Source organism: Macrotis lagotis, chromosome 2 (assembly GCF_037893015.1).
Source record: "Macrotis lagotis isolate mMagLag1 chromosome 2, bilby.v1.9.chrom.fasta, whole genome shotgun sequence".
Taxonomy (NCBI): domain Eukaryota; kingdom Metazoa; phylum Chordata; class Mammalia; order Peramelemorphia; family Peramelidae; genus Macrotis; species Macrotis lagotis.
This window is the reverse complement of record NC_133659.1, coordinates 75,693,698-75,765,786: the sequence shown is the minus strand read 5'-3', so window position 1 is coordinate 75,765,786 and position 72,089 is coordinate 75,693,698. Positions and strand designations below refer to the sequence as shown.

At 42.5% G+C, this 72,089-nt stretch overlaps 1 protein-coding gene and 2 long non-coding RNA genes across 3 annotated transcripts; 1 reads left to right on the top strand and 2 right to left on the bottom strand.

Moving 5' to 3' along the window:
- Positions 1 to 43,580: 43,580 nt before the first annotated feature.
- Positions 43,581 to 52,267, bottom strand: LOC141512861 (uncharacterized). The gene is made up of 4 exons (XR_012475620.1): positions 52,160 to 52,267; positions 50,419 to 50,523; positions 47,596 to 47,721; positions 43,581 to 45,970 (listed from the first exon to the last, which is right to left on the bottom strand). It is a non-coding gene; the product is annotated as an uncharacterized LOC141512861 (long non-coding RNA).
- A 128-nt stretch (positions 52,268 to 52,395) lies between these two features.
- On the bottom strand, positions 52,396 to 60,473 carry IER5 (immediate early response 5). The gene has a single exon (XM_074222181.1). It carries the CDS (start codon positions 60,086 to 60,088, stop codon positions 59,306 to 59,308), a length of 783 nt encoding a protein of 260 aa, XP_074078282.1. The 5' UTR covers positions 60,089 to 60,473; the 3' UTR covers positions 52,396 to 59,305.
- A 7,372-nt stretch (positions 60,474 to 67,845) lies between these two features.
- On the top strand, positions 67,846 to 71,290 carry LOC141511061 (uncharacterized). Its single transcript, XR_012475259.1, has 3 exons — positions 67,846 to 67,933; positions 68,041 to 68,184; positions 69,267 to 71,290. It is a non-coding gene; the product is annotated as an uncharacterized LOC141511061 (long non-coding RNA).
- Positions 71,291 to 72,089: the final 799 nt, after the last annotated feature.

The following is a 72,089-nucleotide window of genomic DNA, read 5'->3' as shown; positions in this document are numbered from 1 at the left end:
AGTTGAATGTGATGACAGAGAAATCATATCCTTAAGGTAGAAAAATAAAGTATGGGATAGCAAAATTACATAATAACATTTTTTTCTAATTTGACAGCAATTGTCTTTGGTCTTTGTTCAAAGTCCATAATTCTTTCTCTGGATACAGATGGTATTCTCCATTGCAGATAGCCCAAAAATTGTCCCTGGTTGTTGTACTGAAGGGATGAGCAAGTGCATCAAGGTTGATCATCATCCCCATATTGCTGTTAGGGCGTATAATGTTTTTCTGGTCCTGCTCATCTCACTCAGCATCAGTTCATGCAAATTTTTCCATGCTTCCCTGAATTCCCATCCCTAAGAGGGCAATTTTGCAGCTTCCACATTAAATTTAATAAACTCCACCTAAAAGCAGAACTCAAAAGGTAACAGAAACTCCTTGTTTCACATCTAATCCTCTTCTTTTTGTTTTTTGTACATTGCAATGTTTGTATGATGACTGTTAAGTTCATAATTTTTTGAAAAAGAAAAACCCAAAAGTACCTCAGTGGGAGAAATCATTGTCTTCATCCCTAAAGAACAAAACATCAAGAAAGATGCTCATAATTGAATGGATTATACCCAGAAGCAAACCCTACCATATACCCCACTCATTGTTACTCCTTGAAAGAAATCCTAATCATTTTCAAGACTAAAAAAAGGAAAGAAAAACAACAAAATTGTATAACAGGAGCTAGGATTTTTTAATGCCTTCTATGCCACCTGAAGGAACAAGTTACTTCTCTTTCAGGTACCAAAATTGCCTGTGTTCAAATAAAAAAAAAAAAAACATGGATAAAGAATGGGGCAAAGGGGGAATATTCCTGATCCTTTTGATGAGCTTAAATATATAATATAAACATATAAATAGATCTTTATCTTGAGTCAAAAAGGCTAGAAACTATGGGATGAACAGTGGTCTCACCTTTAGAGGAAATGGACAATTCCTTATTCCTAATGGGACTACCTCCCAAAATGATTGGTTCACTGGAACTCTGGAGGATAGATTATCTAAGAAGTGACTTGAGAACAGAGTAAGTTAGGCCCTTTTTTATTCCTTTTTCCTTTTTTTTGGCTTTCCACTTGCACCAGGTTTCCAGTGTTTTAGGACAAGACTGAGGGGGATTTTCTTCTCCTTAAAAGTTTCTGTGGCATCACAAAGAGTTACCCTATAATAGTAAAGTGATGACAAAGACTATGTATTTTCTGTTCATAAGCTGCTAGGAGTCCATTGCACCTTCTACATTTTTGGGGGGTGGGGTGAAGTTTTTGTGAACTGTCCAATATATGTTTATCATACTGACTATTTACTAAACCTTATTGCTACTTGTTACCTACATCTGAAGAAATCTAGGCAGGAGCTAAACCTAAGCTATGCTGGCATGGTTCCCCAAAGAAAGTGAGGACAAAGTGAGACAAAGAGAGGCTGATCCTCATTGGGTCATGAAGAATCAGAAATGACTGAAACACCTGAACAACAAAATTTGCCATCTATATTTTGCTCTTCTCAATCTACAAATTGGAACTAATAGGACCTCAGTTTTCCCATACATATGGGAGCTAATAACATCTATCTGCCAGAGTCATTCCTGAGAATTAAATGAGATAATACACAAAAACAAAAAACTCTGAAGTACAATTCTAAGATATGATTAAGATGTGATGTAGATTAAATATGTCCTCTGAAATCCTATTTACATTCATATTTTCTTCTAGAGATTTATCTCTGCAGTATGGTAAAATAAATCAACATTCTAAATTAGCAAGTAACGAATGATGTTGTAGTGTACACAGGTGGGCCGTATGGAAAAAAAATCAGGAAAGGAGGTGGGGGAGAGGAGGAAACATTGGCGTCCCATAACCAGGACAGCTGCTCTTGGTCAGTTCTCTCTGATCTGAAGGTAAGCCAGTTACCCCCCTCAAGATCAAAGAAGAGCTACAGGGTACTGGATGAGCTCTCCCCCCACCCAGTCAGTCTCCAAGGTCATCATGACCACACCCCTCAACCCAGAAAGTGTCCCCTCCTTCTCCCCCTTTTGCTTTGTCTTTGTACTCCTTACACAGCCCAGCTGCCACCACTTCTGATAATTGGTGTCTGGTCCACACACCTGCACCCAGGAGGGAGCCATATTAGCAAGTGACCTTTAGCATCTGTGCCAGAGTCTGTTCTCTGAACTTTTTTTTTTTTCCGGTTAGATTCTAAAAGAGGACCCTGATTTGTTTATTATTCATTGACTTTCTCGTACATTCATTTAATAAATATTTATTGAGTGTCTTCTATGTGCAAAGTGAAGGGGAAAGGATCCTATCAGGTTTACTAAGGGCTCTCAGTTTCTCATGAAAATCTTCTCCCCTCCCCTGCCCTTCTCGGACCTTCCCCTTTCCAGTTTAGATCTATCCTCTCTTCTATTCTCTCGCCTCTCTCTTGACTAATCTTGTCCTAATCTATCCTATTTTAATCCTGCCTTTCTCCTCTCCTCTGTGATCTGTATTCCTATACTTTCTGGAAATTCTGTTTTCTAAAGCAACTGGGATCAAGAGGTAGAAGGGACTTTAGATATTAACTAATCCAACAGCCCCTTCAGCACGCCAACCATTTTAAAAATGGGGAAACAGAAGCTCAGTATGTAACCCCTCCGACTCAAAGAGATAACAAATTTGCTTTGGTACTAATAGCAACAATAATAAATAATATTTCTATCTTTAAGGTTTGCAAAGCACTTTGTATTTTATCTCATTTGATCCTCATAACAACCTTTTAAAAATAGAGGTTAAGAAAGAAGTGCTCCAGGTGGCTCAGTGAATAGAACACGGGCCCTGGAGTCAAGAGGACCTGAGTTCAAATCCAGCCTCAGACACTTAAATTACCTAGTTGTGTGGCCTTAGGCAAGTCACTTAAACCCCCATTACCTTGCAAAAAAAAACTAAAAAAAAGTGCTCCATATGTGCATGTATAACTTTTACCAGATTGTTTGCCACCATGGGAAGAAGAGAGGGAAGGGAAGGTAGGAAAATGTGTAGCTCAAAAATTTGCAAATGGGTGAATATTGAAATACTACCATTGCATGTTATTAGAAAAATAAAAGAAAATTTCAATAAAAAAAAGAAAAGAAAAAAGAAGTACTCTAAGAACTAGCTGCCAAACTTAGGAGTTAGAAACATTAGGTAGCTTTCAAGAAAAAGAATTCTAAGATGGACTGGGATTCTTGGGGATTCAGGATGTTACCTTCAGTCAATGTTCCCAACCTCAGCTTTTGGAAGCAGTTCACATTGTGTCTAGGGAAGGTTCTTCTCCAAGGACTCAAAAAGGGAATAGAGTCCAAATTTCAGTCACAGCAGATGCAAGGGCAACAACAGTAGGGGCAATATCCTCAAACAGACAAGGCAAAATTTGAAAACTGCACCCACCTGCCTTTGAACATTTTTCCTTCTTATGTGTTCCTATCCACAGGAGATGTGGTGTCTTTGTGACCACATGCCTGCCTTGGTTTATTACAAGTAAATATCTCCATGACATGGAGAGTCTGATGGGAATTTTAAAAGTCAGGTGTATTTATAAAAAGAATAGCATTGTAAATTTGGAGTCATAAGAGTCCTTTAAGGGTATGTAGCCAATTCACTCATTTTACAAACCAGAGAGTTTAAGTAATCTTCCCAAAGTCACCTGAGGAATCAAGAATCAAATTCAAATCCTCTGATATCAAAATCAAAACTCTTTCCAGTATATCATTTTGTTACTAACAATTGGTCCTTCTTTTGTCTTCTTACCATAGATCAGAAAGTTTGAGTTGGATTTTAAGCCAAGATCCTCATTTTCCAGAGAATGAACAAAGCGCCCACCCTCTCCCCAAAAAAGATGCTCATCTCCCTCTTCTAGACAATTTGGGGTTTAGTGAGTTGCTCAAGGTCACACAGTAAGTGTTAAGTGTCTGGTCAGATTTGAAAGCAGGTCCCTCTGACTCCAGTGCTCTGTCTACTAGCTGTCCTGAGTTCTTTCAAATTATCTTTGATATGTGTATAACTCAGTGACTGATTTGAGTTGTCCTTTCACTGATACAGATCACAACACATTCATGCTTCATACTATATGATTCTTGCTCATATCCTCCCATAAATTTTCCATGAAGGAGAAAACCAACATACTGGATAACTCCTCTAAGTCTTTTTACCCTTTCACAAGGACCAGGGTAAGGGCAACATTTAGGCTATCCATCCCTTTATGACTGCTTTCCAATTCTATAGGTCAGTATCAATTAAAAAAACAGTATGAGCTAGGGACTAAGGGTTGTAGTGGTTAGAGCACTGGGTTTGGAATCAGGAAGACTCATTTTCATGAGTTCAAATCTGACCAGACACTTACTTGTTGAATAACCTCAGACAAGTATGTTAACCTTATTTGCCTCAGTTTCTCATCAACTGGAGAAGGAAACAGCAAACTACTCAAGTATCTTTGCCAAGAAAACAAGAATCAGACACAACAGGAAAACAACTGAACAACAATGTTCCAGGCATTGCTGCGAATACAAAAAAAAAAAAAAACCGCAAAAGAAGCTTACAATCTAATGGAGACAACATGAAAACAATCATATACAATCAAGTTATATACAGGAAAAATAGGAAATAGTTAACAAAAAGAAAGTAATAGAATTGAGAGGAGTTGAAAATAAGCTTCTTGTAGAAATTAGGATGATGCACTCCTTGCCCACAAGTCATCATTGGAAAACAAGGATGCATTCTACCTCCCACCCATGAGGTATTATACTAAAGCCTGTTTGTCACTGGGCCACTATAGCCTGATTGTTAAATTTACATTTTGGGAACTGACAAATGCTACAAATTCAGGTTTGATTTGCTGTTTGTTTTTTTTAATTTGTTCAGATTTCATAAAATGATGCAAAAAAAGTTAATAATTCAGATTAAACTTAAAAGTGTTGTTTCAGAGACCTGGCTGCTAAATAATGTGAGCACAGCTCACATCCACCATGCATCTTTTCACTGCCCTTTGAGATCATTCAAAATTTTGCTTCTTCAGAGAAAATGTTGCACAATTCACAGATATGCATGTATATAGATATATATATATATCAATATAGATATACACAATGCATATATACATATATATGATGAATATTGTTTAGACAGATTTTTTTAGAGGAAAGAAGCACCTAGGACAATTTTCTAAATTAAATATAGCTCTAATGTTCCTTCAAGTCAATCATGATATGAACTGATTGATGAGAACAAGGACAACAAAATCCTTTGGTAGTTTCAGAAAATCTCTTCTCAGTCTTTTCTGAAAATGCAAGAGACCACAATGAAATTACAAAATGTCATGGAAACCTGGCACTATGGATTTGTAAAGCCCTGGGTTAAGTGATTTGCCCAAAATCCTGCAGCTCCTTGGTAACAGTGCTGGCCGTGGACCCTTATCTACAGTCTCCTGACTCATGGTCCAGGGCCATTTCTATTATAACACTGATTCCTTTTGGGGGGAAGTTGTCTGACTCTGTTCCTCTCTTGCCCAACTGTACATTTCCATCTGTCTTTCCACCTCTCCTTTCCAGCTCCCTTGCTCCTGCACACACAGGATCAGCTTTACTTCTAGGGAAACAATGTGAGCATAGTAAGGACAGGGCATCCTGCCATTCGCTACTGAATGCCAACACAGAGTCTGGCCCCCTCCTCTCCCTGCTCTGACATGCCCCTGGGGATGGGCGGTAGGAACAGTCCACAACCAGGTGGCACCTCAGCTGCCCACCTGGCTGTTCCATCTGCTCAATGGGGCCTGCTCCCTAGGAGAACAGAGCAGTCAGTTGACCCTGAAAGGGATGCTGTTGCCTGGGCATAATTTCAGAAGCCCTCCAACAGAGGGCATTCATGCCACTCTCAATACACTAGGCTAGAGTAATCGGGTCTGTCAGGAATGAGAAAGACAACTAACCTCTCTCAGAGAACTCCTTCCAAGAATACCCAGGCCCACACTACAGCCAAGTCTCTATTGTTTGCCTAGAGCTACACAGAAAATACAAAGTCATCAATAATCCTAACCTAACTGACTAGATGGGAGTCAGATGCATACAGTATAGGATAGGATGCCCAGGTACCATGGATAGAACCCAAAGCAGAAAGTTCACTTACAGAGAATGAAAGGTTGGCAGTTTGATATTCCTCCCAAGTAAGACTCAGTCATGATAAAAAGATTGGGATCAAATTTAAGATTCCTTCCTTTGACACTTTGGGGGTATCCATGGGTACCCAAAACACCAAAAGAAAGATTGCATTTGATCTCAAAAAGGAAGGCAACTGTGTGGTCTAATGGTTGAAGAAAGATCCATCACTAGTTAGAGGTCACTTGATTCTTTGTTGTCTTAGACTGCCCATCTACAAAAGAGGAAGAAGGGGATTGAGAAGACCTCCATCTTATGAGATGCTGTGACTGTAGACCTCTGAAAAGTCTTCTTGGCAAGTTTCCATCACAATATTATTTCAGCAATGGCCAGTGTGGTTAAAATATTGCCAATGAATGGGAACAAGGAAAAAAAAACAAAAATAGCACTCCTACCCTCACAGAACTTATGTTCTAATGAAATTAGGCGACAAGTAAAGAATTAGGTACAAACAAGATATATATAGTACAAATGGAAGGGGATCTCAGAGCGAAGGAAATGGAGGGGAGAGGGCACTGGGAAAGATTACTTGAAAAAGGGTAAGATTCAAGTTGTGTCTAAAAGAAAGCCAAGGGATGGAGGGGGCAGAGATGAGGAGGAAGGATCCTCCAGGTGTGGGGGGCTGTCAATGCAAATGCCCCATCCGTAGATGAAGATGTTTGTGAAGAACAGTAAGACCAGTCTCTCTGAGTCTTGATTTCCTTGACTCTAATACGAATGGGCTGACGAATGAACCAAACTGAAAAATGTCTCTAGTTCCTTCCATAACTTTCTTAAGTGTAGACAATCAACAAAACAATAAATCAATTCCTGATTTGTAGTATTTATCAGTTTCTGAGATGAAAATGCTATCATTGACAATTTAGTGATTGGACCTCAGGAGCCCATAGGAGCTGGCTCTAGAATACCGCCCCCCCCACACACACACACACCTGCCAAATTCAATGATCTTTTCTCAATCCTGAACTTTCTTGACTTCTCTGAACTCTGACTTTATTAACCACCCATTTCCCTTTAGGTTTTTAGGACACCTTTCTCCTGCTTCTCTTCTTCTCTGACTGCTCCTGTCCCTATTGCTGGATCTTCTTCCAGGTCACTCCCTTTAACCAAAGGTGTTCCACTCTGTCCTGGGCTTTCTTCTCCCTCTTATACTCCTTCACTTGGTGAAGCTCCCAAGGACATACTTCTCATCTCTGTGCTTATGATTCTCAAGTCCACTTGTCCCACCCAAACTTCTCTGCTTGACCTCTCATATCTCAAACTGCCTTTCAGATATCTCAACCTGGATGTTTAGAAGGCCATCTTAAAGTCATTATGTACAAAACTGAACTCATTTTCTCTCTCTTAACCCCTATTCCCTTTCCTCTATTTCCTATTACTCCTGCTCCCTCAACCCCAAACTTAGGTGTCCTTCCCAACACATTTCCAACCTGTTGCCAAGGCCTATCAATTTCATCTTTGTGATGTCTCTCCAGGACACCCCCTTAATCTCCTCTGAAACTACCTCCACTCTGGTCCAGGTCCCATCATCTCAAACTTAGATTACCACAGCAACTGTTGGTGGGTCTGCCTGCCTAAAGCCTTTCCCCACTCCAATCTATCTTCCATTCAGCCTCCCAAGTGATTTTCTTAAAGCACATCTGACTGTGTCATCTCACCTGCTCAATAAATTCCAGTGGCTCCCTATCACCTCCAGGGTCAAATATAAAACCTGCTGTTTGACATTCAAAGCCCTTCATAACCTAGCCTCCCTCCCCACTACCTTACTCTCCTCCTGCTCCAGTGACACAAAGCTTACATCTTTCAGGTCCAGGCTTTGACTGTCCCCCAAACCTGGAATCTGATCTCTTTATGTCTCTGTCTCCATTTTTGTCTGTCTGTCTCTGTCTGTCTCTGTCTCTGTCTCTGTCTCTGTCTCTCTCTCTCTCTCTCTCTCTCTCTCTCTCTCTCTCTCTCTCTCTCTCTCTCTCTCTCTCTCTCTCTCTCTCTCTCTCTCTCTGTGTATGTGTGTGTGTGTCACTGTCTGTCTCTGTCTCTCCTGCCTCCTGTATTCCTGGGCTTCCTTCAAGAATCAACTAAAATCTCTTTTTTTTACAAAAAGCCTTTTCCAATTCCTCTTAATTCTAGTACTTTCTCTGTTTTTTTTTCTTATTTGTTCTGCACATAGCTTGTTTGTACATAGTTGTTTACCTGTTGTCTTTTTAATTAGACTGTGAGCTCCTTGAGGGCAGAAAGAGCTCCCCTATTTCCATATAATAACTATGCTTTTTGATTATTGACTATAGCATTTTTTTACTTTTATAATTTAGTTTTTAAGATAGTATTTTATTTTTTCCAACTCTTCCAACCTTTAGGGATAGTCTTTCCCTTCTCTAAGTCTTTCCTTCCTACAACCACCAAAATAATCCTCATAATGTACAGTTCTGATCCCATTTCTCCTCTGCTCAAAAATCTTCAGAGGCTCCCTATTATCTATAGAATTAAGTGTAAATTCCCCAGGCCTGTCATTTAAGGTCATTTGCAACTCTGGCTCCAATCTACATTTTCAGCCTCATTTCAGATGACTTCCCTTCACACACTCCATGTTCTCAGCCAAATGGGATTCCCAGCTGTTCTCTAATCTCAACTTAACACCATATGCCTGTGTTCATTTGCCTAGAATATGTTTTCTCCCTTGTGTCTGTGGATCTAAATCTTGCTCTTCCTTCAGGGCCCAGGTGCATACTTCTTCCTTGAAGCCTCCACTGATATCATCCTAACCTTCCCAACACACACACACACACACACACACACACACACACACACACACACACACACACACATTGGGGGTGGGGGGGAATGGGGTCTCAGTTGCAAATACCAGAGACTGGACCTAGTCTAATATCTGACATACAGTAAGCATTTAATAAGTGCTTGGCAACCTATTAATCTCCAACCTCAAACACAGTTCCCTGAATATAGGTGTTTTTAAATTAAATACAAGCGAATTGAATCTGACAATGGAAAAAAAAGCAAAACTAACAAGTGGCAACAGCTCTCCCTTCTTAGACTGGAAGCTCCTTGGGGAGCAAGAGCCACAGGCCGGCTCCATGCTGTACACCAGTCAGAGGCGATTCGCCATTTCCAGTCTATTATATACAATCTTTTCCTTCCAAGACTTGACTATCAAAGTATAACAACAACAATAATAATAATAATAATAATGTTTTTCACAACTATATTCTTGGTAAAAAAAGAAGCTTGTTTCTTAAGAACAGCATTTGGCCTTCACATTACAGTCACCTTTGCCAGTAGAGTAGAAGTCAATGACTTATCTCCCCCCATGTTAATAAACTCAGATAGATGATACTCAAGATGCTGGACAACTTGCCCTGTCCTCCTTGAACTGGAATCCAGGAAAGAAGGCCTCCTTCATAACAGTAACCCCCAGAGAATAAAACTTTATGTCTAATCTATATTTTCTGTTATTTTCTATGAGTCCTATATTTTTAAGGTTTACAGTTTTAGGGTTGACAGGACCAAGACACAAGAGTATGTGATATCATCTGTCATGATAGGGATTATCTCTTCTTTGAAGATGAGGATTTGACACTTCTTTTTATCCATCAGTGAATTTAATTTAAGATATGAATCTTTTAACTATTGCTTGCCTAATTATTTGTAAACACTTTCATTCAATGACCAGTAGAACTAAAGTCAATATTAATATGAAAATATGTTTTACATATTGCATACATATAACTATATCAAATTGTTTAGGGAGGCAAGGGAGAGAGGGAGAAAATGTGAAATTCAAAATATTATTTTAAAAAATTAATGTTTAAAAATTGTCTAAATATGTAATTGAAAAAACATTATTTAAAAACAACAAATGAAATGCAATATAAAAAAGAACTAAAGTCAACAGTCAATAATCTAAGAGGTGGCCCATAACTAATACCAAGCACTGAGGAGCCTCAGTAAAGAGGCCAGAGATATTTTTGAGGAACTATTTTAATGTGGCACTTCATTTTTGCCTTTCTTTGTAACCACCACATTAAAATAGTTCCTGAAATTATTAAGTGTTTATTGAAGGACTAACTGAATTGAGCCTTGGTTTTCTCATTTGTAAAATGAGGTTCATGATGCTTACACAGACTACTTTGCTGTGAGGAAACCACTCTGTAAATTGCGAAATGCCTTGTATCCTTGTAAGCTTTTATTACTATTCTTAGGCAAGGAATATAAAGGTTTTAAAGTTCACAATGGTGAAATAAATTGAGACTACTTTTAGCAGCTAGGATAAAGAGTTTAATGAAAGAAGAGAAGATCTAAATGTAATCCTGCTCCCCACACACAAATCTTACAGAGAGAAAAGATCAGCTAAAATCGGGTTTGGGATTATTCGATTTCACCAACTCTATTATGTTGAAACCCCCTAGAAAAAAATTGTGTGAGTGGAGAAGTAGCCAGACAAGCCTCCTCTCAGTTAAACCTTGCTCCCTTCCAGCATCTGTTGACCTCATTGGGGAATTCTTCAGGCAACAGTTCAACCTTCCTCAAGGTGAAAGTGGTAACACCGAAATGGAGGTCTTTCTTCTCCACACCACACTCCCTCCCTCCTCCTCTCCCCAGTTCTTTAGCTAAGAAACAATGCCTGGGGTTTCAGTCTGCCTATCATTGTTCCCTTTGCAGAGCCAGGCAGGTTGGAAATAGGAAATTAAAACTAGCTCAGGTTCAAACACAGGGAACCTTCCCAGAATCACTGCTATGAAGGACTCCTAGGAGTGGCCAACCTATAATCCTCAACTGTCATGAGTAGAGGAAATCATCTGGATATTAAATGAACCCATCTGAACAAAATTAATCATACTTAGTCCTGGTTGGGCATTTTAAGCTCTCCTAGTGCTTTACAGTTGTTAATTAATTTAATATAGATCATCCTGGAACAACATGGTGATTATCCCCATTTTCCAGATGAGGCCTGGGAGACTCTCTGAGCTGCCCATGGGCTATATTGCTAGAAGAGCCAGAACTGAAGAGATTAGAACGGTGTGCCAGGACTCAAACCCCAAAGGGTTGCTGAGTGGAAAGGATTGGCTGAGAACAGAGCTTCTCCTAAGTAGGCTCCTTCCATTGGGAGGGATAGAGATGCAGGGCAGGAGGAAGGAAGGATTCTTCCAATAGCAATCAAATACATATTGTCACTTCTGAAGGAAATAGGCAGGGGGGATGTGAGAATATTCAGCACCTGACCTGTACAGTATTCACTGAGTGATTCTTGATTTAATTGAATGAATTGTGTGGGTCCTCTCAAGAAAAGTAACCAGATAAACCCAAAATATTTTTCATTTATTACAGTCACTGGACTATTCATGTCTCACTGTGTTGTCCAAACTAGACAGATTATAACACATGACTGGTGACCCTTGATTGATGAACTCTGTAAAATTCCTGAAGGGAAATGCTTTTTTTTTTTTAGGTTTTTGCAAGGCAAATGGTAATTATTAAGCGTCTGAGACTGGATTTGAACCCAAGTACTCCAGGGCGGGTGCTTTTTCCACTGCACCACCCAGCCGCCCAGGGAAATGCTTTTAAATCACTTTTTTCCTTTATTTTATTGAGAAGTACTATTTTTCTCATCCACCCACAACCTCCCAAATGAGAAAGCTTCCCAGTATCTTTCTAGTTTCCCTTGGAAATAAGCATTGCCTCTGTGCTATTTTTTAAACCTTTGGTCATTAAAATGTTCAATTATCAACAATTATTAACTTTGGCTATTAACAGTTCAAACTATGATCTAATTGCTATGATAGGCTCGTCTCTGCCCTCTGTCCCCAACCATGAAGCAGATTGGCCTACCAGGCCCAGCTCCCAAGCAGGATATCTACCCTTTTGGCCATGACTGGGATCAATGAATATTTCCCCACCCCACTCTCAGTTCCCTTTTATTATGTCATGGAGAAAACAGTCCAAATAAATAATTATGGGAATTTCTAAATGTTTCCAACTTTTTCAATGTTTATCTCTATTCCAGTTCTAGAATTTGTTCTTCCCCTCCCATTTCTATCCTCATCATCACTGCCATATTTCCTTTCACTTTCTTTCCATTCAATTTCATTTTCCTCTTCTGATTTCTGTTATAAAGTTTTAAAAAGAGTGAGTTCAATTTACTAAATAATATTTAAACAGAATGAGTCTTTTCCCTTTCTCTTCTTTTCCCCTCTGTGTCATCCTGCTCACCCCCTAGGTAGACCTTCCTTGTCCTTTCTCCTTCATCACCCAGCATCCCCTTCCTTCATGACCCTAGCACCCTTTAGGTCTCCCTCCCATTCCCCAAATCTGTTGGCTGTACATGTTTTCTGTTCAGAACATGAGTTCCTTTTTCCCAGAGTCTGCTCCACTTTGATCTTGGGCCCATCCTTCCCCCCCATTCAGCAGAAAACTGGCCAGACCAAGTTCCCTCTCCCCCCTCTGAATGAACACAAAGGGGACAGAGGCACCAGATGGCCCCTGAGCTGACAGAGGGGCTCAGAGAGTCTTCTGGACAAGGGAAAACCCCTGCTGAGTAGCCTATGCAGAGCTCAAACTGCTGCCCAGCCTAGCAGACGGAGCAGGGGAGAAACGCAGGGCTCAGTGCCAACAGCCTGGGCACAGCATGGCATCACGGAGAGTGGGCATGCCATTTCAGTTTGCCGCAGGGCTGCCTGTGCTTAGGGTCAGCTCCCAGAGGGTTATTCTCACCAGCTGAAAAGGGGGAGGGGGAGAGTCCTCAAGGGAAGGCTACCCTATTTGCCAGAGGGCTTGTGCAGTGACCTCCATTTCTGTATGTGCTTTCCCAGGTGGTAAGAGAAAAAGAGGCCTGAGTTCCCTAGAAATTTCACCCAGAAACCTAACATCCTAGACTTTTTTATTTGAAACTTCTGTGAAAGATGAATGGATAGATGGATGAATGAATAGAATGAGAGAGAAAGACAAATAGATAAATTGATAGAGACAGAATGACAGACAGAGAGATGATAGATTGATAGACACATAGATGAATAAATGGAAGGAGAGATAGAAAGATAGATGGATGATTGGTAGATAGATGATAGACAGTTGATTGATAGATGATAGACATTTAATAGATAGATAGATAGATAGATAGATAGATAGATAGATAGATAGATAGAAGGATGGGGGTGCTGTGCTAAGTCACCAACCTCACTTTCTCCTCCAGAGCCATCTGGGTCCAATGGCCAGATATGAATCAGGATGACTAGAGATGGCCCTGGATGTGACAAATAGATGATAGATGGATAGATGGAAGGATAGATACATAGATACATAAATACATGGATGGATGAGAGAAATCTATTAAGCACTTACTATATCATATGACAATTAGTTTAGAAATTTAGCAGATAGAGCACAAAGAAGATATCCCCTCAGATTTGTTGGTATCATGTATGGGTTGTTAACAATTATAGCCCCATCACATTGGTTCCATGAGAAGTACACCTCTCTATATGTCTTATATAGGGCATGAATCAAGACAGGGAGCATCTTAAAGCTACTCTCTTATCAGGATTGGACTTCACTTGATTTATACCTAAGTTTTATCTACAGTGACTTCCCCAATTAGCTCAGACCAGCTTCCCTTTATTCCCTCCTACTGCCTACCTATAGATCCAAATAAATCAAAGGTTTCTTTGATTAAAGTCTATATTTTTTTTTTTTGGAAAAAACATAGATAGGATCGAAACTCCAAAGAAGCAGATTCTGAGAAAGAATAGAGAAATACCAACTCACACAGAGAGACAAAAAAAAGGCTTTCCCCAATTCCCATGGTCCTCTGAGTTTTCCACCTATGGAATACATTTCTACACAAGAAAGCTGCCCACCAAGAAAGAGGAACACCAAGCCAGATTAGCAGCAGCATTGTCCTTGACATTGATCCAGAGGTCAATGCCTTTGTGAAGACCATCAGCTAATATAAACTCACTCCAGTTACTCATCCCTGTGCCCTCCCCTTCAAGTCTGCACATTTTCCATCTCAGTTCTTTTGACAACCATCTCCTCTATTTGTCCTTGTACAGAAGACCTCAATGTCCACAACTGAATTTCTTGGCCATATGCTAAATGTATCAGGAGACGGCGAGCCATCCATCCATGCACTGCTCACCCTACCCACAGTGGTAAAAGAATTATTTTCCACTTCAAATCTTCTAAGTTCTCCTACTTAGATAGTGTTCCCAAATTGAAAGCCTGCCCCTTTTTCCTCTAAAATCTTCACAAGGCTTAAATTTCAAGAGTTCTAAGCTTAGGAAAGAAGAAAGAAGGATCTACTTCTATGGGTGTTACTGCAGATGCTGAATCCTTCCTAGTCAGCCTGAACCCAGTTTCAGGCTATTTACCTCCTTAGAAAAGGCTCAGGGGCAGCTAAGTGGCAAAGTAGATAGAGCACTGGCCCTGGAGTCAGGAGAACCTGAGTTCAAATCCAGCCTTAGACATTTAATAATTACCTAGCTGGGTGACCTTGGGCAAGTCACTTCACCCCATTGCCTTGACAACAAGAAAGAAAGAAAGAAAGAAAGAAAGAAAGAAAGAAAGAAAGAAAGAAAGAAAGAAAGAAGAAAAGAAAAGACTCAGCATATACCACAGTATTCTAGGCTAATGGTGCCAAGAGATAAAGGTTCTAGAGTTGCCACTTTCTCAGTCAAGACCCTAAAATAACTTCTTCTACCCACATATAATGTTGAAGTCAAACCTGAGAAGTATTCCAGGAAACCTCCCATCCTACCAAAATTCATCTTTGCTCTTATAATAAAGCCACCTCCTTATAGAACCACCTTCACTTGCCAGGGACACTAGGACAGTTAGATGGCCTGAAGTCAGCAGGACAAGAGTTCAAATCCAACCTCACTTGCTAGCTGTGTGACCTTGAGAAAGTTACTTAACCCTGGTTGCCTCACATCCAGAGCCATCTCCAATCAGCCTGATCCTTATTTAGCCACTGGATTCAGATGGCAATTGTTTTTAAAATATTTGTTGTAATGTGGAATTGGGGGGGGAAGAAAATATATATTAAAAGGGGAGAAGAATAAAAGATATACCAGGGTTGTTCCACAGCGTTATGAATGCTAAACCCTCCCCAAACTATAACATTCAAAAAAATTTCGAGTTTATCTCCAATACTTGCCCCCCCCCGCCCCAATTATGTTCTTTCAAGTCCAGATTGACATGCTTCTACATACAACTCAGTTTACTTACTTTGAGAAAATTATAGCAATGTGGTGTCTTCAGGGAGGACTAGCACCCCTGTTGTGAGAGCTGCTCATCCACCTTTGGTGTCTCACCTGTGGTTCCAAGAAGCTGTAGCGTGAGGAGCAGCCTCACCCTGGTCAGTCATCTTGGCAGATGGGCTCAACCTGGTGGAGATAACTGAGAGGCCTCAAATCCAGCCGTGAGTTAGTAGGATGTCCCCCCCAAGCATGGGAAGACCTCCCGGCCCCCACCCCAAATGGAATGGGCAGATGAGAATAATTAGTTCCATAGAAGCAGCTGGTGGTGTCCTCAGAGCTTCAGGGGGCACCAAAGATGCCACAGTCACCCACCACATCCTGGGTCTTTGCCAGTTGCCTTGACCTTTGTCCTGCCACTGGACTTTGAAGACCCTGGGAGGGAGAGTGAGGGTGTGCAGCTGCCTCACTTAAATTCATTTCATCAGCAAGTCATCAACCAATTTTACCCCAATATCAAGATGTCATTGGACCTTTTCAAAAACAAAGGATGACCAACAGCAGCAGGCATCCTCCACAGTCAGCAAAAAACTGAAAAGAGGCAGGGTCCCAATACTGATTTTCTAGAAGACAATTTCCCTGGAATATTCCATCCACCCTCCCCTTCTCTTGACTCTCGGAAGAGGCTGATAATGAGGAGAAGCTCTGTTCACTGGGTTCACTTTCCCCTCTCCCTCTCTGCTCTGATTATCCTTCCTCTTACCTGATTTCTCCAGGGCTTGGTTGACATGCCTGTGTGTGTGTGTGTGTGTGTGTGTGTGTGTGTGTGTGTGTGTGTGTGTGTGGATTGCTCCAGCACCTCCTGCTCCTGACCTTCTCAGAAGGAGACTTGTATTGTTGCAAATCGATTACCTAAGAAGTCAAGCATGCCTTTTCCTGTCTAGTTATGCAGCCCTCACAACCAAGAGGATCAGCAGATGAAGAGACTACCCCCAACACAAGACTATACCCAACAGTGTCAAATTTAAGTAGAAACAAAAGCCACTGGACAGTATAAAAGTACCTAAGGATCCTTGAAGGCTGTATCTAGACTTAGAAAACTATATATTAACATTACTTACATTCAATTGTATTTTTTTATCTATTTTTGTTGAATATTTCCTAATTACATTTTAAGTTGATTCCTGCCTTAATGCAGAGTGTTGCAGCCTCCAGTTGGCCAGTGACCCATGTTTCATACCTCTGTTATACATATACTATGTCTCAGACATTCTCTGTGATTTCTCACATTTCTACAATTTCATGGTCACTATTTGCCTTCCCAAAGCTACTGAGAAAAATGCCCAACCACTCCCCAGAATAGTTCAATCCTTCCCACCAATGCCCTACCCCAAGACCTCACAGCATCTCAAGTTTCTTCTTATTTAGTTGAAATTGTGTGAGATTTCAGATCAGACTGAATTATAGGACAATTGACTTTTCAGCAGTGACCAGATACTGGGAGAAACCTATATTTTTAAAAGAGAGGAAAGTGCATCAGGGACCTCTAAGTTCCTGAAAGCTCTGCTCAGTGACTGGACATCATGAGGAATCTCTGAGCCTGGTTTGTGATCAACCTTCATTGCAACAGCCATCTACCTATGAAGGGATGACTGGTATCTTGAATGGTAAATGGAACCTGAGAGATAGCCAGGACCAGTAAAAGGATCACAGACTTGTGAAGGCAAGAGAAACAGAAGAAAAGGGATGGATGGGAAACCTCAGATCTAGGAGAGTTCAATCAAATAATCATTGTGATGTCATGGAACAAGACAGAACAGGGAGTAATCATTGAAGACCCAGCTTTAAAAGCTAGCTTTAAACTTGCTATCAAGGGCAACTAGGTGGTACAGTAGATACAGCACAGGTCCTGGAGTCAGGAAGACCTGAGTTCAAATCCAGCCTTAGATACTTAATAATTACCTAGCTATGTGACCTTGGATAAGTCACTTAGCCCTACTGCCTAGCAAAAACAAAAAAGTAAACTTGCTATCTATAATATCATAACCATGGTAAAAAGTAAAAGAAAAGATTTGGGTCTGAATATTGTCTCAGAATCTTCCTATCTAACTTCAGAAAAGTTAACTAATCTCTCTCAGCCTCAGTTTCCTCATCTATAAAATGGTGATACTAATAGCACCTATTTACAGGATCGTTTTGGGACAAAATAATATACATATATATATATATATATATATATATAAAATGTTGTATACGTGTTAACTTTTATTTATCTCTGAGTGTTCATTTACTATCACTAAACTACTTACCTTATAGAGTTATTGTGCTGAGGAAAATCCTTAAATTGCTATAGAAATGTGAGTTATCATTGTTATTATTATCAGAAGAACTGAACAAAAATTAACAGCTTGCAAGAGGCCTAGGCAAGAGGAAGTTATTCTTCTAAATGGTTTGAAAGAGAAAAAATGCATAATTTGACAGTTGGGAAAGGGAAAACATGGTAGTAATTGTTGTTTAATTTTTTTGTTTTCAAAATCATTTCAGGGAGTTTCTGATGGTTCTATATCCCAGTGTTATGAAGAATAGAGGAACTAAGAAAATGTGTGGAACAAGTTTCAACTTTGTGGATTAAACTGAAAGATCCTTACTGTTTACTACCCAGGATTTGGGAATCACATGTACCCTCCAGGGAAAAAAATATTTCCAAAAAGTTGATACCCCCTCCCAACCACAAAAATGGAAGTAGTAAGAAACCAATTGAATCTTATCATCAACTAAAGGTCTGATATCAAAGGCCCATGGACAAATCTCTTAGAGCCATAAGTTGCATGGCCTCCACTCTTAATGGAGTGGACTAGTCCTCTAAATGAGCTGCTGAGTCTTAGAACCATGAATCAGGGTATGAATTATAGACCACCAATCATCACCATTATCCCCCAGCTCATCTCTGAGGTCTCCTCCCTCTCCAGACTTACTACAGACACTGCGGTTCATGATGAACTCTTCTTTTCTGAAAACCTATAACATTTGATAATTGCTGATCTAAAGAATTTCAGATTTGGAAAGATCTCACTAAACATCAAATCCAACCTATCCACCAATTAAAAAAAAAGAAAGAAAGAAAGAAATCTCACTACAACTGGGATAGGACAGGGTCTTCATTTCCTTGCCAAAAAAAAAATTATTAGTTTTCCTTATAAAGCAAAAAAAGTTGTCTCTGGGAATTCATTGGGACCTGTCTCCCTTGATACCATTTTCTATTCACCAAAGGACATCAAAAAGTGCCATCTATATGGAGTCAGGGTCCTTTCTACCTGGCATTTCTAAAGACTGCATGAGTTGCCATATCCTATCCCACTAACAAGAGGATTTGTTTCCATATGGCAAAGAGGAGACATATTCCCATTCAGCAAATGATATCTCTTTTTGTGAAGTGTTCAAGGACTTGAAAGTACCTACTTTCAAACCAACATCAAATCTGAATATCTTGGTTGAGCCATATTCAGTTCTGCCCAACTTCTTGTGACTCTGTTTGGGGTTTTCTTGGCAAAGATACTGGAGTGTTTGCCATTTCCTTCTTCATCTCATTTTACAGATGAGGAAACTGAGGCAAACAGGGTGAAGTGACTTGCCCAGGGTCACATAGTTAGTAATTGTCTGAGACCATATTTGAACTTGGGAAGATGAGTCTTCTTGACTCTAGGCCCAGCACACTAGGCACTATGGCATCCCTTAGCTGTCCCCAATCTGTTCTAACTTCTTCAGTGTTAAACCTGCCGCCTAACAACAAACCAACCAACTCTCCAGGGGAAAAAAAATGTTCACAAGACATACTTTTTAACATACTTATTAACATTTTCTCCATCACTTTCTTAAATCTATATCAACACAGCAATCAATCAAGTCTTGATCCATAAGGTTTGAAAATCCTCTCATAAACGTTTTAACAATGATCTCTAGCTTTAGTCCACATTTACCCAGCAAATAGTTATTCTTCCTCTGCTTTAAGATTACCAGTTCTACTGGGGGATGCTCTATTCTGTGAGAAAGTTTTTCCTGGTATCAAAAGAAAAGAGTGTGCTTTCTTGACTAATTCTCTATTTCCTGTGTCACATTTTACTCCCACAACAAGACTTTCAAAGAAGGGATGGTGTCTTCTCTTTTTTTTCCTTATAATCTCACAATGTCTAACGTGATCTTGGGTTCAGGAAGCTAGGCGAGACAACATTCAGAAATAGAATTCCAGATTTCATTTGATAATTTTTATTTGGAGTTTCACTTGACTCATTTTAATATTGAGAAAGTTTTTTTAATAAAAATTATTATTATAATTATAACTCATATTTAGATAACACCTACCCGGTACTTTACAAATATTATCTCATTTGATCCTCACAACAACCCTGGGAAGTAGATACTATTATTATTATTATTATTATTCCCATTTTGTACTTGAGGAAACTGAGGCAAACACAGATTAGGTGATTTAGCCAGGGCCACACAACTAGCACATATCTGATGTTGGATTTGATCTTATCTCTCTGACTACTTGTCCACTGTACTACTTAGCTAAATTTCTGTTCTCTTTTAATAGATTACCACTACTGGCACTATTAAATAAACATATCCCACTGCTGGTACTTCCAAGGTCAGTTGTGCTTAATGCTTACCCTTCTGCCAAATCAGCAAAGGATGACTGATTCCCAAGATTATTCCAGATATTATTCCCCATCACACTCCCCAAGGCCAAAGGCACCCCTCTCTGAAATTCATTTGCCAGGTGGTTTCTCACCAACTTATCTCTGCCTCCAAGCATTGTTTCTATGCTTCCCACAGTTATTCAAACATTGTTTTGTTGAACCCAATTAGCCATATCTAGTGAAATCTGACTTTTAAAACATTATTATTATTATTATTATATACTAAACATTGTTAAATATATTATATCTGAAATATATTATTATATAAACTTTAAATATTTAAATATATTGTGTATATTAAAATGCCATATTAATATAATGATATAGGATATGATATAATTTAAGGTAATAATATAACTAATTCAATATTTAGAGCAGCAAAGCAGGCTACATGAAACATCTTTCCCTTGATCTAAGGAAGCTTGGCATATTTGATAGAGCCCTAGATTTTGATTGGAGGGAGTCCCGGGTTCAAATTTCAAGTTATGCTGTGTGACATAGGTAAAAGAATTGGAATCAGAAGACCCAAATTCAAATCCTGACTTTATAGCTTACTAGTTATATGACTGAGCAAGCCACTTAATTTGATTCCCCCACTTCATCACCTATGAGGATAATGATACTTTACCTTGTTCAACATGGATAAAAACATTGAAAACCACAAATTAACATTAGCTATCCTGTGCTGTAGTTTATGTATCTTGTTAAATATTTCCCAATGACTTTTTAATCTGGTTTGGGCCTGCGGGCCTCAAATTTGACACCTCTGCTTTACATGGTAAGGTTGTTTTTAGAAACATAGGATGTTTATATGTTACAACAGAAGGTCCACCTTGTTCTACCACGAAATATCTAGTCATCTCCCCTTTTTTCTCATCTGTAGAATAAGGTGGGGGTGGACTTAATCATCTCTAAACATCTTTCCATTTCCAACAACCTTTGAGAACTATAGCTAAGGTACATATATCTATATATTTAAGCTACTAATGCATTAAAGAAAGTTTTTAAAGTATTCAAGAAACCTCATTTAAATATAATGGCAATAAAGGTCATCATTGTTGAAGAGGAGATAGTTCTTGAGTCTGGAGGTTAGGGAGACCTAGGTCCAAGTCCTGGTTCCAATCCTTGCCCCAAGCTATGTGTCCAAGGTCCAGGTCCTGACTCAGATCCATGGAAGTTGTGTATCCAAGGACAAGTCATCTAGCTGTTCAGGGTCATTTGACAAAACAAATGAATTGGCGGTTCCCGTTGTTGAAAGGAGTGTCCACACCTACACTTACCTACAGGTCCAGACCCAAACAATTTCAATGTAAACCAAAATCCCAATCTGACTGCTTTAATGTAACCTGTCCTTTTACATTTCCTTGATTCTGTTCCAGAGGAGCTATTTCTACATAAAACATTGTGGGTTCTCTACCCTGATTCTAGGGTCATGATGTTACTGTTTGTGCAGATGCCTAAAGGTAGGAAGGAGCAGAACCATATCTTGACAATCTGACAAACTGGGAAGAGAAAATGAGGAAAGAAAATGAGGAAAGAAGTATAAGGGAGAATGCTGAGCCAGGGAGGAACTAACCACTGAGAGGAGATGCTCACCATTCCTATTTTAACTAAGAAATCCTATTAACCAGGAGCTCACTTGTTTGTTTCTACAAACACTGAGTGCCCCCTAAATAGCAGAGTTCTGGGGCAGCTAGGTGGCGCAGTGGATAAAGCAGCGGCCCTGGAGTCAGGAGTACCTGAGTTCAAATCCAGTCTCAGACACTTAATAATTACCTAGCTGTGTGGCCTTGGGCAAGCCACTTAACCCCGTTTGCCTTGCAAAACCCTAAAAAAAAAAAAAAACAGCAGAGTTCTTCCCTTGCTACAACTTTGCTCAGGAAGAGATGCTGACAGTGTCTACCTAGGGATAGTAATGGGGATGTTTGCTTTAGAAAAAAAAAATCACCTCTTTCCCAAAATGAAATGTATTGGGGTGGTAGGAGGAAGAGGTGGATAAGAAGGAGGGTGAGATCAAAAGGGAGAAAGAAGAAAAAGAGAGGGAGGAGGAGGAGAAAAGTGAAGAGGAAGGGGGAGAGGAAGAAGAGAGGATTGAAGAAAAGGAAAGGAAGGAGAGAGAAGAAGAGTAGGGGGAAAGAGGAAGGAGAAGAGGGAGGAGGAAGAAAAGTGGAGGAGGGAAAGAAGAAAAGAAAAAGGAAGAAGAAAAGGAGGAGGAGGAATAATAGAAGCCTCCAATTATATAAGGCTTCACAATTTTCCTATTTCTTTTAATATGTAACAGGAAGGTGAAGAAAAGGTGAATTGGAGTTCACTCCATGAAACATGATCTAGCTTTTATTCAATTTATTCTACAGAGAGGGGGGAAGATGGGAGGAACAAATGCTTGCTATTTAAAAACTTTTAAATAAAATTTATTAAAAATAAGTTAAAGAGACGACTGATAATGTTGTAGAAAGCAGTTTCAGTCAAGTGATGAAACTGGATTCCATATTGCAAAGGATTTAGGAATAGATGAAAGAAGACAAAGTGGACCCATCAAATATGTAGTTTTTTCTAAGAGTTTGGCTGAGAAAGAGGAAAAAATATAGGATGATTATTTAAGATGACAGTAAGTTCTAGTGAAAGGTGGTTTTTTTTTTTTGGTTTTGTATTTTTAAAGATGGGAAGGATTGAAAAATATTTGAAAGCAGAAGGAAAGAAACCATTAGATGGGAAGTGGAGAAAGATTTGAGAGAGGAGATGATTTAAGTTGCAATCTGCTGGAAAGGAAGGGGTAAGAATAAACTGCACATGTAGATGGGGTTGGTCTTGGCAAAAGAAAGTTTATCTTAGAGTGGGCAAATTGTCAAAGGATGAGAAGTTGAGTATGATTTCAAGGAGTTTTGAGACAGAAGACAAAAGAAGGGAACTCATGTTGATTAGCTTTAACTTTCCTAAAAGTTAGGGAGAAAAGGGGATCAGGGGAAGGAAGAATATAGACCATTAAACTAGAGAACAGTGCATTTGACTTCCATTCCTGGTGAAAATTTTAGAAGATTTGATTAAAAGAATGTTTTATGAACAATTCCATTAAAGCCCTACTCCAGTGACTCATTGTAGCATAAAAATTAACTTAAATGTTAGAATATTGTACCAGTATAAGTAATGGTGGGCCTTACCAAGCTGGAAAAGCTTTGTATATGAGCTCAGTGATAAACTGTATATCTGTTATCCAAGGACTCTGAAAGCGGAAACTTCTCATCAGAATATTAGCCACACAATGATGAATATGTCAGTCAGGGTGACTTATGGAGACCATCTGCTAAGGTGAACAGGGATTATGATCTGTCCAAGGTGGGAATTCCACATGGATGAAATGAAAGGTTCTTGAAGTAGATTGATCTTATATCTTTTTTTGTAGCCTGTTATATTGGGGAATTTCATGACATATCTGGATTCCAGCAAAGTAATGGTAAAATTCCCCCAATGGACAAAATGGTAAGAGATGAGTTAGATCCGCAGAGCAGTTAGGTAGCTGTGGAGTTGTTGAACCCAAAGATGCAAACTAATGGATCAATATTAACCTAGAAGGAGGCCTGTGGTGGAGGGTCCCAAGGATTTATTCTTATGCCTTAATCTCTTCCATATTTTCTGTTCCTCCTTTCACAACCACCCATCACTCTGAGGTAAGAAGGAAGAAGAAGAACCATATCAAGACAAAGAGACAAATGATCATGTAACTTCCTCTGGGCAGTCTTTTCATGTGTAGAACTTGGCAAGACTTTGTAGGTGAAATGTTCATGCAAGCTCAGTCTATTCGGGAGTCCTCAAATCCCCGAGACCATTTACATTGGGTTGATAGAATAGGGTTAAGAATTATTCAGAGGACAGAGGTATGATATCAGTCTCCTACTACTCAGAAAGAAGTCAGTGTGTCTGGCCCCAACCCCCACCAAGGGGATTTTTTTCTACCATTTTCTACCATTTCTACCATTTTTTCTACCACCCAATCCCATACTTCTCTTCAGATTTTAAAGCCCAAAATATTACATTAAGAATAGAGATCTGAAGTTGGAAATGACCTTAAAAATCATCTAGTCCAACCCCTTCTTACACAAATGTAGAAACTGATTGTGATTTCCCCAAGTCACACAGAAAATGGCAGACTCAGGATATGAGCTGTTTCTTTGACTCCATATCCAGAATTCTTTACAAAGCACTCTGCTAACTTCTTATCAGATAATCAGATATATCTGTTTCTGACAAGTAACCACCATGAGACATCTCTTACTCTGGGGAAATAAGCCTATATGATTTATTTCTTTTTTTCTCTACCTCAGCCTCAGGGCAAACCCTAATTGATGTGGGAAGATAGAGCTCACAATAGAAATGACCATTTTACAGGGACTGACACCTTTCCTCTTTTTTTTTTCTCAGTGCTTCTTAGGCCAGGACCCCTCCTGCCTGCCCCCCCACCCCACTCCAAGAAATAGGGAGAATTGGAACAGTCTTCAAAAAGCCTCCTGGAAAGAGGTCTCTAGTGAGTGCCCTGGGAACTTGGGTTAAAGGATAGCCCGAGCAAATTCCAATTATTCCAGGTCACTGAGCAAGAGGGTCCAAAGGTAAAAGGCACCTGCTACTCTCACCCTCTTCCCCAGCCTCTTGGAAAGGAAAGAAAATGCAGGCTGTTCTAATGATCCCCCCCAAAAAATGTCAGTTCTCCTTGGTGGGGTAATCAGACTCCAAAGGAGCACACATCCCTACTTCAGCAGAAACAAATTCAGTTGGGCTGATCCTGAAATTAAGGTCTCAAATAAATGAGATCATTTCCAGGAAGAAAATTAGGTACTTCCCAACACTTCTTCCTGTCCCTGTACTATTTTTGCTCTGGTTTAAGCTACTGGTTCTCAAAAAGAAATTTTTTTTTTGGTCCATGAATCATTTTGGTGGGGCAGAAGGCATGAGAACTTCCCCTATTTTTGCTTACTACTACTACTACTACTACTACTACTATAACAACAACATACCACATTCCTCTCCCTGGTTTATACCTGCTGGGCCACTTCTTGCCCCCTCCCTCTGCTACTGCCCACACTACCTTAGGAATAAGACAGCAGACTATAAAATCCAACTGGGTCACTTCTCATCTGAGCTGGCTATAATGGTGGCAGCAGAAGCATGGTGTCTGTGCCCAAAGGTCTAAGTCACAAATGGAAAATCTTAAAACTCAAACAAAGCATGGCACCTTCTTTGGCCCTTCCTTCCATATTAGACTAGCCAACTCTCTCAGACCAGGATAGGATAACAGTGATTTAGACTTCCTAACTTTACTTATCATAAACTTGGGAGATTTAAGGGCATTTTCCAAAACCAAAATTCCTTCAGATTGACAAAATCCCTCGGTTGTCTGGAAACTGTAGAATATAGTTCTGGGTATTCAAAGGTTTCATCACAGGTACTCATTTACTCATTTTAGTAGTGATGTTTTGGTATGGCCCATCCTACCTCATAGGGCAGAAACACCGTGGGAGAATACAAAGATAATTAGCAATGGTAATAACAAGCAATGGGACTTGTTATTTATTTAGAAGCAATAGTTATAAGCAGTTCCCTCCACCACTGACCTTTTCTGATTCCTCACCCTTCCCACCCTCTGCTGACTAAGCAGGTTAGCTATAGCCTTGGGAAGTTCCCAAGGAGCAGCAGACTTAGTAGCTAAAAGCCCCAAGGGGTTGGGGACCAGTTCTGCCAGTTATAATTTGTCCCTGGGTTCTAAGAGGCCCAGAGCAAAGGCAACAGGAAAGGTGATGTGTCTTGAGAGCTCACCACTGACCTGATGGGAAGCTCCAAAATCAAGAGACAAGAATTAGTTTAAACTTGATAAGGAAAAATTGGAAGTAGGGGGAATGTAATTTTATGGCAAGGGGAGTATGCCCTGAAGTTATTGAGGAAAAAGAAGTGATATCAATAAAGAAACAATCCATTGGATTCCTTCTCTCCTGGAAACACCCTTATTTACTAGTCATTGACCCCAGTTGGACATGTATAGAAAACATACAGGACAGGATTTCAACATGGGGCAAATGTCTCCTTGAACATGTAACCCTTCTAGGTTGTCTCCTAGACAAAATACTAGATCAAAATCCAAGACCACTGATGGCTATAGATTATTAACTATAGAAACAGACATTCTGATTTGCCTTCTCTCTGCATTAGTTTCCTCCCTCTTCTATGAGTCAGAGTTCAAGGTATGGTAGGGTCTGCTTTGGAAAGGAAGTTGCCTTGTTCCATCAGCCAAAGGATTTTTGAGCTAATAATTAATAGAGCAAGGTCAACCTAGAAGGATATCTCCAAGAGCACTCCCTATCAATCTATCCTCTGCCTGATATAAGGTATTTAACTTTTTATTTCAGAAATAATTTTTAAAAATATAAAACTAAATATATATGTAACATCATTCTCAACAAAAAGAACCCCTAATAAAACCTTATGAGATAAAGAAACTTTAACAAACTAGCAATAACAAAGCATTCCCTTCATAGACCCTTCAGATCTTTTTGAAAGTTTACATCTGCTTATATAAATTTATTTTTAATATCAATATGGTTAATGTTCACCTTTAACTTGTTCACAGATTTTTCTCCACAATATCATGTTCCATCTCCATAGAATTTCAATGAAGTATTTAGAGAAAATCTTATCATCCTCATTTTGAGGAAACTGTGATTTAAGGGGCTAAGTGAAATCTTATCAGAAATAAGTGGCAAAGGTTATTAGAACCCCAAATCAGGGAGCAAGCTCCAACTGACACAGTGACAACTGTTAAATTTTCAATGTGTGTTTCTACAATTGTATATCGGCAAACACTACAAACCAGGGTTGGGTTTATTGTTTTGTTTGATTGTCTAGACTTAAGACAGTGATAAAGGAAACGTTAATAATGTAGGCCAAATTTAAAAGTATAGAGAGCATTTTCAGAGATTTAGTTGGCAAACGCACTCCGCCACATGCCTGCAAGTTTTCCTACTTACTGTCAATACTCCTTCCACTTCACCAATTACCCAATTGCCCTATCCTAGGTATACACAAACTCATCCAGTTAAAAATCAAAATGTTTCCAGAAGAGATTGCATTCGATGACTTCTAGAATACCTTTGAACTCTTAGATTCTGTATTTCTATGATTATTCTAGATAAACATATAAAAAGTAAGGGGCTCAGATATGCAGAAAGATTCATCACTGGGTAGAAATTCCAAGGTAACTTGTCTAGGATAACAAGAGAACCGTGGATGTCATCAAGACCAGCCCCTTCATTTTACATGTGAGGACACTGAGACTCACTAAGGGGGGAGGTGATTTCCCAAGACCACACAAGTAGTCAATAACAGAAATGGGATTTAAACCTAACTCCAGATCAACTTTCTTGACATGGTAACATACTGAAGTAACTCCTATTGGCCAAATTAATTTTTTTTTCAATAAGTAATTTCATCATTACTCTTCATTCTCAATTTTATTATTGGGACCCTACCCCCACTCCTTAAAGGAAAAGTTGTAGACCCAATCACAATCACATTGCAGAAAGTGAGACATGCTCTCTTGGCATTCCATGGCTTTGATGCTAACATGACTGAGCCTCGAGCACCTTTCACAAGATTGAGGGTGTTCACTCCAAGAGTACTGGCTCGCATCCAATTATGACAATTACCAACTGCTTGCTCAAAACTTCCTCAGGCATTTCTCCCGGACAAGGGTTTCTTTTTTCTCATCTTCTGATGAACTCTTGTGGAGTAGAGAGATGCACAGTGAAAAAAAAAAAATGGCTCAGCCCCAGAGAAAAGAGATGATGAGCAATGGATGAGCAAAATTGACTCAGCTCCCATATCTATTTGTTCCATGTGGTCCATGTCCCGGTGATCTTACAAAGTAAAAGAGGGACTCAGGACAGCAGGGAAAAGAAAACTGGATTTAACAAGATATATGAAGGAAAGAATGTGCAAGCAAAGAATAACAGACTAGAAGGGACTTTAGAGATTGTCTAGCCCAGCCCCCTTGTCTTACAGAGGAGAAAATAGAGGGAGGGGTTTGCCTAAGGTCACAGGAGGAATAAATAGCAAAGACAGGATTTCACAGTCATGGTACTTTCCACCCCCTCCAGCTGTTTCTTTGGTTCCCCATTGTGCTCCACAAGAGATTGAATGTTGCCATATGAACACAGCCCTAGATTTTAACCTGAGAAACCTGGATTCAAAGACCACCTTTGATAACTATATAGTCAAGTCACTTAATCTCTTTTAGCCTGATTTCCTCATCTGAAAAATGGGAATGATGATGTCTTCATAGAGTTGTTGAAGGGACCAAATGCAATAATGATACAAAGGGTTTTCTGACTCTTAAAAGATCTATGTAAATGTCATAATGGTATACCAGTTATTAAAAATCATTACAGGCATATGGAAAATGCCATCCACATCCACAGGGGGAAAAACTATGGAGTCTGAATATAGAGCAAAACATACTATGTTCACTTTTTAAAATTTCTTTTATGTTTTTCCCCCCTCTTAGTTCTAATTCTTTCACAACATGACTAATCTGGAAATATGTTATACAATCTATATAAGATTTTTCATTGTCATAGGGAGGGGGAGGGAAGGGAGGGTAATAGAAAAATCTTAAACTGAGAAATTTTTTAATATAGGGAAACTAAGTCACAGTAAATGGCAGAGCTGAGATTCAAACCTCGGTCTTCTGAGTTTTGAGGGTCTCATAATCTGTTCCCTAATATTTAAATAAGTAGACTTGCAGGTAGTTTTGATAATGTGCCATTATTTTTACAAGGACAATAATCAAATACCTGAAAATAGTAAGAGTGCAATGTAAATTCTAAAGCAATAATATTATATATATATATATATATAAATTGATCATAAAACAGATAACAAGGAAATGCTATAGATTATTGTGTCTAAGACTAATGAGAACATATGATTACTTCTCACCATATTCTTCTCAAGAGCTCACTCTAAATATTGCCAAGCTCCTGTAAGAAACTAGAGATATCATAACGAAACACACTATCCACCTCCAGAGAAAGAACTGATGGAGTCTCAATTCAGATCGAAACGGACTATTTTTCACTTTTTTTTTTTTTGGTGGAGTTTGGGGTTTTTGGTTTTTTTTTCTGGTCTGTGTTTTCTTTCACAACATGACTAATATGGAAATGTCTTGTGTGATTACATATACATAACCTTTATCAAATTGCTTACTAACTCAGGAAAAGGGGAGATGAGAGAGGGAAGGAGAGAATTTGAAACTCAAAACTTAAAAAAATAAAATGTAACAGCTAGTGAAATGTAAATGTATATGTGTGTGTGTGTATATATGTCAGAAACCTGGACTTGAATCCTCTACCACTTACGAAAAGTCACTTCAACTCTCTGGGCTTTCCTCATCTATGAATGGAAGGCATTAGATTAGATGACAGTATATATCCATGATTCTAAATGGACAGTTATAAATATACGTGTGTGTGTGTGTGCATGGGTATATAGACATATTTCTGTGTGTGTGTGTGTGTGTGTGTGTGTGTGTGTGTGTGTGTCTATATGAATGTGTGCATGTCTGGATGGATGTGTGTATGTGTATACATATCTGTGTGTGTTTTTACACACACACACACACACACATACCAAGTCAGGATCCAGGGCTCTGGAGTCTTTAGCAGGAATGACCAGACCACATCCCTCACCTGTTCTTAGGGACTCCCCCTCTCCGGACCTCTCCCAGCCTTCTTCCCTGCTCCATCCTCTTCCAGAGGGGTGGTCCTCTTGTTCCCTGAGCTGGGCCGCAGTCTGAGGAGCAGCATCTGTTTAGGAATGGGGTGGGGGGGGGGGTCTCTCTGCAGGGGGTGGTGCAGGAAGGCTGAGGGGAGGGAGGCCTGCGGGGGGCAGCGGCAGAGACAACGGGGTCTCCACCGCATCTGACAGAAAGACACAATTGGAGCCCTCAAGCTGGGGCCTTAATGAGCTCAGAGAGCCGTGACTCACTGGGCCAGGTGGGAGCAGGAATCCTTCGCAGCCTCAGGAAGGGGTGGAGGGAGCTGGGAGAAGCAGACACAAAGCAGGAGAAGCCAGGCCCACCGTGGCTGGTCTGCGATTTCCCCCTCCCTCCCTCCCCTGCTCCCTCCTCCCCCCACCCCACCCCCAAGGCCTTCTCTCTCCCCGACTGGATCCTTACTGGAGAGGAACCCAAGGGCTGAGCCAGATGTCTGCCAGATTTCAATAAGGGGGAAGGGTGGGGGATAGGACTCCTCTGCTGAGGCAAGAACCCAGATTGTCTCAGAGGGAAATCTTTGTACTTTATTCCCCAGAAACAGTGCCACCAACCGCCACGACCTCTGGGACCCCACCCTTTCCCCTCCACCTCTTTCCTGACCCCAGACCTCAGCTCTGCATGCCAGAAAAGTGTGTTTGGGGAGGGGGAAGAGGCCACTTCCTATGTCAGGGCAAGGTTTCACTCTCTGTTCCTTTTGTCCTGATTGACAGTGGAAAAATTCATAGGAGGAAAAAGTTGGAAAGCTGAAAAGCTCTTCTTAGTCCAATACGTTATTTTACAGATGAGGAAACTGAGGCCAGAGAGGTTGTTATTTGTCCAATAGTCACACCCATCGATAGCAGAGTCGATATATTTGTCCAGGTCCCCGGTCATCTTATGCTGAGGGTGTATGTACATGAGATTATGGGTACTAGAATCAGCCCTACAGAATCATTTCCCAAAGATTTCTTTCCCAATAGCCAATAGGTCTATCACTCCCATAATCAGCCTTACCAATAATCAGAATTGCCACCCATGTGTTACAGTGTGAGGGTTGCTAGGCAGAGACCCCCCTCCCATTCATGACCAAAATTTCACAGTTAGGTATTCATTCCTCTGGATCCTGAAGGCTTTTTGGTATATAAGTCTATATTTAAATGCAATTATACCTCACCCCCTACCAAAAGGGTAATGCTTTAAAGTTTACCACTTTAGGATACATAGAAGATGAAGGTGGGTAGAATGGAAGTTTGATAGCTGACTGGCTACTAACTCAAAGAAACAAGACACTTGTTTAGGCAATTTGAAAGTATCAGAGGTGAGCATAGAAGCAAAGAAAGGGGGAAAAAAAGACCCTCTGCTTGGACCCTATATTCTACCCTGCATTCCTCTTCCCAACCCAAACCCCATAAGAAGACTACATCCAAGAGTCTCACAAAAAGGCTTGTAAGTGTATGTGTGTTAATTGTGGCAATTACAGCCTCCCCATCAGGCTCAGTACATTTAACCATCTTCCTGCCTCCCCTGACCTCCTCCCCACCCATAACTCTTCCTGCCACCCACCTGTCAAAAATGTCGCAAGAGTCCATTGGCCAATGTTTATAAAAGCACCAAGGAGAAGCATCATCCTCTTACTCAATCACTGACTCATCTGGTCCTCCCACTTCGCTCCTCCTGTCTTCTGAGCTCTGGGCCAGACTCGAGTCTGTGATTCTGGTTCCACATCTCCAAGCCAGTGGTGGATTTGTTTTTGAGGTTGAACTGAAGGCTTATCTTCCACCCCAGCCAGGCTTCTTTAGCTCTTTCCTTTCACCAGGATGGGGATGAGGAATGGGGGTACCAAAGCTCCCCATTCGCAAGTCCCTAGCCAAGGTTGTTCCTAGCCACCAAGTCATTTTTACATCTCTCAATTTCTCAATGGATTCTTCCCTCCTGACCCAGTTCTAGTCACTATAAAACTAGAGACCATGGTGAGGGTGGGGGGAGGGGAGAGGAGGAGAACTGTGAGAATTCAGGGAAGTTCATTGTAAACAGTGACACCGGACACAAATTCAAATGCCTACAGACTACAACCCTCCCCTGGGACCACCGTTGTGTGTTCTTTATATCTCTGTTCAGTAAATGTGAACCAGGTGCACAGATGGGAGCCAATTGCCCGTTCCTGGCAAGTCTACCTATGGCAAGAGCTTCAAAGTTTACGCCACGGGGCATCTGAAGCCACCAACATCTGTACCATCTGGCTTTCAGATATCTGTTCCCACTTAGCCCGAGCCCTCCCTGCCTTTCCCCACTTCCATCTGGATACAGCCTGCAGCCAGAGTCCCTTCCAAAGGGACCCACAAACACTGTCCAATTTTTTTTTCTTAATATATTGGCAGAGACTACATATTTCAAAGTCAGCCACAGAGGGAGTATTGCTTAAAGGAGAGAGAGCAAATTCCTAGGCGACCCTGGCTTTTCTCCCCCTCAATCCTTTTTTCTAATCCAGATTGAAGGAATCTACTAAACTAAGGATAATTTGCCTGTTTATTATGGGCAGATAATGTCATCCAAAATAGTCATAGGAAAAAACAAGGTGATATCACCTGAGTGGCTTCATTAAAGGATCCCTATTATCAGAACAGAAAAGAGACTGTTCACATGTCTTATTCTCTTATTCCTTTGTAGTGAAGCCAGACTTAAGGGATAATTTTTAGGAGAAATCATCCAGACATGGTGTGAGGGCAGTTGCAAAGGGAGAAGGCCTCTTGGGAAGAACAAAAGCCACAATTCCTTCTCAGCCATTTCCAGGGAGGATAAAACAATCTTTTCAGTTGAGGAGAGTCTTCATCCAGGATCCTGCCCTCTTTCTCAATCCTAAATGAGGTCTGGGATTTGCTAGAGTACTGTCATCATACTGTAAATCATAGAACATACAAGACACAGTCTACTGAGCACCATCTGCCTATTCCACCAATGCTTCCTGCTTATAGATCTTTTCTCCTAGATTCTCGATTAACATTTACTGGTCCTGGGTCCCCCCCCCACTCCCATCCCCTTCAGCCCTGCTAGGTGATTACTAGTTTATCTGATTATGTATTACTGATGTGTCTAAATGGATATTATTTCTCCTAAGACTTCTGGGAAATGTTACTTCTGGGAAATTATACTCACCCAACTAAGTGACTCTAATCATAGGAGCTGGAGACTTGTGGGAAAGATGTTTGGGGGCTGCTGGCCTACATTAAATAACATTGTCTGGGCCCACCCAAGAAGCTCTTGAAGATTTAGAGGACTAGATTTAATTCTAGTGATTCCTCTGTCTTGTACCCCTACTCCAAGGAATGTTTCCAATTCCAAGGGATCCTTAGAAGCTTCCCCAAACAGAAGAGGAGAAAAACTCCCTAGGGATAATTCATTGATATGGACCACATGCTCAGGGGTCTTTAGACCAGCTGTGAGAGAATCATAACTCTAGATGCTGCAAGGAATCCTAGTCTTTCTTAAATCACCCTTAGATCTAAATTCAAAACAATATGTGTGTGACCTCAGATCAGTAACTTCTCCTAGTCTCAATCTCCTTGTCTTTAAAAAGATGATATTTGCATCAACTACCTCTCAGAATTGTTTTTGAGAAAAAAGCTTACAAAGCTATGGAAATAAAAAGCCTACTCTTATAGCTGATGGGTGGGTTTCCCCCTCCCCCAGACTCAGCTTTAGTCTGCATTGCCACTTCCAGGAGTGAAGGGCTCACACCCAGGGGCTCCCAGGGCTGATCCTCAGTATCCTAAAATGAGACTCATCAAGCTTCTTCAAAACAGCACCATTTAAAAAATCCCACCTGCTCCATCCTTGGTCCAAGCCCTGATAGGATCCAGTGAGAATGCATCTATCTTCATAAGCGGAAGCATTTTAACCAGCCTGTCTCATCCTTTCAAAGGAGCAGAAGAGATTAAACCTCATTGTCTCTTCATGACTCCCACTGACTGACATTTTCCCCTTTGTTTCACCTCATTACCTACTCCTACAGAGGGCCATTTATTTTCACCTCCTCTTCCCCTTGGCTCTGTCCGATGAGCATGTTCTGTCCTGATTCCGTCCTCATTCAACCTCCACCCTTGGAGACACAAGATCCACCCCCCTCAGACTCCCCCCCCCATTCTTTTCCCATTAATCCAGCTCTAATCTGTCTTCTGTCACTCTCCTACAGATAAAAAGCCAGACAGACATTGGGGGGTCTTGAAATCTGGGGCAACACATCATAGCATCTGAGGAAAGGAAAACAAATCTCAGGTTAGCAGACTGCAGAATATGATTCCTTGGGCTTTGTTTAGGGGAAAATATGGAAAACCTAGACTTATTCAGACATTCAGTGTTCTGCATTGTCAACTAACATTTTTATATATGTAGATCCCCTCTCCCCAGAGATCATAGGGCAGAATCTTTTTTTAATTGAACAAATGCACATACGCATATATTTTAGCACAGGGCTAAGCATACTGTTTACACCAATATTCCAATTATTTAACAATAGCAGCATTTATATTGCAATTTAAGGCTTGCAAATATTATTTCATTTGATCCTCACATCAACCCTTCAAAAAAGCGTTATCTCCATTTTCTACATGAGAGAGATAAGGCAGACAGAAGTTAAGTGACTTTCCCAGGGTCACCTAGCTAAGTGCAATCAGCTCTTCCTTAAATAGAGATTTACTTCTCTATTCATTGTTCTACCCCAGTACCTTCCTTCAATGCAGGGTCTTCCTCTACAAAAGCAGATTGCAATCCTTCTATAATTTAGTAGATGGTCTTCATCACACTGAGCCAATCTGGTGCCAGTTCTCTCATACATAGCAGGACTGGTTCTCACACAACAGACAAACAATCGACAGGCCTATACCCCCAACCCTCATTTGGCCTTTAAATATCATGAGTATTGTTCATTTATCATCAGAATCTTTAAAGTTAAAAGAAACTTTAGAAGTCAACTAGTTTTCTACAGAATCACTCCCAGAGGATATTCAGTTTCTGTCTGAATCACTGAGGGACAGGGAGAAAGAGCACTACCCAATATGGTATTTGTTGTTCTGCTCTGGGTCATCCTTCCACCGAGGCAAAATTTGCATCCCTGGGACTGCCACATATCAGTTCTAATCCTCCCCTTTGGATAAAGCAAAGACTGTTTGCTTCTGTTTCTTTGTAATGGCCCTTCAAATCTTTATAGAGGCAGGAGGATGTTAAAGTCAATATAGAAGTCTTTGGAGAGTGGAGGTTAATGATCAGTAAATAACGGAAGTTACTTGGGGGCAATGTGCAATCATTTACAATCACTTGTTTATCTGCTCAATGATTTTAGCTGATGTGGCTGTTTTTTCTGGTGTTATCAAAATATTTGAATATCGGTGGAAGTCAAAATAAGATTTATGTTTAACAGAAGGCAGTATGATATATTGGGAAAGCTCTACATTGCTACTTAGAATAATAAGTGATAACACAGATAAGGTTTGGTTTAACTTGTTCTTATCTCAGAAGATTGCTGTGTTCTCTTAATGTTTGTTGACTTATTCATCCTCATACGTTATGTATTTAGTAATCTCTTTTGTGTTTTTTACCAAGCTACAATTTCCTGAATCCATCTTTTTCCCTTTCTTGAAACTATGAACAGTATTTGCCCATCTACATTCTAGTGACTCCAATTTAGAGATTACCAATAATGGAGCTGTGATCACAAAGTCAAGACAGATTTTATATGTAAATATGTCTCATTGTCATAACTAGATTACAAACTCCTCAAAATTCCTAAAGGATGAGGCAATGCAGAAAGCAGAAAGGGCAATGGATTTAAAGTGCATAGAATTGGCTCTATCTTTATATCCCTGGTCCCTATCATAATGCCTGATAAATCCTTAATGTTTATTAGCAAATGGTTGATTGAATCTCTACTACTCCAACCACATTAATCACTAAATCTTTTTGAATGTCACCTCTTCACTCTGAAAAATTAAATCTGTTCTGGTTGTTGTGAGAACCAAAAGTGACAATGAATCAAAGACACTTTGTAAATCAGTATAATATAAGGTATAATATAAAGCAACAATTTTGGGAAGTGATATTCTTTGAATTGTATTCTCATAGTAATTGCTGGATAAATATGACTAATTTGTCAATTTAAAATATTACAATCCCTTGAAGAGTGGGAAGACAAATAACACCAATTGGCTCTTTAAAATTTTATTTATAACCTTAATCATCAAAACACACAAACATTTTAATATAAAAAGATTAGCTATAAAACTGCAAGCTTATATTACATTGGGTTTTTTTAAAGTATATGTTAAATTGAATCACACATACAAAAAAATGTTCTATTCTTGCCAGTTCTCTGGCCTCTTTTGGCTATCTCTACTTAACAGATGCATTTCTTGAAGAGGGGGGAAAAGATCCTGGAGTTGAGAATGTTTTGTGGCACTGAAGTTTTATCCCTGTTTAGTCCCACAGAATGATGTGCTGCTAAGTGGTGAATCTCTATGGAGAGACCAGCTGGATTGTCCAGCCTGAGAGATCTCAGTAAGATATTGAACATGCTCTGTCCCAGGCTCACCGAAACACCCCTAAACATTGTCCAGTAGAGTCATCCAGTCATTTGGCTTCTTTGAGGTGGTCTTTGAGGAAAATATTCTCAATGTAAAAGTCTAACTTGCTTCACCTTCTTTGAAAGATGCTTTGACCACTTAACCCCATTACCTTGCAAAAAACCTAAATTAAAAAAAAGAAAGAAAAAACAAAGATGCTTTGACAGATGTCTGCTCATTGTGATAGTGAAAAATTAAAGTATAGCTATTTTTAACAGACAAATAATAGGTGAGAAACTTTTTTACTAATTCAAATACCTTGAACAAAATAGGTTTGAGAGTCACAGGACTGCTCTACTTCTGGGATCTGCAATATGGGCTGAAGCCTTAAGAAAGGTGAGGTAATGTGAACTTTGCCATGTGCTAGATCATCTAAAGACTGGGTCCAAAGGTAAAGAGAGGGAAACCATGGGTGGAAAAAACGAAAGAGAAAAGTCTAATGTACAGTCTACTATTGAGAGCTTTAAGGAGAAAAAAAAAATGATCCAGGTTGTCCTCAAGTGGGTAAGAGAGGATGGGGGTGAAAAGGGACCTGTGTCTTTGCCTCTGCCTGGGTGGAAGACCTCAAGCATGCTGCTTCAACTGTCAGTACTAGAGTCCTGCCACACAAAGGCAGGAACATGATACTCCTCCTCCAGGCCAGGACAACCGGAGAGGCCGCAGCTCAAACTCCCCTAGGTGGACCCTGGTGTGGACTTTCAAGCCCGCAAAAAGGAAACCATTTAAAACAATCCCATCTCCACCCCAAAGTCCACCTCTTTTTGCTGCTAACTTCCTTCCCCTCCTTTTTTCCTTCCTTTCCTGTAGGAACCATTCCGGCAAACTCAGGGTCCTGCCCTTCCTTCTCCTCTGGGGTGGGTGCCAAGGTTCCCCCAGGGTCAAGTATCCCCTGGATGAACAATGTGACTGGGGTGGAGGGACTGCTGTCGGCTTTGGGGGGGGGGGGGAATAGGTGGGAGAGGAACGGGGAGGTGGAGGCCAGGAGAGATTGAGGAAGGGAGCTTGGCCAGTCAGATGGGGTGACACAGGGGAGACAGAGCGGAATGCCTGGGCCCGGGTTCTTCCGTGAAGCCGTCACACCAAGGGGTGCTTGGAGATGCGCAGGGACAGCTTTGGGGGGCTCCGAGCTCCCGCATCCAGCCACACCCCCCCCCCATTCTCTTCTTCCTCTCTCCAAAGCTGGGATTCCTGCCAGGAGCTGGGGGAGGGGGCGCGGGAGGGGAAGGGTCGCCCGGGTGAAGCCAAGGTCATCCGTCGGATGCTCTGGAGCATCTCCCCCCGAGGTCTGCCGCGGCGGGGGAGGCGGCGAGCCCCGGGCCGGGGGCAGCTCTGCGGGGGTCCTGCGGCCCCGGATTCCCACCAGCTTGCGGGGCGCCGGGGCTGCGCGGACAGGCGGGGCGCGGCCGGCAGGTGAGGAGCGGCGGGGCGCTAGGGGCTCCCCGGCGCGGCGCCGTCGCCATGGACACCGCCGCCGCCGCCGCTCCTCCCCGGCCCCCCGCCCCGTAACCCGGGCAACGGTGTCCGTGGCCCCGCCGCGCCGCTCCCCCGCCTCCCTGGAGGGGCCGCAGCGCCCTCACCTCCCCGGGGGATGGAGGCTGCCCGGCCCGCGGGGGCAGAGCCGGGGCGCCGAGACCAGCCCCGGACGAGGGCCCAAGGGGGGCTCCGAGCGAAGCCCCCCGAAAAGTTGTGCAAACAGAGCCACGGATTCACCGGTGAGCCCCGTGGGGGAGCGGCCGGGCACCAAGGGCCCAGCTCCTGGGGTCCCGCGGCCCATTTCTGGTGGCCCGGGGCCAGCGAGCCAGCGGAGCCCGGCGCTGCCCAGAAGCAGACTCCTCGCGCACCTGGAAGTCCTCCCGCCGGGGGCGACGCGGCTCCTCGCCTCCCTCTCTCCATCTTCTTTTCCGTTACCATAGCTACTCTGAAATCCAGCCCACCTCGCAGTGCCAGGATCGCCTCCCAGTCCCTTCCCCGGTCCGGCCCGAAGCCCGGGCCCCCTTCATCCGCTCACCCTCTCCTGACGTCTCCCGGCCCGAGGAGACCGCTGCCTGCTCTGAAGGCACCCCGGGGCATCCCGTGCACCGCTCTGCTGCATCACGGTGATTGGCTTGCAAGAAGGGGTCCCCAGTAATTGTTCTCAGCCGCTCCGAAACTTTGAATAAAGCTCTGCTGTGTCCAGAAAGTCTTCCCTCACAGGGGAGCCGCAGAGAGACTCCCCTGCCAGTCACAGGGACCTCCGAGAAGGGAAGGTCCAAGGTAGAGACTAATTTACCAGATGGTTAACTCCATGAGAACAGGGTCTATTTTATTACCAGGATTTACAATTCTGAAAACATCCATCACAGCAGCGCCTTGCCCCTCTGATTCTCTCTCTCTCTCTCTCTCTCTCTCTCTCTCTCTCTCTCTCACACACACACACACACACACACACACACACACACACACACACAAAGTTGTTAAATTGCTAAAGAGGAGAAAAAACTCAAGAAGCAACTAAAGTTAGCAATACAAGAATGATGGTGGCTCTATGTAAATTGTATGTAAATATCATGTAAAACAAATGCAAATCAACTTGTCTCTTTCCTATTTCATCCAGCCAGTTAAGGCTGTCAGGAAAATCCTAGGGAAGATAACTGCCCTCCTGGGGAATAGATTGAATTGTCCTTAAGAAAGGAAGATCTAATATTGCATCCTCTCCTCCCTCCCATTTAAACCATTAAAGTCCTAGTTCATTCAAATGAGAATGCCCTGATGAGCCACTAATGGCTCAGACAAAACAAAGAAATCTTACTCTATGGAGGGCCTACTGTGGGGCAGGTACATATACTAACATTTTCTTTTGCAGAACCATCGAACTGCAGAACTGTTCTTTATTCAGTCCACCCAATATGCCTCTAACTCTCTCATTTCTATCTATCTCTAAACATCTATCTAATGCCTCTATCCCAAATCTGACCTTGTACATAGAATAAGAAATTGTCCACAAGGTGTGATTTCAGGAACTTTAGGAAAATCCAGTGCCCTTCAGATGCCCACCTTCAGCCTACAATTTTAAAATTAATCCCTATAGTTTTAGATTTCCATCTTGTTAAAATGCAAATACCACTAGTAAGGGAACTATTGGCAACAGCTTTCATATGATGGCACTTTCATTTCTTTGATTTAACCCTTGAATATTTCAGGAAGGACACTTGATTTTCCCTATTTTTACAGTTGAGTAAATTGAGTCTAGAAAAGGTAATTGGCCCAAAATGACAGGTTTTTAGTTGTAAGTAACAAAATCAGAACTAGAATCTGATCTGACAAATTCTAGATCATGGCTCTTTCCACAACACCAAGCTGCATCCCCTTAACACCGGTGAAGGATGTGAACATCTTTAAAGAATAGAGAGAATAAGGGACCCCAGGGCTTATGAAGAAGAGGAAGTTCACTTCAAAGAAGGAAGAGTACATTGGAGAAGTTGAAAGACAAAAAGGGAACCTTCTTCCCCCTCCAACCCCCCAAAACATACAGCTTCACAAATTTTACTAGAGCTGATATTTGAATTTTGGAGCCAAAGAAGGGAACTTAAAGGTCATAGGTCACAGAGTAACTCATTTGAAAGATGAAGTCAAAAACTAGACAGGTGGTGACTTACACAAGATCTCAATTCCCAGACCAATGTTCTCTCCTCTATACCATTTGACTAGGTCTAAGGAATGTCCAGACTTTCTCATTTATAAGAGCAGTTAGAAGGAGCATAAATATAGACAGAGCACAGGAAGGAGCAGAATAGAATGGTATAATATAGTAAAAAGATGGAGTCAATGGGTGATAAAGGAAAGTATTGGGAGGAAGAGAAAACAGATGAAGAAGCTAAGAAATTTCATGAGTCAAGAAAAAGCTTTTTCAATGGAGTGGAACAGGGGAAGGCAAGGGTGAATGAGTGAGCCTTCATTTTCATCATAAATGGCTCAGGGAGGAAATAACATACATAACAGGGTATAGAAAACTACCTTACCCTAGAAAAAAATAAAGGGATGGGATAAGGGGGAATGGGGGGAGGGGAGAGGGGATAGGAGAAGAGAAGGAAGATGGAGGGAGAGGGTACTCAGATACAACACACTTTTGGACAGGGCCAGGATGAAAGGAGAGAAAGAAAATAGAATAAATGAGAGCAGAGAGGAATAGAGCAGAGGTACAGCTAGTAATAGCAACTGTAGGAGAAATATTGAAGCAACTGCTCTGGTAGACTTATGATAAAGCAACTCACCCCAGAGATAGAGCCATTGGAATCTGAACACAGTCTGAAGTATTTTTTTCTCTCTCTCACTATTCTTTGAGGTTTCTCATCTTCTTTGGGGGGGTGGTTATGTTTACTCATAATAAAATTACTGTAATAATAGATTGGCAAAAATAAATATTAAAAAAAATGTGTAGAATATAACTCTGGCTTCAGGGCTTTAGATAATTCCATTGCCCCATTGAGTCACCATGAGGCTCATGATAGAGAAAACCTTAATCTTGTTGAAGTTTTGTCCAAAATCAAGTGTTTCCATTTATTCACTCAAGGGGTGGCTAGGTGGCACAGTGGATAGAACACTGGCCCTGGAGTCAGGAGTACCCGAGTTCAAATTCGGCCTCAGACACTTAATAATTACCTAGCTGTGTGGCCTTGGGCAAGTCACTTAACCCCATTGCCTTGCAAAAGAAAAAAGCATTCTTCTCTTTCACCCATTTATTCACTCAGCATGATTCACTAACCCCTGCCCCTAAAAATTTTATATTCTACTAATACAACATTTATTCAAATAAATACAATTTAAGATATAATAGGGACAAAGAAGGGATTCAGACAAAGTGCTCTAAGAAAATTTAGAGAATGGAAAGTTTATTTCTGTTAGGGAGATGAGGATGGCTTCAAAGAGGAGGAGGAGAAACATTTCAATAAGATGAGAAGGGCATTTTCTAGGCATGAGAGATGACATGCACATCATGGAGGATAGTGCAAGATGAGATAAGACCAGGTTAAGGATGCTGTATTCTACCCTGTTGAAAACTGGGAGCCACTAAAGATTTTGGAATGTAGGAGTAACATAATCAGATCTGTACATTAGATTATTTTGAGAAGTGTGGATAGATTGCAGAAGAGAATGGAGAAGGCAATTACAACACTTTAAGAGAAAGATGAAAGACTGAGGGAAGAGGAGGGACAATTGAAAGAGGTTGTGGGGGGCATCTAGGTGGCGCAGTGGACAAAGCACCAGCCCTGGAGTCAGGAGTGTACCTAGGTTCAAATCCGGTCTCAGACACTTAATAATGTGACCTTGGGCAAGCCACTTAACCCCATTTGCCTTGCAAAAAAAAAAACCTAAAAAAAAGAGATTGTGGGAGCAGAATTGATAAGATTTGGCAACTGAATGTTGGGGCTGAAGGAGAAGAAAGATCAAAAATGACTGGAGTTTTAGGAACTCAGATGACTGGGAAAATGGTAGTGAAGAAAGTCAAGAGGAAACAGGTCTAGGAGGAAAGATAAATTCATCTTTGGACATGCCAAGTCAGAGACATTGGTAAAACAACTGGGCAAAGATGCCCAATAGGAAGCGAGACATCTTAGTTGTTGATTAAGAGGAAGAAAATGGGTTCCAACACAGATTTGGGGTCATCTGCATAGGGGTGATCAATGAAGCCATAGGAATAGACTAAGGGAACTAGGTTAGATGATCTCTATCTGCTTTTAGTTTTAAATCTAAGATTCTAGCAATCCACAAGCATTAAGAACCTACAATGGGTCAAACACTCCACCAGTCAATGAAGATACAGAGACAAAAATGAAACAGCCCTGTCCTTAATAATAATAGCTTAAATCACTGATATCACAAAAAAGCTAGGTGACACAGTAGAGTGCTGGGTCCAGAGTCAGGAATAACACAGAGTTCAACCTCAGATACTTGCTAACTGTGTTATCCTGGGCAAGCCACCTAATCTGTCTGCCTTAGTTTCCTGAACTGTAAAACTAGCATAATGACAGCACTCACCTCCAAAGGCTGAAATCATCATCACTGGGATAATGACAGCACTCAACTCCAAAGGCTGTAACTATTATTACTATAAAGTACTTTATACAGTGCCTATAATACAGTAAGCCCCTCATAAATGATTATTCCCTTTACATATATATATATACATATATATATATATATATACATAAACAAATATATACAAACTGTAATAGTTTAAAACTACACTAAGACGTTTGGGGAAAGTTACGTTATTTCACAGCCCTTTGAGGTAGATGTCATTATTCCCATTTTGGAGAAATCAACTTGCCCAGGGTCACTCAGCTAGTGGGATTTAATCCCAGGTCTTTTTGACTCCAAGACCCTTGTCTTCCAATGAATTTCCATCCAACTGAGGGGATTTACACATATACACAGATAAATAAAAGATAAATTAATGCCGTGAGGGAAAGAACACTAGAAAACAACTAGAAAGGGGAGGAAAGGGCCTTCTTAAGAAATGACATCTGAAATGAGTCCAAGAAGTTAGAATTATAAGAGCTAAGATTTTAATACGCCGTATGGGTCACAGACTGGACCTTAACATCACAAGTACATAAAAGAGAATAGCAGGAAATACCTGGAAAAGTAGATGGAGCCAGATTTTGGAGGTCTTTGAGTACCATGCTGAATAGAGAGACTACACGGATATTTAAAGACAGAGCCTTGGGAAATAACCATGCTTAGGGCAAAAGAAACGAGTTGAACCAGCAGAGTTCTGGCAAAAGTAGTTAGAGAGGCAGGACAATCACCAGAACAGAGGACATCACTGGGAACTATATCAACAAAAAAAGGGCTTGGTCAGCAGTATCAGATGGTATAGAAAGAGGAGATAACAGAGGAAAAAGATCATCAGATTTCTCCAGCTGGGTACCAGCCACTTGAGGGAAACTGGAGGTAGGAAACAGGACAGTTTGGGGATGCTAAAATGGATGCAGTGAGTCATACCTGAGAGAGGAAAAATAAGATATTATCTTGAGAGGCTCAAGGAATCAAAAGAATAGTTTGGTGGAAAGTGGCTTGAGGTCTAGGCTGAGTATATTGGTAAGCAATGGGGAAGAAGATAACTAGGAAGAGATTAAAGAGGATAGAATGAAGACTGGAGGAAAGTATCAGAAGAGATTGGGAGAGGATGGGCCCAAGGACCCAAGTGGAGGGGGTAACATTGGCGAGAAAGGTAACCATCCTAGGCATCAGAACATGGCAGGAGACTATGGATGAAGACAGTTTTGAGGATGTGAAAGATGAATGAAGAGGAAGTTCAAAGCAGATGACATCAGACTTCTCAGTAAAATAGGAAGTGAGATCATCTTTTGGGGGGAAGGTAAGGGAGAGTTGAGAGTTTTTTGAGCATACTGAAAGAAGTGTAATCAGAAGTAGATCCATTTTTCCTTTAAAGTAGAGCTATGTGGTAGTAAATGACTTAAGGGATGGATTTAATCACCATATCTTGAATGGGAGGAGGTGGGGTTGGTTGGGGGAAAATTAGAGAAGGAAACAGAATTTGCTTCTGACTCCAGGCTGAAGATTAGGTAAGAAGACAGAAAAAGAAAGGAGGGAAGGAGGAATCGAGGGTCATAGAGTGAGGAGAGGGTTTAGGAGGAGTGAGGGAGTGATGGAGATGATGGGACATACTATTTAAGGGGTCTTGGAGGCAGGGCCGTTTCACTCTAAGGTTTAACAAAGAAAGGATGGAAGTGATAGCAGTTGGACAGTTGAGGCCTGCAGAGATCTGCCCCAGACACTAGGTAAGGAAATGTTTGTGGAAGGTCTGAAGAGGAAGCTGGGAGGTGGAGTGAACTGAGGACCCGAGTTCCAATCCAAACTCAGACACTAGCTGGGGGACCCTGAGCAAGTCACTTCACCCTGTTTGCCTCAGTTTCCTCATTTGGAAAATGATCTGGAAAAGGAAATGGCAAATCCCTCTGGTATCTCTACCAAGAAAACCTGCCAATGGGGTAAAGCACAACTGAAACAATCACACAACAGCAAAGGTTCACATATTGTGGTACAGGATGACATACATGAGTCTGGCTAGAGTTCACCCTTCTCATACTGTTCCTTTCAGTTGGTAGTATAAGAAAAAAAAAGATGGAAGACACTGCATTTTCAGTAAGATGGGGAAAGTTTACATTAAAAATGAAAGGGTTTGTTTATGGTCACAGCAGCAGGAGAAAAGGACAACCTCCCCAGTTCTACCCCATATTCTTTGACATTGTCATTGTTTTAAAAAAATGCAATATCTCACAAACATGTATACAATGTTATATAGATTATTCATCTGACGCTTGACTAACCTTTTGAGTCAGGTAATACAAATAAGCAGAATTATCTCCCCCATTTTACAGGTACAAAACTGAGATTAGAGCATGGTTAAGGTTCTTGAGTGTCAGATCCCAAGACAAACTCCTCTGATTCCAAATTCAGGGTGCTTTTCTGGATACCTTACTGCCTACAGTAGTGGGATACAAACACAACATCAACATGTCTTGTACCCTATTTGGAACTCAAAATTTCAAAAGGAACTTGAAGATAGGGGATGCTTTAAGATTGTTGGTTGGTCACTTCTCCCAACCCTTTTGAGATATCACTCATCATATATCTAGTTTGCATATGGAGAAATTAAACAATACATATTGAGCTTATTCAAAGTCACATATCATCAGAGGCCATCAAAAATTCCATCACAGCTGGAATTAATAACCAAACTCCTTAGTCTGAGGACTGTCTTCTGTGGTCTACCCTTAAGTATAAGATGGAAAAAAATATATAACAAGGCAGGTGAGGAGATCCATCTGCATTCTTACTAAAACTTACAGAAGGGTTTTAAATGAATAAATACTTCAATATGGTTAAAAGGAGACAGTGAGTAGTTCCAAGGGATTAAAAAGTGGGGGAGGGGGAGCTAGAGATTCCCATTAGTATCCGGGAACTAATTCTACCTAGGGGGAGACCTGAGGTTAGTGGAATATCCCTCAGTTTGTTCTCATGTAATCAGTTGACCTTTTAACCACCACCCCACTTACCCCCCCCCCCACACACACACACATACTCCAAAGGGGAAAACTGAACTTTATTTTTGTTGGGGTAAAAGCTTTATCATTAATGTCAATAAAGAGAACGATTATTAGCCAATTTGTTAATTAGGGCCATTTACACTTCCATTGTTGACTGTAATCATGACCCTCTCCTTTGAATTAGGTCTCACAAGGCTCAGTTTATTTTAGTCAAAAGTGGCTGGCAGCAAGAGATAATTTTTAAACCATGTGTGAATTTGACTTCTTAGCTGTGCCTCACCCTCTAGCCACCTTTCAATAAATCCCATCGGATGATTCAAGACAACTCCATCGGACTCAGGATGAAAAAACTTGCTAGCCGCCTGTGATGATGAGGAGCTCCGAGTGAAAACTGAAGTATAATTTTCTTCCTTTATTTTTCTTGCCTTTTTAAAAAAATGGCTAATAGGTTAATAGGCTTTGCACGATTTCATATGTATAATTCATGTTGTATTGCTTGCCTTCCCAGTGGGTAGGGAGAGGGCGTGGGAGGGAAAGAGAGAATTTGGAACTCAAAATTTCTAAAGAAAACCGTGTTTAAAAATAAACAATTTACAACGTTCATTGGAAAACCACTTCTCACTGATGCTAATCGGGTATGATCCTCACCAAAACCGACCCAACTCCAGAAATTTCCTAATACGTGTCCCTCTCCCCAGGGAAAATGAGTTTCTCTTTGTGTAATTGTATCTAGCTAGGAAGAGGAAAGGATTCATTCCGATGACAGCACTCCTGCCATGTGCTCAGTGGCTTGCTCCCATTCACTCTATTTTTAACCTGAGCTGTCTGTTAGGCTTTCCTTAAAGCGTGCCCCCCACCCCCAATTCCCTCTTCTGCAACGGGAGAGGAATGTGTGGAGAGGAGGGGCCCCTGCCTCTCGTTAGCTGGGCTCTGGTCCAGGGAGCCCCTTCCCCAGAAGGCCAAGGTCAGCTCCGGCCTCAGGTGGAGCCTTGGGTCTTCATTATAAGGTATCAGGTGAGGAGCCAATTTAAGTCGTGGCTGGGACCCTGGAAGACTCAACTGCACCCCGCCGGAGACCTCATTAAGCCCTGACCCTCTGCTCTTCCCTCCTCCCCTCCTCGGCTCTGGGGAGGGAAGTGGGAAAAGCCCGGCGCCCGGAGCAGCGAGAGTGGGGGGCGCCCCGAGTGTGGGCTGCCGCACTTGGCTTGAAGGATGTCTCCTTGCCCCTCCCCCAAAGCCACCTTCCCAGGGCATCAAAATGTGGTTCCCAGCCCCCCCCTTTTTAAAGTGACATTCCATCTCCCAGGGGTTTCTGGTCCGAGCTGGGGTCGCGGGCTCTCCCCGGCTTTGTCCGAGCCCCTCTCCTTGGGGCCCTTTGTCTCTTCTGCAGGGGGAAGGACTGGAGCCACGGAGGAGAGGACACCCCGCCCCCAGCCCCCTCTCCTGCGAGTCTCTCGGGGGCCCCGACCTCGCAGGAAGCGGGGCGGGAGCTGGAGCCCCCGAGGGAGGCGGGGGGAGACCCCGGGCCGTCTGCGCCCCCCTCCCGCTCCGGCCGCCCTCCCACTGAGGCCTTGGAGCCGGCCTCCTCCGGGAGTGACCGCCGGGGGCCGGGGCCCGCTTCCCCCGGGCCTCCTGGCCTTGCGGGAGCCCCAAAGTGCGACCCCGGCGCCTGCCCAGTTGGCTCTTCTTCGGGGCATCCTCTTACAGCCCCCCATATTCTCCGGCACCCTCCCCCCCCCGCTTCCCCTCAATCAAAGCGGGCCCAAGCTGCCCTGGGCCCCGGGGAAGGCTCCCCCACCCTGGGGACGGCGGCCCGGGTCGGACGTGGGGTGGGTAGGGGAGAGAAAGCGCCCCCCGTCGCACCCGGCCTTCCCCGGGCTAGCGCGGCCGGGCTGGTGGAGGCACAGCCCGTTTTTACATTCCCCTCTAACTCTTTAAAACGGAGCCTACATCGGGGACCTTGGGCCCCCCCAAAGGAAAAGCAGCAGGCATCTCTAGAGTCTAGGGGTGCGATCCTCTTAGCCCCCGCAGTCCCCAAGCAGTTTGTTACCTTGCCAACTGGTACGGGGGAGCTGATGCTGCTAGAGTCTGGGTTGGCACTGTGGGGAGGAAGGGGGGCAGGGCTGCGGAGCCTAACGAGGTCCCCGGCGGGCTTCATTAGCATCCCGGCTCTTCTCTGCTTTGACAGGAGGAGGAGAGGAGATGCTTTATTCTGCCCGGTAATAGACCGCTGCTTGGGGATTTGCACGTTCCAGTTTTATTCCATCTCCGCAGGAGGCGGCGGGGAGCTGGAAAGGCTCTGGGTCTACCCGACCCGGAGCCAAACACCCCGGACTCTTAGGTCCAACCTCGCACTTGTAAAATGGGGGGGGCTTGGACCAAGAGGTGTTCTTATGGTGGTTTTTAGCTTGAAGGTCCTTATGATCTCCCATCCATCTTTTAGCTGTTTTCAAATGTGGACGTGGGGGAGGGGGAGAGAGAGACAGACGGAGAGACACAGAGAGAGACAGAGAGAAGAAAAGGGGGGACCCTTCCATTTAACCCTAAATGACTCTTCTAACATCAATCCTATTTCTTGAATGTCAGACATCTCAAGAAAGAAACCTTGTTCCCTTAACTCCCTGCCATCTGACTTCAGTCCTCAGGGCTCTAATGATGTTACTCTCTCAAAAGTTACCAATAATGCCCCCCCTTTCCTATTCTGTCCCCATCTTCTCTCACTTCTCTATTCTCTCTCTTGGAACTTTCCATCCTTGACTTCGGCAATACCATATTGTCCCACTTCCCCCATCACCTCTCCAAATAATCTATTCCATTCCTTCAACGGCTCATTCACCATCTTCACCCTCCAAGACTACTATGAACTATCGGAAGTCTCAGTCTGTGGTTCTAGCACTTCCCTGGAACCTTCTCTCTGCTCCTGGCTTCTGCTATCATTTTTCCTGTTGATAATGACTCCTAGGCCATTATCTCTAAAGCCCTGTCTTCTCCTTTGGGCTCCTTATCTTTAACTGCCTTTTCACTTGGATGCCTCGCCCCGGCCCCCAAATCATCCTGCTGGGTGACCTTGAGGAAGTCACAAACCTTTTAGGTTGGCCTCATCTGTCAAGAAAAATGAACTAAATGATATGTTGTCATTTTTAACTCTAATATTCAGTGACTGCTACTAAACTGAGACTCATTTACCCCTCCTCTAAAACATTCTCTTTATCTCAACTACTTTTCACTGTTGTCACTGGTATCCTCCTTCTCCCTGGGCTCAAAACCTTGAAGGCATCCTTGCTCTGGTGCTCTTCGGTAATGATATCCAATCACCTGGTCCCTGTCAATCCTTTCTCACAATGTCTCCTCTAGTTTTTCCTTTCTTTTCCTCCCTACTATTACCACCATAGTCTAGGCCCTTAAACCTCCCAACTAAATGGTAAGCTGGCCTCTCAGGCTTCAGGTTCTTCCATACCAATCCAGTAGGCCTACTATAGTCAGATCAAACCTCCTTAAGCTATGAGTTTTATCATACAATTACTTTGTCTTTTATAATGATTTCTGAGCCCAAGAGACAGATCATGGATAGAGAATTGGGACTGGATTCTGGAAGGCTTGAGTTCAAATTTGTCCTCAGCTGTGGGACCCTGAACAAGTCACTTAAATCTCTTGTCTGCCTCAGTTTCCTCAACTGAAAAATGGGGATCAAATGAAACATAGTAAAGAGCTTAGCACAGTAGGTAACCTTTGTAGGCTACTGGTGAGCAAAGCATGAAGGGCCTATATGTGATTGTCTCCTCTTCCCTTTTTGTGGTCTGACCCTATCAGACAAGGTAAATTCTTCAGTCTTAACTCCCTGTATCTTCTGCTCTAGTCAGACCAATCACCTCACTGTCCCATAAAGATGCCAAATTTATTCCTAGCTGGAGGCAGACTTCATTAGTGTTCCTCTAATAGACCAGAATTCTTCTAGCCATACTGAGGAAGATTAGCTCAACTTCCATCTTTCCCATGAAGCCTCCCTGAATAACCCATATCTCTCCTCTTCCTAGTCCAATAATAGCTCACATTTGTAAAGCAGATTTCCCTCCCCCCCAATATATTCTCATGTGATTCAACAATCCTGGGAAGTATGATTTTTATCTCCATTTTGCAGAAGAGGAAACTGAGGTTGAGAGGTTAAGTGATTTGCCCAAGGTTACACAGCTATTATGAGAATGGAATGGAATTCTGGTCTGAGTCCAGCATTTCTGTCCATCAGAATGCCTATCTACCTTTTAGGGACAGTTTGATTTGGAAATCAAGATACCTGTGTTTAACTACCAGTTCTACGGCTATCTGTCCTTCCTTCTCAAAGAAGACCATGCCCTCAGGGAGGTAACACCATGACAAGCAAATGAATGGGATTTGAGTGAGGGGGGTGCTGTGCTAAGTCATCAACTCAAGTCATCTGGGTCCAGTGGCCAGGCACGAATCAGCATGACTGGAGATGGCCCTGGATGTGAGGCAATCAGGGTTAAGTGACTGGGTCACACAGCAAATAAGTGTGAGTTCAGATTTGAACTCAGGTCCTCCTGACTTCAGGAATGCTGCTCTACACTATCTGGGGGGGGGGGGGGGGGGGGACACCTCTCTGTACCTGTTTCATGACCTCTAAATCCCTAACCAGCTTTATATCCCATTATCTTTTTATTTTCTTTTGTATGTTAGTGTTATATTCCTTCTGTCTGGGATATAGAACTATATATCCTTATAGTGTTTCATAAGTATATTTCTTCTCTTTCAAACTAGAAGTTAAACTCCTTGAGGACAGAAGCCATGGCTTACACTTTTCCCACATTTACCTTCCTCATGCCACATAGAGATACAATGCTAAAGTCAAGGTATGTACCTGTCAACTGGGGAGACTTGGTTTGAACATCCAGGCTTCTTTTGGCAAATCCAAACTCATCTTTGCACCACAATTTCGAGATGTGTTTCCATGTCCCACGACAAGCTGAAGGAGTTGGAATGCAAACCAGGATAGGTATTTCCAGACCCTTACCAACAAAGCTACATCTCCTTCTCCCATCACAATTCTAGAGTGGGAAGGTCTTGCAGAACATGATCCACACTGACTTCTAACATTACTATTGTTTCATTCCAAGGGTCCTTGAACAGACTCCTTGATCAACCTTTCTGGGCTTCCAGACCCCTTCTTACATTAAAAAGGAATGCCCCCCCTTCAGAATTTATGCCCAGAATATAGGCAGCCTAGCAAGGAGATTCTTACCTATTCTCTGGTAAAAGCCTCTAAGACCAGTTAACAGCTTGCCCAGCCCACAAAGGACAGCCCCTAGTTTCATCCATATAGGGGCTCCCAGCAGTCACACCCCTAGCAGGGTCTTTTGAAGGAGTGTTTTCAGGGAGAAAATCCAAAGTCAAGGGAAATGTCACCAAGGATGGTGTCCTGTGTACCTCATAAGAGTTTCCAGCTAAGGTGACTGAGCCCCTGCCTGCAGGGATTTCTTGTATGGCCAGATAAACAAGAAATAAAAGGCATTCTAGTTTTCTCAAGTAGGTCATACAGATCCCAGAAAAGAAATCTGTTAAATACAGATGCCAAAAAGCTTTCACCCTCTCTCCAGTCCAAAAATAAAAATTGGAAAATTAAAGAAAAGAGGGGTTGTGGTGAAGGCTGACAAAAGCCAGGAAAATGAAAGCAAAGGGTGGGGCCCTTCCTGTCCTGAATTCACCCAGCCAGCAGCAAAGGATAGCTTAGAGCCTGAAGAATGTATGTACATACTTTTTAACTTCTCAGACTTTGACTTCTGCTCTTGGAAATGGATATGCTCTCCTATATATCTTGTCACAAATATACCAGATTTGTGACAGATATGGGATCATCATAAGGGGGCACTTCCTAACCAGCAGAAGCTGTCCAAAAGTAAGAGACTTGTCTGTCCAATATTGGGAGGATAAAAGTCCCTCCCTGGAACTGTTGAATCTGAGGTTGTTTGCCCACTTGTTGGGGTTGTTATGAAGGATGAGGGGAGGGGATTTGTTCAAGCTTCCTTGGCTCAACAATTCTAAATTACATTCTTTGTAGAATATTGGTTAGTTAGGCATGCTGGGTCTGCTGAGAAATGGGGGGAGGGGAAGAAGAAAGAGGGAGGGCTGTCACTCCACCCCCAGTACTACTTCTAGTAAAAGCACTTTTAACACTTCTGTAAAAAAAAAAATCTCCTTACTAAAGCAAACCCAGAGGGTGATGCAAAGCAGAGAAACACTTTAAGGCTTCTTTTTTTTTTTTTAATCTAAGGAGCTCTGCATTTCATTATTTGTTCTGGAAAGTTACACATTCAGTTCCAAAAAGGGGGGGGGGTGAGGAGGGGGGGAGGCAGGGAAGAATTGCTTTGTGTCCCAAGCTTGGAGTCTGGAATTAAAACAAGAACATGGAAATAGTTTATTTGCTATCCTGGCTTCTACCCACCTACCCTCCATCTGTTTATGGGGCTGATTTGGCTTTCAGTTACTTAGGATGCTTCCAGAAAATGTTCCAGCAATCGCTTCCCCACCCCATCCCCCTCCAGTGATACTATAAAAGGGGGGGCTTTGAAACCCCCCTATTCCTCCCGCTCTCAAACAATTACCTGTCCTTGGATACCACCTTTTCACCTCCTATCCATCCCTCCAAGGCTGGTCTTCCTTAGCAAGTTCAGTCATCAGGAAACCAAACCCTTTCTCCAGCCCAGCTGGCAGCCTGCCCAGCCCCTCCTATTCCAGGCCCCCACCCCCACCGCTTCCCATTCCTGGCCCCTCCCTGAGCCATCAACTTCTTCCCCCAGACAAACAATGAGCCTGTGTATGTCCCCAGAGTTGTGTGGAGGGTGGAGCCAGGGAGAGGGAATAAAGGGGGGGGGGGGGGGAACGATGCCAGGGGAGACCGAGAGTGATCTTGCTTCACTGAAGGAAATGCCCCAAGCTACACAGGACTGGAAACATCCTCTGTGGCTGGCAGCCTGGACCAGCCAGAGAGAGACCTGAAAGAAGAGTGTTTACAGAGGGCCTGGGAAGCAAAGAGAAGCTACTAAAAGAACCAAGAAATGGGAAATTCGGGGCTTTGAGGGAGCAGAGATAGAACAAAAGACATTTTTACTAAGTATAACTGTCCCAGTCACAAATTATAGAAGACTTACAAAATGTTACCACCAAAGGGAACTAAAGAGAACATGCAATGAGGAAACGGAGGCCCAGAAATGAAATAACATGCCCAGGGAGAGTGGCAGGCTCAGAATCTATCTTTGTTCTACTAAAACAAGAACTTAAAAAAAAAAATTACACTATTTCCTTCATTTAATGGATTTCAGTTTCTAGCTATCCCAGGGCAAATCTTGAGGCTGTGATGGTGGAATAGGGTCAGTTGGGGATCTCATCCATTTCGAAAGGGGGCTAGATGAGTCAAAGAGGAAGTGAGACTGTTTGGAGAGAGTTAAGGCCACAAGTGTCCTAGGGGAAAAAAAAAAATGAAAGGGGAAGGCTGTGAGATTTTGGTAGATGCCAGAATACATCAACTTGTGAAATACTTTGTAAAGCAGAGATTCTCATCAGGATGGAGTAGCACTCACAGGGGTAAAACAGTTAACTTGAAAACAAAGCTGGTAGACAGAAGAGAACTGAATTTCTCACATGAATTCCTCCAAAGGGAAGGCATCTCAGGTGACTATGCCAAAGGTAAAAGTTGTCAGCTTCACCACTGAGCTTAAAAAAGGGAAAGAGTCTCTAAGAATATTAAGGCAACTAAGTAAATGTTTCTCTTAAAAGGTCATCTGATAAACATGCCGTGTTCCATGGACTTTTAACAAGGTCAGGTCCCTTCCCCCATACATCTCTCGAAATAAACTTTGTTTCCCAGTGTGGGCTCCCTCCTCCAGATGCCCTTAAGTGGACTGCCTGCAGGGGTGGCTACAGCAGCTCAGCCCCAGAGAGGAGGGGCTGGGGAAGGAATGCACCCCCGGAGGCTTCTCTCCCAGACAACTGGATTCCAGAGGTCTGAGACAAATCTGAGGATACTCCAACACCACTCTCGGGCTATATTCCTCTGGGGCAAGAAGAATTGCCTGGGAGGGGTTTCATGCCCTCATTCCCACTGAAAATCCCAATGGTGCTTGTATTGGGAATACTTTCACATAGTCTGATCTTACCCAAATTCTCCCTTTCACCTTCCCCTCAGCATCCTCAAGTTGTTCCTAGGGGAGATTCAAGGAGTATGAATTAAAGAAATGGTTTTGAGCACTGGTTCTGCCAATGGTGATTTTTTTTACTTTTAAGAGTTCCACTGCAAAGAAGTTTTAAATGAGCACAGTGGTACAGAGGCTAAGGGCTTCGAAGGGTTATCAGCACAAGTGGCAAGAATCCTTGCTAAGAGCATTTAACTTCACCAGAGCACTCCAAAGAACAATGACTTTGCCTGGCCATTTAGAGATTGGGTTAGTAGGCTTGGTCCTCCCAATCATTCTAACTCCTCTGATAACTCCTGGGAAAACCCAAGTGGAATAAAAATTCAAAAATAAAGTCTTTGAATAAGATATTTGGAGAAAAATGTATAAAACTGGACATAGGGACATAGTTTCCCTTTTGATGGGGCCTTGGCTCTTCTGTAAACTAAATTATCAAAAAAAAAAAATCTTTAAAAAGGGCCCATTTTGTCCAAGTCCATGTTACTGTTAGTCCTACCTATCTTTCTATCCTCTCAAATCCCAAAGTACATGTCAAGCAAGCTCGAAGAAGTTGAATCCAAGACAAAGGACTGACTTTTTAATTGAAGTTATTTCGATGAGCAACCACACCCCTTATTCTCATAAACTCTTCAAACATTTCCAGAACCCAGCTCTTTCTCACTTTCCTAAGACAACAACCTTATGTCAGTGAAGGTGATCACCCAGTGCTGTGATTAAAAAAAAAAGTCTTCCATAAACAGTATTTGAGGACAATCAAAACCACCCTGTTTTGTTGTTCAAAATCTGTTAAGAGTAATAATTGAGAGGGTATCATGGGAAAATGCAAAGATCACTGGATTCAAATCCAGATAATCACTAGATCTGTGTCCTTGGATCGGATCTCCATTTCCTTATTTGTATTAAATAATCCAACCAGTTCTAAATCTAGGAGTCTACAACTTGGGGCAAAGTTCTTTCCCCACCAAATATGATTATAAGTGAAGTTTGAGGTGCTATTGAGAAACATTAAATTCCAACAGCATTGCCAAAACAATTTTTTCTCCTAAATTTAGATTATTTTAAATTATTATTATGGATTATTTTAAAATTCCCCAGTTGCTAATGATCCCCCATGCTAAAGCAGCAAGAAGTCCTAAAGGAAACTTCTAAAGAGAGAGCAAAAGGTCAACCACTTCTTCTACCTCCCCCCACCCCAGATGCATGTGGGGATAATCCAGGACCCTTAGATGAAAAGTCTCAAGATACCATACTCTGATTGACCTCCATGGCCACTACTCATGGGGGCAATGCTTGTGGAGAAGGGTCCCACTATCTCTACCACTTGACCAACTACAGAGAGCAGCTAAGCCCAAAGGCCCCAGCTCATAAGCCATGCTTCCCTATAGCCATCATCCAGAGGAGCAACCCTGGTGAACATTTAGACTGCTCTCTTCAAAGTGACCAGTTACTGAAGACTCAGAAATTTCTCACCACCAAAGTCCTTAGTACCATCAAATGGCTCAACATTAGAAATGGGAATTAGAAAATTAGAACTGTTATCAATGGAATTAATACTAAAGAAAATATATTACCAACTATTCTCCCACCACACCCTAAGAACCACTGAACCTTTCCAAGTGACTTGGCCCCCAAAACTTCTTTGGAATGCACACTCGGAGAGACTGCTCAACCTTTTCTATCTGTATCCCCAACCAAAGAGCAAACAGGACTTAGTATTTTTTTTTCCATTCATAGATTTGTTCCTGCCAAACTTTACCACTCTGGACCCCAGTTTCATTTGTAAAATGAGGAACTGAATCAGATGCTCTTTGAGGTCCTTTCTAGCAATACTTGAAAATTCTATGTCATCTCCTAACTAGTCTCTTAAGGGTCAGGAGGGCAAAGACTCACTGGTTATTTAAACTTTGTATATCCCCCATCTTAGCACTTTGCAAGACTAATGGCTTAACTGTTGTATTAAATTGAGAAAGCCAACATTTTCTTAAAGAGCAATGAAAGAGAACCAAATACTTACAAGGCAGGTGTGGTATAAAAATGGCTTATTCAGAGCTAAAATTAATTCTGATGCAAGGCCACACAACTCTCCCAGCAAATTCAGGAAAAAAAAAAGTTAGCTCAATTGTGGATTGGGTTACTAGTCAGACTTAATTGTAGACTATCCTAGCTTTGAGGAGGCTGTCATGACATAGTAGTATTACTTGAGAAACATTCTATGTTGCAACATAACCATGTAGTCTATTTTGCTTTTCCATATTCTCTGAAAATGAACACACAAGATCTTTGCACTTGGTGTGTTCTCATTTCTGCAGCTTATTACTCATCTGTGCAGTCGTTTGATATAATCTGGAAAGCAACCAGGTTGGCAAAAAGAGAAGCAAATAGCAGCCAAAAATATGCTCATAGAATAAGGATTGATTACTTCCAAGTGTCATTAGTAACAACTCACTTCTATAGCATTTAAGGGTTGTTGGGACTTTTTGTTATTGTTTTTATTTTAAGTGCTTTCCTTGAAACAATTCTGTCAGGTCAGTCATTTTATTAAACAGACCTGAGAGGCCAGTGAAGCAGAGAACCACTTTAACAATATACACCTACACTTTCTCTGAGTTTGGAGTCTTAGGGCTTTGCCTTTGCAATCAGATGTTAAGGGGACTCGGCCAGGAACACACAATCAGGACTTGTCCAACATAGCCCTTCAACTCGGGTTTTCCTGATCCAGGCCAATTCTCTAAGGCCTAGCTGCCTCTCCAGTTTCACATTTAATAGCCTAAGAAAAACTCACAATTTTCCCAGCATCACATAGCTAGTGAGCAGAACTGGGACTAAAACCAAAGCCTTGACTTCATTCCTTTACAAACTGCTTGAAATGGAAGTAGAATCCTTAAGTACACCAAGACTTTCCCCCTCAAGTTCAGTAGCACTTTAAAAACACAATGCATAATTTATAGCCAGAGGTTTTATATTTGAATAAAAAAGTCAATACAGTCACTATTACAAAGTTGGGGCTAAATAGTTAAAGGTGCCAGTATTATCTGAGTTTTCTTGTGCTAATTGATATATGATAATCACAAGGAAAATTAAAGCGTGGGAAGTTCAGTCTCTTGAACAATTAGCCTACCTCATGTATAGATGGACCTAAAAACAGGGATTGTTAACCCCTTTCATATACAAAAATGAACTCAAGGGAAAGTGACCTCAATTTAATAGATTCTCTTTCTTACAATTAGGAATGTTTATAAAATTGTCACTAGCTGTAAAGCATCTGAATAATCTTTCCAAATGGTAATAGTTTGAGGTGTGATTTCTCAGGTCTTGGGTCAATTTTAGGTAAAGTCATCTTTTTTTTTTTTAAGTTTTTGCAAGGCAATGGGGTTAAGTGGCTTGCCTAAGGCCACACAGGCAATTATTGTCTGAGGCCAGATTTGAACTCAGGCACTCCTGACTCCAAGGCCAGTGCTCTATTCACTACACCATAGCTAGCCACCCCTGGATAAAGTCATCTTAAAAAGAACATTTAACCCTATAAAAACACTGAGATATGACAAAACAGGTTAACATTTTACAACTCATGCTAAAGATACATAACTGCACAAACACAAGTTTGCTCAATAGCCTGGAAAAATTCAAAGGATCATCATTTGAAACTTGCTTGCAACTTGTATTGTCCTTGGACCAGCTGTCCTCCTTGGGTCTTAGCTTCTCTAGAACCTCTGGGTCTAGAACTATATACCTATAGTGATTATCATCAGCACACCATGCTGAATTTTTCCTAAATGTTCTCAATTTTCCCTGCTTCCTTCTGTAACCCAGTTCAGAATCCAGTGATTTACTCCTTTCAATTCATAAAATTATGATTTACCACATTTCTAAAGAAGAATGTACTATTTTAAAGCATCCAAGTGTTTTACAATTTCACTTTCATTATCAAAGCCACTCTTTCTCCACTTACACAACCACTCAAGTTCAGGCCCTTAACCTCTTTCACCTGGATTATTTTCATAGCCTAATTGGTCCCCTTGTATCTAGTTTCTCCCTCCCTTAGCTACTAGATTGATTTTTCCAAAGCAAAAGCTTAATCTTAAGAACCCTGGCTCAAGAAGGCCCAGTGGCTCTTTCCTACCTCTGGAATCAAATGTAAAGCTTCTGTTGGGTTCCATAAACTCATCATCTGTTTCCATCCTAGCTTAGTGCACTTTAATCTCCACTTAGAGTTCAACCCCATGGGCTCGCTTCTTGTTCCATTTATAACCTTGGCAGTCCATTGTTTACTTTTAGACACATCTTTAGACCTTCACCTTTGGGGAAGCCCACCCCAATTCTCTAACCCCTGGCAAAGCCCCTGCGCATAATTTTTGAGAAGACATTTCTCTATTAAATGTAAACTTTTTGAGGGTGCAAATAGGCAAGGGGCCTTGCATTTGTCTACACTTAATAGGTGTCTTGTTGAAAATTTATTCTTCAGGGCTGGCTTAGGTGAAGCAGTTAACTTCAGTTTTATTAGGGAGACAACAGTTTGTGGTTGTCATCACAAGTAGCCACATGACCCAAATACAGCTGTCACCAATTCAGGAAGCCTACCAGCTTCCACCCGCCGCCTCGTTTCATCTACGTTATTCTTTGGTATTTGTGTCAACTCTGAACAAAACAGCAAAAATACTCATTCCAAAATTCTTTCCTCCCTTAAAGGTAGGTGGGTCCAGAAAAAAAAAAAACCTTCAATCACCTCAGAACTGAGTAGGCAAATGTTTTAGAGTTCATTTAGACACAGCAAGAGGAACTGATTCTCAGGAACTACATCATAATTGGCTGTACCGTCTTGCCATAAACCTATTTTTTCTGCTTCAAAGACTTTTTAGTGGCAGGGAGAATATAATCCACAGGCGCTAGCGGGAAGTCCTCCCCCTTCAGGCCGGGGTTCCTCCTCCAGGTGGAGGCCGCAGCCCCCGGCCCGGGGCAGGCGGCGGGGCGGCCCCGGCTCGTCCCGGCGCGTCTCTGCCCCCCCCCGGCGGGGCCCTTTCTCCTCCCCAAACCAAGCAGGTGACTACAGAAAAGGACACGGTGAAGTTGCTTCAAAATATTTAATACGTGTCAGACACGTAAAGTTACATTTTATACAAAAAAAAAGTCAATACACGAAGAAAATACTGTACAAAACTCTACAAGTGCCCCGGCCTTTATACAACAAAGGCGGGGCGGGGCGGCGGGGCCGCGGGCCGGGCCGGGCCTCTCTCCTCCCCGCTCCGCTCGGCTCCGCTCCGCTCCTGGGCGCTGCTCCGCGGGCCCGGCCCGGCGCTCGTAGACTCGCGCGCCGCCTCTTCCCCGCGGGCCGCCCCGGGGCTCCCCGGGCTGGGGAGGAAAGTCCCGGCTCCCCCCCGGCTCCAGCCCGGACCAGACGCTCCGACGACAAAGCCCGACTCCGACCACACACTTACAAAACACAGCTTTATCAGACGAGCCCCCCGCGCGCCCCGGGGCCGGGCCGGCCGGGCGGGGCCTCGCGGCGGGGCGGGGCGGGGCCCGGCGCCCCCGGCCCGCCCCGGCCCGCCCCCGGCCCGGCGCTCAGAAGGCCACGATGGCGGTGCTCCAGGGGTTGAGGTTCCTCAGCACCGGCTTATCGCAGTACATGGGCCCGGGCTCCGCCGCCTCCTGCGCGCGCGGCGCCGCCGCCTCCGCCGCCTCCCCCGGGCCGTCCGCGTCCTCCCGGCCGGCCCCGGGCGCTTTACGCAAGAGTCCCGAGAAGCTGGAGCCGAAGATGCTGATGAGGCTGGCCACGTTGCCCGTCTCCATCTCCTCCTCCTCGGCCGGCGGCTCCTCCGGGTCCCGCCGGGGCTTCTTCACCGGGGAGCCGCCCGGGGCCGCGCCGGCCGCGCCGCCCCCCGGCCCCGAGGCGCTCCTCTTGCGGGGGCAGCCCTGGTCCGGGCGCGGGCGGCAGCCGCAGTCGGGCCGGGGCGCGCAGCAGAGGCGGCGGCAGCGGCAGGGCCGCGCCCGGGCCGGGCCCCCGGGGCCGGCCTCCCGCTCCGCCGGGGCTCCGGGCGGCGCCTGGGCTGCGGGCGGCTCGGCGGCGGCGGCGGCGGCGGCGGGCTCGGGCTCCGGCTCCATGCCGCTGTCCCTCGGGGGCGGCTCCCCCCAGCCCGGCGGCGCCGGCGGCGGCGGCAGCGGGGGTCCCGCCGGCCCGGGGCCGCCCGGCCCGGGGTCGCTCAGGTACACCTGGCGCGCGCTGCGCAGCACCAACGACACCAGCAGGTTCTTGTGCAGCTTGATGCCGCCGCGCTGGACCCTCGAGTTGTAGATCTTGCCCAGCGAGATGCTGACGATGCGGTGCGCCTCCAGCTTGAACTCCATGCTGCCTGCGGCCGGGCCCCGCGGCCTCGGCTCCCGGCGACCGCGAGGGCGTGGGGCGGCGGCGCGGCGGCTCCGCCCTCGGCCCCAACCGACTCAACAAACAAGCGGGGCGCCGCGACGCGAGCCTGAGCCCCTGCCCGGCCGCCACGGGCGACGCGGCCGCTTAGCAACCGGTCCCGCCGCCGACTGAGCGGAGCCGCGCCGCCCGGCGGCCTTATATAGGCCTGGCGCGCCAGCCAATCAGGCGCGGCCTGCGGCCGTTCCGACCGGTGCGGGCCCAGCTCGCGCTCCCTCGTGCGCCCGGCCCAGCCAATCAGGGGCCGAGGACGGCGGACAGGGCCGATTCGAACGTGAGTCCCGCGGAGCCTCTCTTAAAGGGGGAAGCAGCGTGGAGGCGGCGGCGGCGGCTCCCGCGGGGGAGGGGCGGCCCCGGCCCCGGTCCTAGCCCTAGCCCCGGCCCCGGCCCCGGCCCCGGCCCCGGCCCCGGCCCGCCCCTCGCAGGGAGCTCGCGCGCGGCCGGGTGTGGACCCCCGCGGCCGCACCCGCGCCCCGAAGAACGGGGGGCCCCTTCCGCCGCTGACACCCCCCAAAGGAAACCAACAAAGTGTAACCGCCCCTGGGAGGGAGACCCCGAGCGAGAAGCCTGGATCGAACCCGGCCCCCGCGGGCCTCAGTTTCCCCCGCCATCAAGGGGGGCCGGGGCCCGGAGTCGCTTCCGGACTACGCCCCGCCCCCGCCCCGCCCCTTCGGGTGGGCGGGGCCTTTGTAAGCGGGTCCGAGGCACCGCCCCCCTCACCTGCCGCCCCAGAAGTGGATGACGTCATCGCCCCACTCACCTCAGGAAATCTGGAGGGGCCGAGGCTCTTCTCCTACATTTTCCTTTTATTATTTAAATGGGGGCTATTTAGGGGCCGCTGGGTGGCTCGGTGCCCGCCTGGAGTCAGGAGGAGCTGGGTTCGAATCCGCCCTCAGACACTTAAGAATTACCCAGATGGGTGGCCTTGGACGAGCCACCTCACCCCACTGCCTTGAAAAAAAGCTAAAAAAAATGGAGCTATTTAAAAAGCTCCCAGATATATAAGTAAGGAAAGGTGTTAGATAAATTCATTAATTTATTTTAAGCTGTTTGATAGACAAAAGATGCCATTTCAAGGTACTTTAACAAAAGTGTTTATTTAATAAATAATCATTCATTGAAGAAAAGCCAAAAATGCAAAAATCCAGTTAAAGGAACACTTGCATTCCAAAAGCATGTTTCCACAGTCTCTCTTTAAATAGCATCTCCCCAAAGTGCATTCCAAAATGTCATTTTTTTTTTTTAGTTTTTGCAAGGCAGATGGGGTTAAGTAACTTGCCCAAGGCCACACAGCTAGGCAATTATGAAGTGTCTGAGGTAGGATTTGAACTCTGGTGCCAGTGCTCTATCCACGGCGCCACCTAGCCACCCCCCCCCCCCAAAGTGTAATCTTAAAATGCCCTCCAGGGGCGGCTAGGTGGCGCCGTGGATAGAGCACCGGCCCTGGAGTCAGAAGGACCTGAGTTCAAATGTGGCCTCAGACACTTAATAATGGCCTACTGTGTGGCCTTAGACAAGTCACTTAACCCCATTGCTTTGAAGAATCTAAAAAAAAAAATGCCCTCTACACCAGACACTTAAGACTTAGCCCTTGAAAGGTAACAGGTAGTCATTAATAGAGCTGGAATTGAAACTCAATTCTCAGCCTCCTTATCTCCATTACATAATAAAACAAGATACAGCTTTATTTGGTTCTTTGTGATTATAATAAAGATGTGAATTGAACACATCCTGGATTCTATTAGATTACCCCCAAGGTAATCTCTACCTGTTCTAAATCCAGGATCCTATTAATTAGCCACCTAGAGATAAATACCCTACTCACAGAGGTAGTGTTTATTGTTCAGGATTGAATTGAGGTAGTTCTTACATTTCAATAGTCAATAAACATTTAAGTTTCTACAAAGTTTCACCCATTTCACTAAAGCCTGGGAATACAAAATTTGAAAAAAAGACACAATCCTCTCTCAAAGAGTTTCTGTATGATGGGAGCAGACAACACCCCAAAGAAATCAAGTCAAAAGAAATCCAAAGTGGGTGCTGATAGGTGGGAAATGAATAGATGGTAGAGATTTCAAACAAAAGGTTGACAGGAAGAATGTTGAATTTGATGTCCCAGGTGCTAGATTTGAATTCTGATTCACCAGGTATGTGACTTTTGGCCAAGCCTTTATTTCATCCGTTCTATTTTCTCATCTATAAAATTAATAAGGGGGGAGGAGGAAAAGAAATGACGTTAAAGGTCAATTTTAGTTCTAATATATAGTTTTAGAATCTTTGAAGAAAAATTAATATTGTAAAATAATCTTTCCTTCACCTCAGAGGAAAACTAATTTTTAAAAAAATGAAGAGCAAGACAGCAAGAGTTGTGGGAAAGAAATAGCTTTAAGAGGAAATAAACTCAGACAACTTTTTTTTAATCTCTTCTGTCTTCTCACCCCAGAACCCAGCTTTTCTGAATCATTTTTTCCATTGCTACCCACATTTTTCCAAATTTTTAGCCTCTTTTTCCTGCTGAATGCTCTGCCACAGAAGGATTCCATCCCCTTCAAACCATACTTATAAAGCAGAACTAGCTTAAGCTCATGTATTTTCTTCAGCCTTCACTTCCCTTTTTAAACTAGAAACAGTTTTGTCTAAACTGTTTCCTACTTTTTAAGGTACCATAGATCCCTTCTCTCAACCAGACATTGATTCCTCAATCAAGGAGCACTTTTCTAAATAATTAAAAATGAATCCGGTATGATATTCCTGAAATGTGTAGGTCCAAGCAACAGAATGAGAAGCATGATGCGAAATGAATATGTAAAAAAAATAGAATATGCAATCAGTAATGACTAACAAATTCAACATGTGAAAGCAATGGAATATTGCTCCATAAGGAATGACAAATATAAAAGTTGCAGAAAACATGGGAAAAGAGTTAGCATTGCATAATGGAATTAGGTTTAAACCCTGCCTCAGCTACCAACTGTTTGACCATGAGTAAGTCATTTCTTTGTTGTTGTTGTTCAGTCACATTGGACTTTACATGATCCTATGCACAAAGTTCATGGGATTTTCTTGGCAAAGATACTGGAGTGGTTTACCATTTCCTTCTCCAGTGTGTCCCCATTTTGTAGATGACATGAGAAAATAGGGGGTTAAGTGACTTGCCCAAAGTTATAGTACCCTAGAAAGGTCAGGCAGAATTTGAACTCAGGTTTTCCTGACTCCAAGTCCTAGGCTCTATCTACTGTACATTGAATTAATACGATAAGGGTGAGTTCTCCTGGCAGGACCCCCTAGAAAAAATGTAAATGTATCATAAAATCAACAATCATTTATGAAGCACCCACTATGTGGCAGGATCTGTGCTACACACTGGGAATATAAGAAAAAATGTATAAACTCTGCTCTCACAGTCTATTGTAATTCTTTTACTGTTTCATAATCCTAGGACACTCTACTCCACACAGCTAATTGTGCCTTTAAAAAACATTTTGTCAAATTGGGATTTAACACTACCAAAACTTCTTCAAACATGTCCAAAGGAACCCTTTAACAAAGTTTATCTCAAAAACACAAAACTAACTAATAGAGTTAACTCTGAGATTTTCTCATTTTCTACTTTTGTGGTTCAGAAAGGAAAGACTTGGATACTGTATTATATGTGTGACCCTGGGCAAGCCATTTAATCCCTTTTTGCCTCAGTTCCTCATCTATAAAATGGGGACTGTAGAAGGAAATGGTAAACCAATGAAATAGCTTTGCCAAGAAAATCCCATGAACTTTGTCCATAGGAACATATAGAGTCCAACATAACTGAACATGTTGTTCAGTAGCAACAAATGACTTACTCATGGTCAAACAGCTAAGGTGAGTGAGGCAGGATTTAAGCCCAGTATCCATTACTCAATACTTCTTCTTTATTTGTCATTCCTTAGGGAACAATGCTATCCATTGTGTCCAGGTGTCCCAAGTCATTTAACTTCTTTGTAAAATCAAAGTGATTATAATTGCTATCTCACAGGATATTTATGAGATTCATCTAACCATAATATAAATGAAGTGCTTTGCAAACCTGTAAAGGGACATAAAAAGTCAGCTATTACTATTTTAATATGAAATTATCCATAATAAAGTCAGAAAATATATGTAATGACTTTGACAATATGAATAAAAACAGCCTGAAAAAGCAACAAGACTTAGGTCAGATCAGATTCAAATGATAATATTGCCATGATGTCACTCTCAGTCCCTCATTGGAGTGAGCCACTTCTCATTGTAATATTTATTTTCTCATTAATTGTTAACTAGTCAGAATTGATTGCCATCCTCAGGAACACCCATTCTTCCAAGGGCATATAAGCTATGATCCGGCATCCAGCCATGATTATCTTTGGCACTGGAGAGTGCCACTGACTTCTATTATTAATAAAATCCTAGCATTATTAATAAACTTGAGTCACTTAGAAATTGTGTTTCTCAAACTTTTTCAACATCACAATGTATTCAAACCAACCATGGCCTTATGGAGAGATTATAGGATAGAAATTGCTTCCTAATTATATGGTTTATTTTGCCTTCTTAAAGTCTATTTGTGAATCTTTTTGTTAAAAAAAATAGTAATTGCTTGACTGTTCTTTTCCAATTAAACATTTATTGAGTGCCAATGAAGTGCTAAATGCTTCACTGAATATTAACACCTCATTAAGAGGAAGCCTATAAATCTTTACATCTCTACCCAATTCTTCCCTCCCCCATTCTAAATAATATAGATATTATAAGCAAGTTTAATTCACTACACAAGCACAGCCTTTTTAAATAGTATAAACTAAAGATATGAAATTCTAGAATCTATCATTACTTCAATATATAAACACAAAAGCAATAACATCTTGCATTTCATATTTTGCTTAAGCGGTGTAACTATTCTTCAATTGCAAAAGGCAACCCTATCTGAATGGATACTCTAAATACTAGTATCTGTACTTAGGACTATTGTCAGAATGCCAATGTTTATAAAAACAATTTGAAGACTAATGAAATCAAGTGACTGGGAAGTATAAAGTCTAGTTTCTTTGATTTCACCTACTCCCAGAATTGTGAAGATAATGTTTGTAAAACATTTTGTAACCCTTGAAGTGTTAGCTACTCTGATAATGATTTTAGTTTCATCAATCATTATTGCCTCATGAAGAACTTCAGACCTTGGGGGTTCTAGATCTGCTCTGACTCCATTTATTGGACAAGAGATTTTAAGTTCTTTTAACCCCAGTTTCCTCTTCTGCCAAATGGTGATAATAACCCCTGCTCTACCTTATAGGATTATTGTGAGGATCTGATGAGATTATGGCTCATTACAAAAAAAGGATAGAAAAACTTTGCTCTACTTTATTGGATTACTGTGAATCTGATGAGATTATGACCCATAAAAAAGGACAGAAAACATAATTGAAACTTTAATGACCTATGACTCAGTGGATGATCCTTTCCAAACTTAGTTCAGAAACTATGTTGTAGGAGCTTCCTCTGTTCCTCATTTTATATCACTCAAAGATCTCCTATTTTCTCCTTCACCCCTGTCTCTCATGAAGAGATAGCCTTTCTCTTTCCAAGGCAAATTCCTCTACATTCATCTTTGATCTCAACCCTTCCCATTTATCCAGTAGACTGCCTCTTCAATCTCTAATCTTCAATATTTCCAATCCTTCCCTGGTGCCTTCAAACAATTTCATATCTCCTCCCAATCTCAGAGAACCTTCACTTGATCTGTTCATCCCTGCTAACTCTATCTCTCCTTGCTGTCTTGGGTAAAGTCCCTGAGAGGTGTCAATAGTGTACCTACCTCCTCTCTTCTCAGTCAGTTCTAAAGCCTGTTTTCCACCTATATCATTCAGATGAAACTGCTTGCTCCAAAGTCACCAATGATCTCTTTATTGACAAATCTCAAAACCATTTCTCAAAACTCATTATTCTTAACCTCTCTGCAGCCTCTTGAAACTGTTGATCATCCCTTTCTATATACTCTCTCTTCTCCAGGTTCTGACATTTCTCTCTTGCTTCTCCTATTTGACCAGTCCTTCAGTCTCTTTTGCTGAATCTTCATCCAGGTATTGCTCAGAGGAGGCCCCCAAAACTCTACCCTGGGCCCTCTTCTCTATTTCCTCTTATTTTTTTACTTTTTTTATTTTTTTAGATTTTTCAAGGCAATGGGGTTAAATGGCTTGCCCAAGGCCACACAGCTAGGTAATTATTAAGTGTCTGAGGTCGGATTTGAACTCAGGTACTCGTGACTCCAAGGCCAGTGCTCTATCCACCTAGCCACCCCACTCTGTTTCCTCTTAATTGTTGTTCTAATCCATTCCCAATGGATTCATTTATGAACTCTAGACAGATGATTTCAAGGTCTATACTCTTCAACCCTCCGATCTCATAATAGCCAACTGACTCTTAGATATCTCAAATTGGATGTGCCAAAGATATTTCAAACTGAACTTGTCTAAAGTGGAATTGATTATCTCCCCCTTCCCCTAATTCCCTCCTTCTTCTCAACTTCCCTATCAATGTCAAGAGGATTCCCATTCACCTAGTTACCTAGGCTTGAAACTTGGGTAACATTCCAACTCCTTCCTGAAGATACTCAATCAGTTGTCAGGTCTTCCCTTTTCTGTTTTCACAATTATCCCCTTCCCTCCATTCACACAGCTTCCACCTCAAGCCTCCCCACTCTCTCTAGTCCATTATCTGCTTAGCTGCCAAAGTGGTCTTCCTAAAATATAAGTCTGATCATGCCTCCCTTCTTTCCTCAATAAATTACAGGGGCTCTCTATCATCTCCATGATAAAAATATAAACTCCTCTGTTTGGGTCTAACATTGCCCCCTCCTATCTTTCCAGTCTTTTTTATATTTTACTCCCCTGAGATGTACTCTGTGATCTAGTGATAGTAATCAGTCAATAATTAATCAGTGATTTATTAACTAATTTAAAGGCAGGTTTTTCCCTCTAGGAGTCGACAGTGACATCTGTCTTCTTGTCCTTCCTGGCTCATAATACTCCATATCCCCATCTCCATACTTATTCACTGACTGTATCCCAATCCTAGAACACTCTCCTTTTCCCTCCTTCTGTGCCCTGTTTTTCCTGGCTGCCTTCAAGCAGTGGTGCAGTGGATAAAGAGAGCAGCAGCCCTGGAGTCAGGAGGACCTGAGTTCAAATTTGACCTAGATACTTTCTAGCTGTGTGACCTTGGTCAAGACATTTAATCCCATTGTCTCACAAAAACAGAAAATAAAAAGACAGAGCCCAAATCTTACATTCTTTGGGTTCCCTCTTCCCCCTTAGGATTACATCCCTGTATCTAGTTGTTTCCATGCTTCCACCCCTAGAAGACTGAGCTTCTTAGGGGCAGAGATCACATGTTTGGTGTGGGGTTTTGCCTTTTCTTCTTCCCCAGCATTTAATACAGTTCCTGAAACATAATAAGCAACTAATAAACTCCTGCGGATGGATGGAGACCAAGCTTTCCACAGCTTGTTCCAGCCCCTGAGAAGTTCAGGATGACCATCGAAGACTTGCAGGAGGCATAAAGTGTAAGGGACCCCTGATTGCTAGGAGGAGACATTCCCTTATGATGTAAGACCAAGCCCTCCCCAGGCAACTAGATGATTTGTCCAGTTCCTACAAATAAGCGGTCAGGCAGAATTTGAACCCAGGTCTGCCAGATTGGCTCTCTAGCCCCTTTCACCCCATCCTTGTCTGGCTCCCTCATCCTTGTTTTCCAAGGTAAAGTCTCTTAGCACTCATTTCCTTTGGGTCAAATTCACAGACTCCTATATTCCTCGATGAAAGAAACCGAGATGACAGAACAAGACTTTTTTTTTGTCCTCAAGGAAAGATTTGGTTAAAAGAAGCCAATCTGCCTTAAAGAAGCCTGGCGGCATCGCCCTTTTAAGAAGGCCAATATTTTGGTTCCTCCTCGTTTGTCTCCTCCGACTCCCTCCTGGCTTTCATGCCCAGGCTGACGTCATGCCTTAGTAAGTTTCAGACGGGTCACGTGGCCTTGGGCTCCGGCCCGCCCGGGAGACCGTGTGTGAGTGTGTTTGTGTGTGTGTGTGAACGTATGAACATGTGTGTCTCTGTGTAGTGTGTGAATGTATGAATGTGTGTCTGTGTGTAGTGTGGGAATGTATAAATATGTGTCTGTGTGTGAATGTATGAATATGTGGGTGTCTGTGTATGTGTGTGTGTAATGTGTGAATATATGAATGTGTGGGTGTCTGTGTATGGTGTGTGTGTGTGTAGTGTGTGAATGTATGAATGTGGATGTCTGTATGTGTGTGGTGGGTGAGGGTGTGTATAGTATGTGAATGTGTGGGGATGTGTGGATGTGTGCATGTTGTATGTATTTGTATGTGCGCTCTTACAAATCTGTCCCTGGTCCTGGAGAAGAGGAGGAGAAAGTCCCCGGCAGGCTATTACTGGATGTTCCCCCCCAGTCCCTCAGTTCTTCCACTGGTCTGCGAAGGTCTGACAATCAACCATCCTCCCTCTCAGCTGCTGTTTCCCAAAATAAAGCGGAGGCGTCCAGGGTGGGCGGGTTGCTGGGAGGGAGGTGGCCTCCTTGGAGTAGCCGGAGTCATCTGTAAAAGCTCCCATCTGGATCTCCCTAGGCGAAGTGGGGTAGGATGGGAAGGGGGAGGAATCCCAGGAGATCAAATTAGCAGGAAGACCTGGGCCCACCTGGAAGGCAACTAGAGAATTGCCTGTAAAGACAGGAAACAGCTTGTGTTCAAAAATAGTCATTCTTTTTTTAAAGCAGAATGTTGTATAGGGATGCTGGTTGGGGGTTTTCTTTCCCTCTGGCTTTTGCGAATAAGTCACTCTGCCGGCTGCCACAGAGAACTAGAAGAGGCTTCAGGCAGAATCTTCAATTCCTTTGCCCCCTCCCCATTTTTGCAAGACATATTGAGATACTCCTTAGAAATTTAGTTCTGAGGTCAGAAATTGCTCCATTTCAGATTCTGGGGAATTACTGCTCTTTTCCCAGCCCCTTGCCTTTCCCTCGCTTCTTACCGGGTTTTTTTCTTTATTCTCTCCCTCCCTCTCTCTTTTCCAGTAACAAGACTCACCTTTGTTCTAAGTGTCTCAGCTGGATCTGGACGGTTCAAAAGTGTCGGTGCTTGTTTGAGTGGATGTGTGAGGGGGGGCAATGAGGTTAAAGGGTAAGCTGTAAATGCTAAACAAACAAAAGAAACCGAGTGGTTGTAAAGCTTTAGCAAGGTGGAGAAGATAGAGAACAAATTATACCGAGAGACAAAACCAAATTACATTATAGGATAAAGATAGCTCCAGTCAAATCACTATTGATTCTGACCACAAGAAAAACAAAAGTTGTTTATCTCGTATACTACAGAGGGAAACAAAATTTTCATCTCAAAAAAGAGATTTGACCTGTGAATTACCTTTTATTGCTATCAATCTTAGTTGATATCTGCAAAAGGCATTGATTCCAAGATGGGGGAGAAGGGGGGTTGGGGTTGCCAAACAGTCTGGAATAATCAAAGAGCTTTTTTCCCCTTCTTGTGTTTGTGAATGTAGAATTAAAAACTAATAAGCCTTCTCAGAGAAATTATGGCATATAAATATTGACCGAAACCGCATGTTTTATTTTAGGGCATCTCAGTTAATTCTCCTATTTTTGAATAGATGAAATCAATTAGAACTTTGGTGGATGGTGCTTTGTTCAGGAATTCATATATTTTATTTATCATATGCTAACATTCTAGTTTGACATTGAGATACATAGGCAAGTTTTAAGATGTATTTAAGTCTGTTTTACAATTAAACCAATAAATATGGGCTGTCCCAAAAGTCTTAGTGCAGTTTAAAGCTTATTAATAGTTTGTTCTGACACCAAAGGGGACAAAATAGTGAAGCACTGGCCTTTGAGGCAGGAAGTCAGTTAACAAATCTTCATTAAGTCTTACTATATAAAAGCACAGGGCTAAACCTTGTGGATTATCTTCTCCCTAAAAAAGGACAGTTCCTATAACCCATAAAAGGGAAGATGAAAAGTGAGGGGACAAGGTTGAAAACATTCTGAGAAAGAGAGGGGTCCTTCCCCAAAATAGAGTCTCTGGGAAGAACTCATCAATGGGTACAGGGGCCCGAAGGGAAACTTCATTCAAATCTCTGAGATTCTGCATCAGCATCTACAACCTATTTTACTATTCTAAGTCTAGGATTCTTTGATCTGTAAAATGGGTATACCAGTGTGACTTAAATGTGATTCTATGTAAAGATTTCTTAAATCATTCTCTTTAACTCACTCTTCTCAAAAGAAACCTTGTCCTCTTGATTTATGTGTTTCTCCCTCTTGCCTGAACCTTCTTTTCTTGACTTCCAAATCTAATTCTAAGATTTTACATTGAAAAAAGGCATTGGAACTAAAATCACAGAACTTAGGTTCCTGGCTATGCCACTTACTTTGGGATTCTTTGCAACAACATCTGACAATACTATAAAAAATGAAGAAAATGTGTCTGCCAAAAATTTAGTGTGTGACACAACTGTCAGATCAACTTAGTCTGGACCATTTGTAAGTAAACCGAGAAGGGCAACAAACAGACAGAAAATGGAACAGATTTTTTCAGTGTTTTTCTATTAAAGTATTTCCTTCAGTGAAATTGGATCCACCATATTTGAACTCTAATACTTCCTCTCCTCCATGGGCTATTTGAGTAAGTGGAAATGACACTCAAGAAGACAATGGAAGGAAGAACAACTGGACCTTGAGTTGTTTAAGATTGCATAATTTCCAAAACATGGAGGTTTCCATTCTCTAGATATCTGAAAGAGGTAAAGTAGCAAACCATGCCACCATATCTTCCCAGCGCTCCCCAATAAGAACCATCTGCTGTGGCTGAACTGATCAAGGATCTTTTCCAGTGACCTTGGTGCTCCTTCATCTCCTCTCTTCCAAAACCCTTCCATCCTCTTTGCTTATCTAAGTTCTGCCCATCCTTCAAGATTTAGCTCAAATCTAACCTTTTCTCTAAAGGGTTTTCTCACCATTCAGCTAACAGCAAACTCTCCTGCTTCTAAATGTCTTTAGTATTGATCATTTGCTGTTTTTCTACTCTTAAGTGATAGACTGTTATCAGCTAAAGAGGAGTATTAGGCTAAGGAGATTGGGCTAAGCTAAGAACAGAAACTGATAGAGACCATATCCCTAGTTGGCCAAGTTATTGCCTGGATCCAATGCTATTTTTAAAAGGTTCTACTAATTTAAGACAGGTATTAAATGTGTGAAGTCAAGAAGTTGGAAAAAAAAAACCCAAAAGGATGTTTCATCATTTCAGAACTTGAGTCAACCCTATCATTTTACAGAAATGGAAACTAGGGGTCAGAGAAGTTTAGCAACTTGCCCAAGGTCACCCAGGCAACCATTGAACATAAACCTTCAATGTTTTTTGAACCCTGATCTTTGCCACTTGAGAGGCCATGCTCTTCTACAGCCAAAATTGTTCCCTTCTTTGTCCTGATGTGCTTAGTTTTCAATTCAATTCAATAAGTATTTATAAAGTAACCAACACATTGCCTTTAATCTAATGTTCATTTAATAAATGCTTATTGAATGAATGAATGAATGAATGAATGAATGAATGAATGGTTGAATATACAGGACAGTTAGTTTTAAGAGAGACACAACAACTGAACTTCTAAGATTTGTTTGCCAAATCACTTCCAGTTCATTTAGTCTTCTTGAGCCAGCTAAAAGGCAAGAGATATCTCAGATTCAAATCCAAAAATTGTCTCCAAGATTCCAAATATGTAAACATATCTGGGGAAAATAACAGCAGGCATTTAATTTGCTAGTCTCTGTGAGTGTGTAATCCTGGGGAAAATTGTATTATCACCTCATTAACGCATTAATTTA

Coding starts and splice junctions, on each gene's coding strand:
- IER5 (XM_074222181.1), bottom strand. CDS start 60,088: ATGGAGTTCAAGCTGGAGGCGCACCGCATCGTCAGCATCTCGCTGGGC.